Source organism: Hirundo rustica, chromosome 17, assembly GCF_015227805.2.
Source record: "Hirundo rustica isolate bHirRus1 chromosome 17, bHirRus1.pri.v3, whole genome shotgun sequence".
NCBI lineage: Eukaryota > Metazoa > Chordata > Aves > Passeriformes > Hirundinidae > Hirundo > Hirundo rustica.
Window position 1 is genome coordinate 5,132,912 of NC_053466.1, and position 71,493 is coordinate 5,204,404.

At 49.4% G+C, this 71,493-nt stretch overlaps 2 protein-coding genes and 1 long non-coding RNA gene across 4 annotated transcripts in view; all 3 read right to left on the minus strand.

Annotated features, from left to right (window-relative positions):
- Nucleotides 1-19,724: 19,724 nt before the first annotated feature.
- MN1 (MN1 proto-oncogene, transcriptional regulator) lies at nucleotides 19,725-54,275 on the minus strand. The gene is given in 6 exon segments (XM_040080854.1): nucleotides 19,725-24,675; nucleotides 50,824-52,267; nucleotides 52,269-52,355; nucleotides 52,358-52,396; nucleotides 52,399-52,452; nucleotides 52,455-54,275. Coding segments are annotated over 6 exon segments (3,633 nt in total). The 3' UTR covers nucleotides 19,725-24,487.
- A 5,899-nt stretch (nucleotides 54,276-60,174) lies between these two features.
- Nucleotides 60,175-61,394, minus strand: LOC120760345 (uncharacterized). The gene is made up of 3 exons (XR_005703357.2): nucleotides 61,292-61,394; nucleotides 60,558-60,734; nucleotides 60,175-60,370 (listed from the first exon to the last, which is right to left on the minus strand). It is a non-coding gene; the product is annotated as an uncharacterized LOC120760345 (long non-coding RNA).
- A 2,435-nt stretch (nucleotides 61,395-63,829) lies between these two features.
- Nucleotides 63,830-71,493, minus strand: part of PITPNB (phosphatidylinositol transfer protein beta) — a 16,388-nt gene continuing 8,724 nt past the window's right edge. The window contains exons 8-12 of one of the 2 annotated variants that reach the window (XM_040080863.1): nucleotides 69,783-69,860; nucleotides 69,171-69,281; nucleotides 68,537-68,659; nucleotides 65,358-65,442; nucleotides 63,830-64,497 (exon numbers count right to left, since the gene is read on the minus strand). In XM_040080863.1, coding sequence (XP_039936797.1) covers nucleotides 65,395-65,442; nucleotides 68,537-68,659; nucleotides 69,171-69,281; nucleotides 69,783-69,860 — 360 coding nt within the window. In that variant the 3' untranslated portion in view covers nucleotides 63,830-64,497; nucleotides 65,358-65,394. The remainder of the gene's footprint in view (nucleotides 64,498-65,357; nucleotides 65,443-68,536; nucleotides 68,660-69,170; nucleotides 69,282-69,782; nucleotides 69,861-71,493) is intronic. The other variant, XM_040080862.1, reaches the window with a different exon arrangement.

Here is a 71,493-nt window from a genome sequence, read left to right on the forward strand (position 1 = left end):
TTTCTATCAATAAATTATGCATCAGCATCTAGTAATAATGACCTAGCAGCCAACGCTATTTAAAACAAACCAATCGATGGTATTAACGTAATCCCCAGGAGAAAACAAGACACCACACACAGAGCTGGCGTCGGAGCAGATCAGGCCAAGGAGAAAGGGACCTTTGGGAGAGCAGTCAGCCGGCGGGGACAGAGGTCCCGCAGCTGAAAGGCCAGGCAGGGACTCCAGTTTAGCCAAGAGCAGAGAATAAAAACCACCTCCCCAGCCCTTCCCCACAGTCACTGCAGCCTCAGAAGGGCTGGCACAGAGACCACCCCTGGCTCACCCATGTGGCAGCTGCTGCAGCCTGACCCGATCCCCCAGGCCAGACCCTGCCCCAAGGGTGCCCAAGGGTCATGCCACATTGGCCCTCACTGCAGGGCAGGCGCCACAGCCCACCCACAGCAGGCACAACGTGCTTATTCTTACTTATCCTTGGTGCTGCTCACTGAGAACCAGCCACCAGAACCTGGAGGAGAGCAGGGATTTGGGAGCTGTTGCACCCCAGCAGCTGTGACAGGCTCCAGGAGCCTGGTCCCAGTGCACAGATCCAGGGCTCACCAGCCCACACATATAACACACTTCATGTGCATTCTCCATATTAATAAATGGGGAAAGAAGGAACCATCAATCTATGAACTGCCAATTTGCACAGGACTAGCTCTTTTACTGGCTACGCACTAGCACCTTTTACAGCCCATTAATTACTTTCTCTAATAAAGTTTGACAAAATGATAACTTGCCCATGAAAAGTGTTGTAATAAATATATTTTCTCTAACTTTGGACCGTTCTTGCATGTCTGGCTCATAAACCCCTCCCACGGTTCAGTAACTTAGAGCCTACCTGTACTTTTCAGGCAAGGAGGGGGCCCTGGCGTGGTGGCTGTGTGCACAGTGGCACTGGAGCCATGGCCAGCAAGCAGAAGCCCCTGCACACCAGCAGGAGCTGGCCCCACTCTGTCACACACAGCTCGGGCTGAGCAGGGGAGAGCACAGCCCACACTCTGCCCTGGAGCTCCTGGGGACCCCACAAAGTGTGTGCTCGGGGCACCCCATCATTTCCCACTCCTTGGGTCACACACAGACCCCCCAGCTCAAACCCCTGGCAGTGCCCATGACAGGGTCAGCCAGCTGCACCCACAGCACCACCAGCTCTGCATGAGGAGGGCCAGGGTCTCCACGAGTGTGAGTGCCATCACCACCTCCAAGATCCCAGATATTCGTCTGCCATGCACGCAGCCTGCACTGCCTCTACCCTCCCTGCCATTTAATTTCCCATGCCAGCCACTAAGACACATCGTGTTTCCTAGACCCATGCTGACAGCTTGGGATGCCCACTGCTTCCACTATTTCTTTATCCACACAAGGCCACAGCTGAGCTCAGTAGACAATGCAATGGCTGAAGATGATCTTTCCTAACACAGAAACAGGAAGCAATTGCTATGTTTTAGTCTCAATTTCAAATTATAAACTGCTTAAAGACCTTTTTATTACACTCCTTGGGAGCATTAAGGGACTTGACTCATCTGAGACAGAAATTCAGACCTCATCTTTCCCACTCAGTAAACAAGAGTATTGGAGACTGGCTCCAGAGGTAATGGTCAGCACGGATGGGCACCACAGCAGATAAAGCGGGAGGCACACCTGCCCTCGGGTCCCCTGCCAGCTCCTGAGAATGGCCAGCTGCTCTCTCTGGCCCAGGCAGAGCCCACAGAGCCACCACTGTCACCTCTGCAGAGGAGCACAGCGAATGCAGCAACTTTGGCTGAAGGTCTGAGCAGGCTGGTACAATTATGGCACACCCTGGCCCTGCTGCAAGCCAGCCCCACGTTTGCTGTGCTGCTCCTCCAGCAGCCAAAGGCTCCTTCCCTGTTTAATTAGTTGAGTGACTCTGCTCTGCCCAATAAAATCATCACCCCCCTCGGCAGTGCCATGCCATGGAAATTTATGATCATAATTTAGAGGCTGAATTACCACTGTCGGTACCTGTGCCATATGAATTACTCAGTCATATTAAATTCAACTGTTGATTTTGCAGGGTTATGTGAAGCAGGAACACTTAGAGCCAATGAAATAATGGAGGAGAAAGAATTATGGCCAGGGAAGTTACATTAGCTGTTCAAAGCACCCTGTGCAGAGCCCACCTGCCCATCCCCAGCTGAGGGCTGCCTGCCCCTGGCAGTGCTGGCTTCCCAGGATCATGAGAGCTGGGAGATGGAGCTGGCCCTCCCCATCCCCATGGCCAGGGTCCTGGCCATGCAGAGCTCTGCTCTCAGAAGATCTGAAGGAGTCTGTCCTTAGCAGAGTTAAGGAACTCCGTCAGACACCCGCACTGAGGTGAAAGAATCCTTCCCTTTCTGAATCCAGTGGTCCCCAGGGCACATGCTGTGGTAAGAGTTTTGAGTCCATGCAAATACAGAATTTGCTGGTCTGTAGAGTCACAGACAAGCTCAGGGACGCTCAGCACAGCACCAGAGGCATCAAATCCCAACATGATGATCTGAGCCCAGCACTGACCTGACTTTCACATAGAGATACTTGTGAAGACTACCCTACAAAGCCAGAGCAATGAACTTGAATTGCTGCCAGCCTAGACACACTTGGCCCAAGACTTCAGATCCCAGCAGCCTGCTCTGACAGAGAAAAGACAAAACCTGGAGCCCTGCAATGCTGCAAACTGGAAACAAAAAGCCCTTTGACTGGAAAGCCTAAGTCTCAAGCAGGCTGATTTTGGAGTGATGGCTTTAACAGCTTATGTGCAGGCAGGATTTCTAATGCACAAAGAGCAAAGTGCATTTGTATATGGAGCAAGTATTAATCAACTAATGCAGAAAAAAAGGCCCATCGACAAAAAAGAAAGCCTGGGATGCTTTATTATAATCCTGAGGGTTTTGGTATTGGCAAAAAAAATTTCCTCAAAGAAAGTTACAAACCCTCATTTTACCCAGCTCTTCACATGTCCATCCCAGACCTTTCTAATCATGACAAAAATGCATATAAAAATTCTCATGCACGGTTTCAATCAAGTGCATTTATCTATATAGATTGCCCTTTTAATGCCAAGATAATGTCAGAAACTCTACACAAATCATCACAATTTACACTCTCCTCCTCTTTAGTATAAGGCAGACTCTGCCAAATCAAGGGCTAATATATCACATTATTTCTAGTAATCCAAGGGCTGCCTCCTGCCACCTGCTTTATGAAATACCTATGTCTTTGATTCATTGATCCCTGCCTAACCTTGTAGGTAGAAAAGCTTTTCTCCCTCCTTACAGAACTTTAACATGTTGTGTACTGTGCTGCTTGGCTGACACCAGCCCCTCAAGCCAGGATTAACCATCCCCTGTAACACAGGACCCCTCTGTTCTGGCCATACAACACTGAGCATGGCAACAGCAGCTGTCACCAGAAACTCAGTTTTGTGTAATAAACCTTCTCCTCTTTACACAGAAGCGGTCATTTGAGTTGTCCACATGACCTCAAAGGAAAACACTGCGTAAAAGCAAATTCCAAAGAGCCAAGAACCAAATGCAGCCGACGTGAGCTAAATCCCTTTGCAAAGGGTACCCGAGCCTGGTGGCAATGCCGGGCAGGGCACAGGCAGCAGTGTGGGCATCAGCGCCAGACACTCTGTGCTTCTGTGCACCCACCAACTCCATCTCCTGACGAGAGGATGGAGACCAGAGGGAGCCTCAACCACTCAACGAGAGACCCCCCAAGGCCTCCCACAGCCATGGCATGGGTGGGCATACCCAAAAGCACCTGGGGACAGATTTCACAGGCTCTGCAGCAGCAGTGCTCATGCTGCTACTCATGCCTCGGGAAAGCAGATCTGAAACAGAGACTAGGCAGTTCTAAGAGAATAAAGTAGGTATTAATTAAAAGGCCTTTAAGGGTACAGCTTGGGCAGGACAAGAGCTTGGCCAGGGCTACACCCAAGGAGGACCCTAAATGGTCACAAAATGGACAACCAGCCACGAAATCTCACATTGTTATAAATTTTTGTCCATTTGCATATTGGGGTTTAATTGTCCAATTACAGCTTCAGGTTGTGAAGTCCCATCCTTCTTGCCTTCTCTCTTCAACCCACCATTGTTTGTGCTTTTGGGCCTGAAAACTTGTAACTGTTATCCTTGGTCTCCAGCAGGAAAAGGATTTGTTTTGTCTGCCTGCCCTGTGAAGAGAGCTGACTGACACTAAATGTGAGGCTCAGAACTGCACCCCTAGGCAGCACAGAATCTGAAAAACTTGAAAGCTAAAACTTAAGGCATCATTACAAAATTGGGCCTCCTACAAAGGCCTGCCATGCTCCCTGTCCATTCATGATGGAGACAGTTTAGTATTCCATCTGTGCACCGCAGCATCACACAGCAGATCGAATATGCATTGGTAAATACCGCTTCTGGTGCAAGAGTCCACAGAGAACTTATCAAGAGGAAAAAGCAAATGTGTACAGCAAACAGTGTGTGGAGAACACAACTGCAATACAAAGCATGTCCTTCCCTGCCGATGCCAGCTCTGGGATGACTAATTCTGTGCATGGATGCCAGTCACTGAAAAACCTCAGATGCCCTCCTTCCACAACTCCGAAAACTGAAATAAAAGTGTGAGACTGTCTATCTAGCAAGGCTGGTGCCTGCAGACCCAGGTGCTCCAGTGTACCCCCTCTCCACGTGAACAGTCCTGTCACTGCTCCTCACATTAACTCAGCAGCCCCTGCAGCCTGCAACTGGGCTCCTATCTCGCAGGCAGAGAACAGCCAGCATACCCAGCGCTGATATTTCCCCAGGAAACAAGGTTAAAAACCCTCAGCAGCTTCCCAGCCCCTTCCCAAGCCCCCCAGGAGGTCCCTCCTGGCTGTTAAAGACTTCATGGGAAGGAGCCCAGCCATGCAGAACCAGCTTTCCCAGCTCCTGCTTTTTCACAGACGTCTCTAGTCCTTTCAGATAAAAATTTTTAAGCGCAGGGTCTTCTCCGGTCTTTCTAAAAGAGCTGCATCCCCTGGCCTAAGAGCTTGCTGGCAAGCCTCCTCCTTGTGCTTTTTGGTCCAAATGCACTCTCCCAGACGTGGTGACGCAGCTCCCTGGGGAGTGAGGGTGGCAGCTCACACGCTGAGCCCAACGGGAAGGCACGCCACGGCCAGGAGAGCACAGGCAGGATGCACTTTGTCCACTCACAGTCTCACCCAAGGCATAATTTCAGGCATTTTCTGTAGATTAGAAAAAAAGGTTTGTTTTTTTGGGTTTTTTTTTTACAGGAAGCAAATCCAGGGCTAAAATCTTCCCCTGCATCTCGTGTCCAGTAGCAAGGTCTCCTCTGTTCATTATAATCTTCAGTGTAACTCCTGCTCTGCAGCTCCTTTAATCACATCAGATATGGGAACAGAAAAATGTCATTGTTCCTTGGCCATGAACAATACCATCCGTGGAGCCATGAGAAAGTGCAAGATGGATATAAAAAAGGCGGGCTCTTGTCTCCCCATAATCTCTTCTACAAACTGACAAAAGAGGGTTTTGTATAGAGAAAATTGCCACATACAGAAACAAAACAAAAATAGAGCATGCGAGCTGGGACCACTTTTATCTGGAGAGGCACCACAGGGAGATATGCCAAATGTGATTCATTTTAACAAGTTTAGCCCTTGAGAGACAAGAGGAGAGCCCCCCGCTACGAATGAGGAGGTTAGCCAGGAGGGTCAGGGGGGGAACAAGGCCTGGCACAGCCAGGGAGGGTAAGTGACCCTGAAGACTGCTGCTTCCCATATTACAGTGGCAAGTGGCTCTGGCTTGGGACAAATGTCTGGAAAAAACAGCCTGGTCTGGGGTGGGGATGGGGCAGTTCAGAGTATTTTAGTTCTGTTAGGTTAACCTGTGCATTGGCTCAATTACAGTGGAGTAATTAAAGTCTATAAGCAGATACAGAGGTTCTTGCTCAGCCATCCATTATGGGCAGCTCGCAATGATTAACTGCACGACCCTTTGGGGAGATTCTTCCCTGACACCGGCGCCTGAGCAAACACCCCAGAGCTGCTGAGCAACTGCGTGCAAAGCACCGAAAGGCTTTGGTAAAACATCATCCACGCACCCACGTGTGCTTGGGACCGGCCTGCCCGCTCCCCAGGCTCTGCAGGTACAGAAAGACCCTGATCAATACAGCTGCCAGGCCCTTTGGATGAAATCAATGCAGCTCAACAAGCACCTAAGTCCTGGTGTCATCACGTTATTTACTGCCCAAAGTCCCCATCCCACATCAGTCCAAGGAAGAGCTTGAGTATGTTGTGTGCTCTGCAGCATACAATTAAATCTCGGGCTCAAGTTCTGCTCCCTGAGGTACAATGGGATCATGAACAGCACTGGCACTACCAGTTCGGGGTGGGGGAGGTCATGGAGCCCTGCAGCTCCCACCCAGAGGAGCACAGCACCTTCCTGAGAGCAGCTCTCTGCCCACCCTCCTCACAGGTTCTCCTCCTCCAGCTCTTCACTGCCTCCCTGGCAAGTCGCTCTGTTCACTGCCTCCTTTCAAGCCATTGTTAGTTTATTAAGTGCTTTAAGAGATGCAGTTTGTGCCCCAGGAGAACAAGCTGCGGAGAAAGAGCTCCACAGTCCTGGTGGCCTGGCAGCACCAGCCAAATGTCACATCCAGGCCCAGCAGGCAGCAGCATGGAAGCAACCAGTGCCATCCCCCACCGTGCCTCCAAAGAATGGGCGAGATGGGCACAGCCCCACCGCAGCACTGCCCACCCTCGGCGGAGGGGCCACAGCCGAGCTGCAGCGCCAATAAAACTGTGGGCATGACAGCAGACAGCCACGGGGCCGGGCACCGAGCCTCTGCCCGAGCAGGCGGGGAGGACAGGGAGGTCCGGCACGGCCAGCCCCAGCCCGTCCCACCGCCAGGCCAGCGGGGCTGGGGCAGGTCCAAAGCAGCAGTTTGTGTGCCAGCCAGCAGCCCCACGCAAGGAAAGGCCTCTCCCAGGCTCACATGGGCACAGAGCTCAGCAGCTCTGCCCTTCCCTGCTCTCCCCACGGACACGCAGCACGCCCAGGGGAAAGCTGGGCAGGCTGTGGTGTGTCACACCAGCCCTGCTCTGAGCACAGCACCCAGACACCACAGTGCTGTAGGGGCCAAGGAGATCCTCCAGAGCGTCAGCCCCATGGCACGGATGGGGAGCTCAAACACTCCCAGCATAGAGATGCAAAAGGATCCTCCCTTGCTCTGCTGCCACGCATGTGAAAATGCAGATTAAGTGACTTCTCGTACAATGGGGACACCCAACTGCAGGGATTTCCCAGGTCCAGCCACGCCAGGCAGCTGGCTCTCCTCAGCTGTGGGATGCACAGTGCTCCGTGCAGGCTGTCTCCTGAAGCCCTTGCAGGAGCTCAGGGCTTGCCCACAGCTGTCTGACACAAGTGTCAGGCAGTGGCAGTGCAGGAGAGCTGCACGCCTGCTGCCATCCCCAAACCCACATCAGACAGTGGCTCTGCTCCCTGCTGCAGCCCAGCACCTCACAACAGGGAAAACAAACATCAGCACATCACCACAGCCCTCCACTTTGCCCCAGTGCCACCTGAGACCTTCCTTACTCACCTTCCTGGCAGACCTCAGGCCTCTTGTTGCCAAGGATCATCATCACATCAATAAGTCATCAACAGCTTGTACAAAATACCCCCACATTCTGCCTTCTGCCATGCAGGTTTTTAACCTGAAGGCTCTGAAAGTGACTCATGTCTCAGAGTCCCTCCCCGTACCACCAGCAGCTCACACACCCTGCACAGGTGTTTGGTTTTTTTCAGATTAATCCATAGTCTCACCCATGAACGACTGACAGGTGCCTTGCTAGACACCTGATTATGTCAGCCAAATCCCCAGCCAAAAGCCATGTCACAAATTAGGTCATTTAGGATTCCTAACCAACACTGTTAGCTAAATCCTTAACACCGTTAATTATGTTTCCTATCACCAATTTACAAAGCGACTCTATTGATCTTGCCCCTGCTCTGCAAATTACAAAGAAATGACCAGAATTAAAAATGCAGCATCTGAGTGGGAGCTTCCCCCCGACAGAGAGGAGGGCTGCACCTCAGCACTGCACTCCCCTGATGTAAGTCTTCCTGGAAGGTGATCTGCATGTTGTAATTTTTTTTTTTTTTGTGGAGGGCAATGAACCAGAGGTCTAAGGAGCAATATATTTTTTAGCTGTGGTTGTAGCTTGGATTTAATGATCTTCCCACAAGCACAAAGCTAACCTGAGGTTATTTACAGTGGCATTTTACATTATCTCATTGAGAAAAATACCGCAGAAAACATGGTTATAAGTACATGGTGCAGGAAGGTAGCCTGGGAACACCAGGGAAACTACAGTTGTTGAGAAAAGCATAGAAGTCTTATTTGAAACTGAGAAGTTCCCTCATTCCTCAGCTGGAATTCCTCAAATCCCCACTTTGATCCCCCCGTGACCCCTGGGGATGCAGCCACTGAAGTCTCACTGCCCTTGCCCTGCTCCCCAGCAGTCGTGGCTCCATGCAGCACCAGGGCTGCAAACCTGGCTCTCACCTGCTCCTGCCAGGAGCTGAGCTCGGCCCTAAAAGCTGACACTCCTTTTCATGTCGTTTGCTCTGGCAGGAAGGGGCATTCTTTGAGATGAGCTCCATCAAAGCTCGTGCGCATCGATCTCCTTACAGTCAGAAAGCTCAATTAGACCTTCAACAACAAGGGGAAATAGACGGCAATTCTGCCCACCAGCAGATCACAAATCCTCTTACTCAGAGGATACAGTTCATATTACACCCAAGCAAGAAATCTATCAAGTCTTTCTAATTAATTCCCCTCCTCTAAAACACTTGACTGGAGAGGGGACGCACTCCTGCAGGGAAATGCTGTGTGCTCACGCGCCAGCGGCAGAACACCTAAGAACACATACGGAGGATCCCTTCTACCTCTACAAGACTGCACGGAAATTTCACTCCACTATTTTCACTTTTTTAATTGTTTTTCATATTTCCTCTCCTCCTACAGCTGCAAGTAACCAAACCTGCAAACCTCCAGACACCACTCACCCAGGCTTGGGGAAAATGAGGCCAAGCAGAACAGGGGCAAAGCAACCAGGACCGACAAAGCCCTGCAGAGCCAACCCCACGAGAGATGCTAGCATTGCTCAGGCTCAGAAATAAGTGTGTTTGGATGCTTCACTGACAGTACAGAGAAAAAAAACCACTGGGAAAGAAAAGCCTTATGGAAACTGAAGGGATGGGAAGCTGTCATGGGAACACAGAGGAAGAAGCAGGCCAGGAATAAACCCAGGCTAGAGAGCAGCAGGAAGCTTCTAGCAACCAGAATGAGAATGTTCCAGACAGAATATAATTTTTGTCCCTTCTTCTGACAGCCTGGAAGAGGAATTCATCTCCACCACTTCCTCCTCAAAAAGTCCCTTCATTATCACATCTGTCTCATGGGCATCCACTGAATGACACTCCAAGCAGACAGACAGGGCCGACAGAAACACCCGTGATTCCATGCAGGAGAACATACACAGTCAATCTGTCTGTCTGGACACACAAACTGTGTTCAGCACCATAACATCCAAACAAATTCCCAAGGGTCTCAAATTAATATTGACTGATCCCAAAAGGCTGACAGATACCGTACAGGAGGGAGCCTGGGAGATGCTTTACCAGATTTTAGATACAAAACCTCCTTATATACCATGAAACATTAAAAAATCCTCATAGCTGCTGGTGTTTGCAAAATGAGAGATGACAGCAGCCACTGTCCTGTTGCCCTGCATGCGCAGCCAGTTGGGTTTTCCTTGCAAATCCACTCGGCATCTCATTACTGTCCATCACAGGGGCTCCTGCACCAGGACCAGATTCACTTCAGCTGTGTGAGCCTTGCTCTGTGTTTCCTAATGCAGCTGGATTAATGGGAACACATCTTAGGGAACATCCTCACCAACCAGAGGAAAACAGTAACATCCTCTGACAGTTCTTAGGCAGCAAAGCACAGATCCCCAAAGGGAGAGAAGTTCAAAGAATCTCAAGACCTGACGGGGCAGGGACCTTGGAAAGGATGTGCATGACATGCCTTCCTCTGCAAAGAGCTCTCAGCTTGAGCTGCAAGAACGGGAGCTACATCTCCACTTGCAGACATGATTCCACATGAAAAGAAGATGGTACGATGTGAAGCTCTCAGCACCATGGAACAAGAAGAAAAGTAGGATGGGAAAAAAATACGAGTGTAAAATACAAATACACGAACTCAGTTACAGTAAGCTGGAAATTTTTAAGAAAATAAACTCCTGTTAGCTGAAGGACAAATATTCAAAATACAGACAAAAGAGACAGCCTGCTATCGTTATGATACTGGTATTGTTGTATCACAATCAGCCTTTACGTTGTGCTTCCTCAGAGCCATGAAAAAGATTTGGAGGGCTCAAAAAAGCCGTGTTAACAAAGGAATCCAGTTTTTAAATTTACTGGCTTGCTTCACTAGGCACCTTCTCATAAAACACAAAAATAAACCATTAGCTGCTAAAGCATGAGGTTTGAAGCCAGAGCTTCCAGCTCCCAGGCTGCTGCAAAGGCTCTCAGTAAATATTGGAGATTTTGATGGCCACTGATGACAAGGTAACGTCACACTCACACCTCACTGCTTCATCGGTGGCAAGAACAGGGGGGTGAAGGGGCAAAAGATTTGCTCCACTGCTCTTTGCCTTTCCCTTGCGATTTGCAGGACAGTCTGGCTTTGTAGAAGACACATGTCCCACTCTGGGAAACATCCAGCTCTGACCCCCCCGCTCCTGAAGGCACTGTTCAGCTCAGAGACAATCCCTCTCTCCATGCTTGCATTCTAAATGGAAAGCAGCAATGCTGTGCACAGACCAGCCACCCACAAGAGCCACCACAGCCATTCCTGTGCTGTTCCCTTAGGTCTAAAAGGTGCAGCCTTTAGCCATGTGCCTCCCACGTTCCCCCAGATAAGTTTCCTCCGCACTTTTCGGTCATTCTTATCACCCTGACCAAGCGGGTCTGCCTTGCAGGATGTGAGCCAGACCACCTGCAGATTCCCATCCCAGGGAAGACACGACCCTGCCTGATGGATGCAAAGCAGAGCAGTCAGCCACACACGGTGGAAGTGCACCGAGTCTGCTCCCAGGGTGGCAGCTCTGAAGGTGCATTTCCATAGCTCGCATTTCCATAGGGTCACGCTGGCAAAGAAAGGAGAGCGCTGGGGAAAGGCAGGCTTGGCGAGTTTGAGAAGAAGGCTCTTCTCCACCAGCCTTTAGATACAAAGGTCGAGGGCTTGCAAGGGTCAGCAACCCCTCTTAATATTCACCAAAGCAGCAACAACAAAGGCAAGCTGGGGAAAGGGAAGCGTTCCTGTGGAGTCCCATCTTCACTCTGGATACCACTCCACAATGAAGTTATTTCAAACCGCCCATAGGTTAAGCTCTGGCTTTCATCCCAATAGCACAGTTCCCGCTGAGCTCTGCCTGCAAAGGCACATCAAGCAGAGACACTCAGATGACATCTAACCTCACCCAGCTCGCTGCAGCAGCACCTTTCTCAGCCAGGCTGGAAATTCAGATAACAGAAGAGAATGTGTCAATTGCCTAACATTTAATGAGACCAGGAGGAGGTCACAGCTCTGCCTGAGCAGCACTGCAAAAGCTCCCATCTGTTACAAATGCTATGCTGGACACTGGCAGTGCTTGGTAAAGAGACAAGTTCCACCTTCCAAAGCAAACCACATGAATGATGCTTAGCTTTGATGATGATTCCTAGAAGGCAAGTCTCACATTTCACCTTCACACACCTGGGCATTAACCACAAAGTCAAGGACACTTACTGCTTTCTCATTCAAAAGATCTGGATCATGTCTCCCTGAAGTTATCACCATGCTGTGACAGCAGTTGGGAAGCCGGGATGTCTGTCCCTCTGTATGGAGCAGTCTGGGATGCTCCTGTGAGCCCAGGAATGGTGTGCCTGGCTGCAGTCACTGACACCATGGCGAGGAGCGGTGGCAAACAGTGTCTGACTACCCCAGAAAAATGTTTGAATTCTCCCTTTCAGGTTTGTTGTCTGAAGCTCTTCCAGGTCTTGCGACCACGTAACACCTGCACCTCAAATCCTGGGCATCAACAAAACGATAAAGGATTGGCACCACCACCAAGTACTCCCTTCCCCATCTGTGCTCCTCTGGAACTGAAGATGTGGCCGTGACTAGAACCCGCCACCTACTACTTTCTTTCCCTTGTGTGTCACTTTCTAGAGTGACATGGCCAGCCCTTCACAGCCCAACCCATGGCAGAGAGCAGGGAGGGAGCACAGCTCCCATGCCCTCACCCTGTGCCCACCGTGCCTCATCACCCACCTGGGCACTGCATAAGCAGAGAGGTCTGGACAGCAGCGAGCACTTTGTGTCCTCCCTGTCCCTGGCTGTGAGAGAACATGAGGAGTTAAGCTTTTTCGTACAAAATGTGTAAAGGTTTGGTCTGCACACTTGGTGAGCTGCAGCGGTTGTGGGCCAAAACATTTTGCTGCATATTTCTGAAATTATTTGTCAGAAAAGAACGTCAATGACATAGAAAATGAGTTGCAGATGTAACCTTTTCAGGCATCAATAATAACTTAAGACATTTGAAACAAAATCTTAACTCACAAGCGACTCCATCACATGGGGCAGTTTCTGAGGCGAGGGCTCACAGAGGAGAGGCAGGACTGTGACACATCCCACCAATGGTGCCCCCTCCAGCTCTTCCACTTAGCAAAGAACAATTCAATTCTTGCATTTGCCAAAGCTACTTCTCTTTCTGAGACCTTTTTCCCTGATTTCCAGGCCATTTCTGGACCCAATGGGCACTCCTGGCTGGAAAAGGAGGCTTCCAGACCAGATCCAACAGCCAAGTCCCACAAGACACTGACATTAGGACAGGCAGAGTGATTTCTCTGAGGTCCAGCACGGAGACAAAGGCGCTACGCAAGAAAGATTCATGTTGTAACACTCCCTGGTTCACACACACACACAGAGCTCCTGCTCCCGTGGCCAGTGTGGCTGCTCCAGCACAGGAAGGATGAGGGAGAGCAGGGACGTCCTGGGTGTCAGTGTGAGCCACAGTGTCCACAGCTCCGTGTACCCGTGGCTCATCCACAGCCTCTGGAGTGTTCCCACTGGCTCAGGGTCCCTCACTGCTACAGGTCTGGCACAGCCAGAGAGCCAGCCCTGCCACCACCCCGGTATTTCTGTAATGAATATCACCACTGTCATCCCAGAGGCACATGCTTAAGGAATTTAACTACTTTAATACAATGGGCTCAAATTGCCAAAGAATGTTTGTGCATCAGTGTGAAATCAGAAATTCGGGGAGGGGGTGCTTTATCTGTCAAAGGCCAACCTCAGGGGGCTGCCAGAGCAGACAGTGGGAAGCTGGATTGCATTTGACACGCATCAGCCCATCAAACACAAACAGCCTTCAAAGTGCTGGGAGGCTGAGCCAAGCCCATCCCAGGCTGTACTGGCCCCACGGGGCTCCGACCCGGGTCACGCCCCGTGGGCTGTGCAGGACCCACCTGGGCCTCCCAGCCTGATCTTGCCCCATAAATCACAGGAAAAGAGATACTTCTTAACAGCTCAAATTAAGATGAAACGCCTTCGTTTTCAGGCTGGGAGCGCCGGTGCCGTTCCCTCGGGCGTGTGTCTCTGCTGAGATGTCCCAGCCACACGGACAGCAGATGTGCTGGTGGACAGCATGCAGCATCCAGGCTGTCCCCACATCCAGCTGGGCCAGGTATGATCAGCTAATGCCTGTCCAACAACAGCCTGCCCAGGATGGAGAGAAAACACCCCAGCCCACACCAGTGCTCGAGGGAGGCCAGCCCAAAACAGAAATCCTGCTGGGGTGGTCAGACTCAGCCAGGCATGGCCACTACTCCCACAACCCCACTCCTGGGTGTCAGTGGGACTGGGAGTCCTGAGCCTGGCTGGGCCACAGGAACACACTCCCTCTGCCCCACAACCACCCCTCCAAGTTTTGCTGGAGGGTTTCCAGTGCCTGAAAAAAGCCAAATTTAAATTATTCCACGGGAAAAGAAACACAAAACCTTGTCTTCAGATTAATTCCCAGACCTCCACCCTGAACAAACCCCTTCTGCAGCCCCTATTGCCAAGCCCAGCCCCGGTTCTCCAGCACAGGCTGCCTGTGGAGCTCTTCCAAGGGGCTCCACAGCCCTCTGCAAGCATGAGCACAGCTGAGGGGAATAAATAACAGCCCCAACATAAAACCCAGCCTTTTCTTACAAAGCAAAGTCTCAACCAGTAAATGAAGGGAGAGGAAGGGGAGAGAACGTGCCTGAGCAGCCCCTCTTCACCACCTCCAGCATGCACAGCGTCACTCAGCTGAGCTGGGTGCACGGCAAATAATACCCACACCACTGTCCCCCCTGCCCCGGCACCGAGACCCCCACACACCAGGGAATGCAGGGGAACAGATGGATTTTCCATGGGAAGGAGCTGTGACTGCTCCTTCCAGTTGAACGTGTCAGCCCAGCAGAGCCATGTGTTCAAACCATTAAACTGCTGCCTTTTCTCTGCCAGCAGTGAGGGGAGAGGGTTTTGAGGAGGGATATTCAGAGGGAAATGCTGCTCAGCCTGGCACAAGGCAGACAGGCCACAGAGACCCATGGCCAGAGCCTGAACCCATCATTTGTATGTACCCAAACAATGAGGTTTTTTTCTCTCCCAGATACTTCTTGTCAAGGAGCTGAAGTGACAGTAAAATATGAGACGGCATTGATGCAGCAGCAAACTCACACATGGGGCTGCCTTCACCTGGGCACCTAAGCAAGAGCCTTGATAAGGATAACATGCAGGCTTATAAGGCCAGCATGTTTTGGGGGTTGTTTACACATGGGTTAGGGGTTATTCCAAGGGTTAGAGGTTATTCCACTGGGGTTCTTTCAGGCCAAAACCCGTGCACAGCATTGAGCCAGACAAAGAGATTTCTCGGAGATGAGGGTGTGGGTCATTAATTAGGGAAATTGACAATGTTTAATCTCACTGCATCAAGAATAAGGGACATTGAGGGTCCGTGACTTGAGATAATTTGATTTTAAGACAAATACAATATTTCTCGCTCTATCTTTATTAACATCAAAAACGTAAATAGTCTCACACAGACTGCAAAGGAGCCCCTGACACGTTTGCTGCTGGGAGAGATGGCCACGGCAGACACAGTGTTTGTTTACAAGGGATTGCAGGCTTAAATTGTCAACCACTTCCCCAGTATCAGCACAGAGTGGAGGCTGCACCAGTCACGTTCTGAGGCATCAAACCCAGCACCTACCCTTGCACTTAGGAGAGGAGACGCAATGCTGATGGGGCCAGGAGCAGTCAGCTGGAACGCTTCAGTTCCCCTAAAAGAGAGGAATTGTTTTCCATAGAAATTAACAAAAAGCTTCTGTTAGCAGCAGTGGGAAATAATTTAAAACTGTATCTTGCAGGTAAATGCAAGCGCACACCGAAAACGCAGTACTGGAAGCAGGCTGGGCTGCAGAGTTCAGGTGGGAGCTGGCAGGGCTGATGCTGCCTGCAGCCCCCAGCCCCAGCACTGCAGCCCTCGTGTGAAGGTGCTTTCCAGTGGGGTGCACGTGTCTGCAGGATCGGTGTGCCATGGCCCACCTGGTTCTGGGTGCACAGGTGAAGTGTCCTGTGCAGGAGTACCTGGGTCCCGAAGGATTCACTTCACCTGGGCAAGAGCTGCTCCGTGAAAAGCTTGGACTCCACCAAAGGTTGCTACCTCCTGAGAGGGTGGGCAGACTGGGAAAAGCACAGCATCATCACCGGCAGGCAGCAGGAACCTGAGACAAACTCAGGACTTTTCTGCGTTTCATCCCAAAAAACTTTTCTTCGAGCTGAGTGATACTCTGAGTTGCTTGGCTGACCAAGGCTTGAGAACACAAAGCACAGAATTTAGACCACTCAAAAACGCAGGTATTCTAATAAACAACCCAGAAGACCTCCCTAATGTGGGAGGGAAGCATTCTGAGGGTAGGTTTCCACAGAAGCCAAATATTTCCTGGAGCAGACTTTCCACCAGAGGAACAAATAAGGTTTCACAGGCTGAAACCTTGGACGAGGCACACCTCACACCGTGGCTGTGGTGCCCGTGTCCCTCCAAGGCCAGCACGGTGCCCGGCAGCCCTGCTGTGCCCTGCTGTGCTGGGTGCTGGGCACAGGTTATTGCAGGGCTCCCACACAGGTTCATGTCTCCAAGCGTTCCCTCACGCCTCAGGGGAACCGCGCGGACCGTGTCCAGTTTTGTCGTTTCAGCCATACTGTTTACTTGGGAATCATATGTTTTCTGCCCTGGTCCTCACTGTATTCAGAACAGTTACTTAGCTTCAATAAGCCCCTTGTTAAAGCCTTTTCCTTTCTGTAATCTCATCAAACTAACCAAAAGGAGTTTGTTCTGAAATAGAGTCCCATTTTGTAACCTGGCTTCCTGGAGGAGCGCTCCCCATGCTCACCCGGCCCCTCCACCACAAAAGGGCTCTGCTTGTCCTAGCGCTGACAAAACACTCCGTCTGTTTGGGTTAGTCAGCAGGGGGTTAATGAAAAGCCCGGCCCTGGGGACTCCCACCTTATCTGCAATCATGAATTTATTGAAGAATGTGTTAATGTGCTGGATTTTATTCATCAGGGGTCAGGGCTTTTCAAATTCTTCCTCCCAGCTCCCCCTCTTTCCATCCCTCCCCAGCAAGCTCACAATGCTGTTTAAACAAAGGACTCCCAACACAAAGAGCAAATTTACACAGTAAAGTTTTCTTGCAAGCCCAGAGCAGAGTCTGGAAGAATTCCAGCTTTATAAAGAGAAAAGGGGGTGGGGGGAAGAAAGGGGGAAGGGAGACAGGGGCATTTTGCAGAGGATAAAAGGAAATTGAGAAAAGTTCCCACCTCCTGAAGCTCAGCCCTGAATATTCTCCATCAGTTAACCCCGAAGCAGGAGGTTGTTTTGGCAGAACATAAGCCCTCATAGCATCAAACTTCTCAGCATCCTCCGAGATGGAGGCTGAAATGAGTGTTTCAATATCACATTTAGGGTGACACTTCAACAGCCCCTTTGTCTGTGGACTGCTAACAGAAACCCCTAAGATGACAGAGCAACCATTCACCAGGGCTCCTCCTCTGCTCCTTGTTCCACAGGTGTGACACAAGCACCATCTAAAAGGAAATAACAAGGCTCTGCAATGGTGACACAGTGACATGTGTCCAAGGCCAAGTGAAGAACGCAAAGGAGCCACAGATCCCACATCCCAAATCCCACCACATGCTGTCCTAAGACCAGAGACCTCCAAGGTACTGTCAGAGCACCCCTGGCACCTCCCACCCGGGCTTGGCAGGGCCCAAACCCGAAGTTTGGCAAAGTAGCCCAAACTGCTACCTGTCAGTGCTGGAAAAGGCAGCCAGGGATCCCCTTCCATCACCTCGAACATCATCCCCACTCCACAGCTGGAGTAAAGGGTTGCTTGATTGGTTTGGTTGGGTTTATTCCTTTTCAGTAAAAGGTAAAGGCCCCCCACTACTCTGTCCATTTTGATTGTGCTGGTCAGAGCTCTGGACATTAGGAAACAGGGCACAACCCTGCACTAATGAACCAAAGATGACCTACATGATTTTCTTCAGGTCTTGTCACCTCCACTTGCTGCACCGTCATTAATGTGCTCTCAGAAAGGAGAGCTTTGAAGAGACATCACCCCCGTCCTCTGCCCTGCACAGCACAGCCTTACAGAGCTCGCCTGAGCAGAGAGTTTTTAAACATTTTACAAGCAAAATGTAAGTGATGTTATTTGCCATAATGCTAAAACTGCTGGAGGAGGCAACAAACTGGTCCCCAGGCAGGAGAGTAACCACTTCAGGCATAAGACCTAGGGACTGTTGGAAATACTCAGTATTAAAATCAACCCATTTTAATTCTATTTTCTAACATCTTTCTCAGTCAAAAGGAAGGCATGGACCCAAACTTCCACTCCTGTGTTTATTTACCTTGGTTTTTATGGAGAGAGAGATGCCTTCTGCCATACTCTCATAGCACCAGCAGCGATCTGCAAGCAGCTCACCCAAACACCTGGGGAAAAGGGGGTTTAAACGACTCTGGGGTCACACACAGGAGCCCCCAAACAGCACTGCAGGGAGGGTGGCTGGCACTGCAAGGGCAGAGCTGCCCAACAGCCGCACGGCTGCAGAGGGGCCCGGCAGATCTCAGCACATGGGATCCAGCTGCACTGCCCATGGATTCCTGACTGAACATACAATACATATTTACAGAGTCTCCTCCGTGACAGGAATTCCAAAGCCTCATGCAGAAAGTAACTCAAAGGAGACGTAATTAAATCAGTTAAATGGATTGGGCAAAGAGATGCAGCTACAGACAGATTTCAACTCTCGGCACAGTCACAGGCAACGAGAAATGATGAGGAGAGCAAGAACTGTAAAAGCTCCAGGACCAACCACTTGCTTTTCTTTACTTAATAAACTATAATCCATGCTTAGAACTGATACAGACCAGGTGAGCCTCTGAGCACAGTGCCCTGGGATGAAGGCAAGTGTTTGGGATAGGCAGGCACTGTGCCAGCATCAGCAGAGGTGACATTACCAGGTGACAAGTAAAGCCAGTGTCAAGAGCAGAAATCAAAGACCAGTCAATTGATTTTCATCTGTTAATGTGATGTGCAGCGAACAGCGAGCTCCTGCTGCCTTTTTGGAAGCAGGAGCTTGGGGCGGAGCGTTGGCAGAGCAGGAGGGGCTGCTCCAGCTGCTGGCAGAAGCAAAGGAGCCTTTGCACAGTGGGAGATCTGGGAGCCAAGAAATGGCCTCGTGTGCTGGAGGAGCTGTGTGAATCCAACCATTAAGAGAGCTCGTGGTCAGTTTTACTGAACAACTAGGACAAAGCAGGAGCGGCGCCGTGCAGGGCTGGGGCTTGGGGAGCTACCCTGGGGGCTGTTCCCACTGCCCAGCAGCTCCAGGCATGGTCCAGCCCCTCTGGACAAGCTCCAGAGATGAGGAGAAAGAGATGCTGCCACACAGAGAGAGCACACAGAGAGCAGGACAGCCCCAAGAACCCCACGGCAGCATCTGGGCAGAGCTGCAGAGACATCTCCACCACCCACCAGCAAAGAGGGCACCAACAACCTCAGTGAACACAGGGCCACCATCCTGCAGTGCCCCCGAGGACAGGCTGGGGGTGGTCACCAGTGGGAATGAAGAACACCTGGAGCTTTGGCTGCCCAACCAGTCCTGAGTCTCACAGGGGAACTGCCTGGGCAGAGGGGAAGGTCTTTCCTTCCGTGGGCTTCCCTGCAGAGCAGGGACTGCACAGCTGCCACCAACACTGCCTTTCCTCCTCCCTCAGGATCAAAAAGTAAAGTAAATCTTAAACCCCACCAATCCTTCTGGGCAGAGACTCACCACTAACAGCAGAGAGGAATCAGCAAAGCAAAGTGCACCCCAAACCTCCCAGGAGCCCCAGGGAGCCACACGTGGGTGAGGGTTTCCCCAAATCATGGACAAATTTGCACCATCACAAGGCCCAGGGCTTACCTGAATATGAACAGTACCAGTTCACTTCTTCACACCCCTGGGAAAAAGGACTTACTAAAAAAAATCAACAAACCTGGTATGAAATATAGAGTAGCCACCATTAACATCATATTTATTGTTATTTAGTTGCTCAGTAAAACATATACAGATATGTACAATATGCAGGAATACAGAAGACTGCACTTTACATATTTAAAAAAAAAAAAAAAAAAAGAAAAATAACACTCAATTTCATGAGCTATCGTCACAGTCTTCCAACCAAGCATTTAGGAAATGAACTTAACAAGAATTTAAAAAAAAAAAAAAAAAAAAAAAAAAAAAAGATTACAGGATTGCCTAACACACAGCAGAGTCAAGTTTTCATATTTTACATGTGCAATAACATTTTTCAGAAGAGTTTGCTAATGCAGTACGGATTACCAGTGTTTTGAGGTTTCTTTTTTTTTTTTTTTTTCTTTTCCATGAACCAAATTTAGTACAAAGAAATAACATCCTTTTGCTTAAGGCTGTTTTAAAGCTGTAATATTCTTGGGTAGTGAATAGTGATAAAGTTATAACTGCCGGAAATCAGAACCTGCAGTTTCATCAGTCAGAACCTATGAGCGGATGGACTCAAAGCAACAATTTTAATAGAGAATTTCTAAGACAAAATTAGACTATTTCCTCCATTAGCCTTAAGCATTAAAGAAGAAACAATTCTATAAAAATGGGTTATGCTCTTACACACCATCCCTTGAACAGCTGTGAATCCAGTAGCTGACAAAACCTTACAATGCAGCTTAACAAAAATGTCAAATGTACCAGTTTGGTTTCTGTTACCCCCCCCACCCTCCCAGTGCCTGTCCCACTGTTGTGCTCACCTCATCCCTTCCACCTCCCAAAACTGGAATTGTTTGCCTTATTGGTGGTGCCTGGAAGTCCAATCCCAATCCCAGGTTCCCAAGGGCCAGCCAGCCCCAGAGTGACCATGGAGACCACAGAATGTGCACAACTCCCAAGGTGATCCAGGTGACAGAATTCTGGTGCTCATCCCCTTCCACCCTCCGACACTGTGAAAACCCTAACTAAGTAACAAGCCTAAAGCCTCTTACTGATGCTCAAACAGCAGAGAGCAGGGAACCCCAAGAGAACATGATCTGGAGAAAATTTGCAGGAGTACTTAATAAATGAGGCCTATTCTGTCCTTTTTTGGCAAAGAGGTATTTGATCACTCCTCCCAATTGAATTGCAAGGGAAATCTTCCTCAGTTTGCTACAACATTGTAACTTGCAGACTAAGCACAGGGCTTCTTCTAGGAAACACAGAGGGAGCCAGGGCATGGGGCCAGGAGATGGGGGATGTCCCCGAGGCTGCCTGGTAGAGAATACCCACGGCAAAAGGCAAAGCCACATTTTAGCTGCTGTTCACAGCCCAAAGCAGATTGTGCATCGTACCACTGGTCTTTGGCTCCTTGTACAACTGTGCCCCATCTGGGAGCCATGCAGGACACACAGGCGGGTAGTTTCTCCCAGGCATTTGGGGAACACATATCTGATAAAATTCTCCCTGTCGACCCAGCTCAGCCCTGAAGGAATTGGGCACTCTGCAGCAAGCAGAGGTCAGATCTCAGTGCAGCTCAGCCCTGCCACTGTTCCCTCAGTCTCCCACTGCTGTCTGTGCCTCAGTTTCCCTCTCCACAAGAGTGCAACTTACCTCTTCCACAACTGGCTTTTACCTACAGCTCCCAAACATGTTTCAGTTGGAATACTGTTATTCAGAAAATGACATCATTTCCATTTTTACTGTGTCAGGCCATGCTGACACTTCACACGCGTTAAAAAAACTGATCAGTGCATTCAATGTAAAATCAATGGAGAAAATGGGCACAATGAAATGACTGCAAGTACCACCAGCTCTGTGACAAAGCTTGAGCCCTCTGTATGTGCTGTCAGTACCACATCCCCAGGTGATGAGCAGGACATGATGCCTGTCCTGGTCAGAATGTGGAGTTTCTGTTCTGATCTTTGGCAAAAAGCAACAAAACCCTAAAAGCTCAGGTTTGGTTGGTCCTGGCTAACGGCTGCCTCAAGGAGAGCTCATTCAATCAAGATCAAACAGGTCAGCAAGAGGACTGTGTGTGACCATATGATTCAGTTAAAGTCCTTGGCCAGTGAGCCCAGCACACAGCTAGCCACTGCCTTAACTCCTCACTCTCTGGCAGTCCCAACCCTGCACTGCATCCACTGCATCCACTGCCTGGAGCCAGAGGCAGCCAAGTGCCACGACAGCTCCACACTGCACAGCTCAGCACCTGGAGACACAGCCCCTGGCCTCAGGACACCCCGGCCTCCTCATCTCACAGGATTCCACTGATGTGAAAGGAATTGCTGACGCTCTGCATTTCCAGAAGCAAGTGAGAAAGCAAGTTCCAAGTGGATGAGAACAGCACTCCAGGAGAGAAGCGCAAGCTGCTGAGAATGAGCCAGCAGAACTGGGTGGTGAGACCAAGCCACCACAGCTCCACTCAAACGGGGATTTCTCTTTAAAAGCATCTGAACTCGGTGTACCCTGACAGGTTCCTTCCCGTGGCACAGGGTGTGCATCCCTGACCTCAGGAAGCCTGAAAAACCTGTTCTCTTCAGTGCAGCAGGAAAAACTAAAAACAAAGCACAAGACAAGGGGCTGCACTCCGAGCAGGAATGCCACCAAACCGTGAACTTGGCCAAAATTTTCAGCTGTAGTTGATGGAACACAGTACTGTACCCGTGTCACCCCAGGGCCCCCTGCTGCAGACCGAGCCGCTCTGGCATGCACAGACCACCCATGCTCTGCTGACAGGATTTAAAACCAAACACACAGGGACTTGAGGAATCACAGGCAAAGAGGCACCTTGCAGAAAGGGGCTGACAGTGATTACTAGGAGATACTTTACTGGGGATGGTGACATTTTATTGCAGGTGCAGGAGGAGCTCTGCGCTCCTGGTTGCACACCCCGACAGAGGTACAAACCATCCCAGCTTTTTGATCCAAACCAAGCGGGTGTGAGGCAGCTCCACAGCCAGTTGCTCCAGGATGGGCAAAAATCCTCATCCTCATGGAAGCTCCAGCTTTAATACAAAGTAAAATAATATTGAAAACCAAGATTAAAAACTATCCAAATTTATCCAAAGTCAATTCATTGACCAGACCCCATAAATCAATCCATGCATGGTTAATAAGAGCACATTCAAATCACATTTCCAAACACTGCGAGTCTCTCTGAAGCCACATACGACTGAGAGTGAGGATTCCAGACCACCCTTGGCTTTTTAGGCAGAATTTCCTCTCCGTTGATGTCTACTGAGAATATTACGTCAAAATTATTAAAGACCCAGCACAATCATCAAAGATAAAACATAATGCAGTCTTCAACTCTGTCCCTTCACCAGGGACACACTTGTGAAATCATGAATAAATAACCCTAGAGAGGCCAACCTTTATTTCACAACCAAAACCAAACCCTCCAGTGCTGTTCCTGAGCTCCAGGAGCTGTGGGACGTGAGCTGCAGGCGCAGGGCAGGACAGGGCCAGTCCTGGGCGCAGGGACACACAAATAATGGACAGTGTTACGTAAAACCACCGGAGAATCAGCCCATCGTGTCAGCCGTGGGTTTATCTGGTTTGCTTCCAACTTTCATCTCAAATGAGCATTATCTAGCCCGAGCAGGAAAGTATGGCTTTCCTTTTATTGTGTGCATCCAGCAACGCTGTTCTCCAGTGCGTGGCAGAAACGGGGCCTTGAATGAGCTTGGGGAATTCTGACACCAGGTCTCCCTGCCCTGGCAGATTAGGAAATGCCACCCCTGGGCACACAGCCCTCTGCACCTTCCAACCTGGGCCAGCCCTAACCCCTGCCACTGCACTGGGACCTGTTGTGGCAGGGGCTGGGGCACCCTCAGGCAAGTGCAGGGGACACTGCTGCCAATCAACAGCACTTTTCTGCAGTTTAAAGTGGGCAAAAAAACGGGCAGGGTGTGGGGGATTTTATTCTCCAGTATCAATAAAGTGGGAACTGCAGGAGCACCACCAGGCCCAGGCAAGCAAGATGGAACCTGGGTCTTTGGAGGAGGAGATAATGACTATTAGACATATTTAGAAAAAACCTCTCCATGCCTTCCCTGCTGTGCCTGAACCAGCTCATTCATGACAGCTCCATCCCAGGGCTACACTCAGGTACACAGAGGAAAGAACATCCTGGCCTCACCAGGAGGCACAGAGCAAAATGAGGCTGAAACTTTTTAATAGCAGAGCCTCATTCTCTCAGGTAAGGGCAGGTCCATGCCTGGACATTCAACAGAGCATCAACTGCTTGGTTTGTATGAGACTGGGTGTCACTATAACATATGATTTAATGCTGATCATTTTGCTTTCACTGGTGTTTATTCCTGAACTGCTGCTCCTCAGGATCACCATCCTAATAAGCACTGAACAAAGCAAAACAAAAGAAAAAAAAAGAAAAACAAAGCAAATGAGGAAGAAAAGAAGGAGGAGGAGGAAGAGGAGAATCTTTGTCTTATTATGACATACGTGACTTGGACACACACTGAGATGAAAAAGGAAAAGGCCTCATCTATAAATGTATGCCAAGGTTACAGAATAATGGGAAAAAGTGGTCTAGCAGGAAAATCTTAAGCAAAAGTGTGCTAACTGCAGAAGGGTTAACACTGGTAACATACTGTGGCAGAAGATTAAAAAAAAGTTGAGGTTTACTTTAAATTAACCCTTTCCAGTCCATATGCCACTAAGCAGGTACCAACCTAAAAAAATAGTCCACCTAGCAGTAGCGGCCCTTTGAAATTAAAAAAAAAAAAAAAGGAAAAAAAAAAAAAAATTCTTTTGTTCAAGTCAGGGCAGCCACAAAAGTCCCGAATCTGTTGGAGATGTCCGAGTGCAGGGACCTCCACGTCGGCACCGCAGTCCGGCCCTTCGCCTCGCCCACGTCGTCCGTGCAGTGGACCGAGAGGCACTGCAGGTGGGTGCCCGTCTGCGCCGCCGCCGCCGAGGTCTTGCTCGGGGGAAGGTCGTGGGCTGGAAAGGGTTCACAGAGAGAGGTTGTTAGGAGACCCGTGACACACAACCCCATCAACTCACAGCCTGCCAGTGACACCCTCTCCCCATGTGCCTCCATCTCCGGCTCGGAGGATGCCGTGTCACCACCACGGGGATGGCTCCCCCCATCCCCACCCCGAAGCCAGATCCCGTGGCTGGTTGTTCACCGGGCCAGAATAACACCACCCAAGAGAAACTTGTGAGATGTCTGAACACTGGGGATGGACCAGGACCGGTGAGTGTCCTAGATAGCAGCACAATAGGGAACTCTCCTTCCCTGCACACCCTCCGCTGCTGCGAATGGATGCTGAAACCCCTCCAGGCAGGAAGCCAGCCCCAAACCCTCTGTGCCCTTGTGGTCAGTCCCGGCATCGGTCTCCCTCTTCCCCTCTTTTAATGGAGCACCGTGATAATGTTTTTCTTAAAATTTCTTTCATTTTAGGACTTTGTATGATCTTTAGCTATCATTAGTTTCTGTTAACCACAGAAATGTAAGACTTTAACTGAAACATCCTAAACAATGTCCCTAGGCCTTTTTCCTCTGGATTTTACAGTTAACATGAAGAGTAGTTAAAATGGGTGGAACATGACAAAACCCAGCTGTGAATGTTTAACATCTCAGGACTTTTCCTCCCATCACCTTTCTCCTGTTCCACGAAGCCAAGTACTGTGGGGGTACCACACTTCATGGGACAACTCACATTTCTTTCACTGAACCTCCTGCTACACCAGATACAAAAGCAGAACTGAACAGCTTGTTACACAATCACAATGATACTAAAACAATAATGCTAAACTAGCCTGGAAGTCCCTGGTTTAAACTGGAAAAGGCTTTTAAGCTCGATTATAACAGGATGTCAGAGATGCCCATAACTAAAACACTCTAACACCACCACACAGGAACTACCAAGAATCTGGGGATATGATGCCACAAATGCTGAGAAAAGGAACCAGGATGCAGAGAAGTGCTGCTGCCTGCTCAGCCCTGCTCTGTGTTAGTGCTGCAATGTGCAAATCCACCCAGAGCTCCACTGCAAACCTCAGCTGGGACCCACACTTGCTTTTTTCCAGACACCCTCCTGCGCTGCTCCAGTCAAGGATCCAGCAGCAGCAGGGCAAAGGTGCTCACACGATCTACACTCAAACAGATCCCAGCTCCCTGCAGTTGGTGTTGGGTGTTTTTAGGGAGTTTGGATAAATAGGCAGCACTGAGAGGCTGAGCAGAAGCACGGAGCAGAGGCTGCTGCGTGATACCCGAAGTTCCAGCAGGCAAAGAGGTGTTGGCAGAGATCCCTTCCCTGCACATGCAGCTTCCACTCTTCCTTCCTGTCACCCCTGAGTCCTATAGCCTTGGGAAAACTACACGGCAAAACCCCGAGACTCCCTGAAATAACCGCTATTTGATCAGGTATTCAATTTAACTTACTGTCCAGAATGCAAGTATACCCAAGACATTTTTTATTTACAAAATATTCAAAACTCAGATGGGATTGTGCAGAAAATTGTGAACAGGAAATGTTTCCCTTACTTGTATTTGTTCACAAGACACACAGTACCCACTGTTTTTATTCTTAGGTCTCCCTGACTGCACAGGACATGCTGGGCTCGGCACAGGAAGAGCCAGCGCCTCGAGATTAGTCCCTGTGACAGCAGCTCTCTTCCTCTCCCGCAGAGAAAGAGGAAAGAGTCCCACAGCTGAACTGCTGCCACAAGGGGCCCAGGGGTCCCAGCAGTGTTTCTGCAAGGGCAGCAAGAGACACCCCAGAGCCGAGGACTCCAACAGCAAAGGCAGAGATGGGACATTCCCAGGCTGGGATTGGAGCTAGAGCTCTGCTGCACGAGCTGTGCAGGCACCCCAACACCTAGAATAGAGCTGGTCCTCAGCAATGACTGTGTGAACAAGTTCATGTGCCACAAGCAATTAGAGAATAAAAAATTAGGCTTATTTGCTTTTAAATCAGCAAATTATTTCTAAGCCATTTGCCGTGGATGAAATTCATAAGCAAACTACTGATAAAGAAATCAAAGCAAAATCTGTCCCACGTGGATGAACAAGATTCCTTGGGCTTGAGAGGAAAACGCAAGCGAAAGAGGTGAGCAGGAACTGAGCCTCAGTTTGCAAAGCCAATACTGACTGCCACTGTCCACACGAGCCTTGCTCACCATGGGACACCACTGTGAGAGCTCCAGCTCTCCTGTCTATCCTTAGCAAGCACAGAAAATGACATATTCAAATCCAAAACAAAGAGAGCTCACAGCAAAGCTTGCGCTGGCACAAGAATTCTCAAAGCCAATCTGGACGGCAATTTTCAGTGCAGTTTACTTTTTTCCAGTATTTCTGTCTTGACAAAGGTATGATGCTTTCCAGGAAAAAAACTTTTGTAGCAAAAATTTTAAGTTGTGCTGATCCACCTGATGAAAATTATATTCTGAAGTATGAGATACAGCCTGATGCTTGTCCAGAACAGTAACACACTCCCAACAGATCTGTTTCACCAGCCGTCCTTTCTGCCTCCTCCCTCACAGCCACAGCGTCCCGGCACTTCCCAGCCACAGTGTCCACAGTCTAGAGCAGTTCTGGTAGCTGAGATGGACATGACTCAGAGCATTAAAATTAATCAGGTAATGCAAGATGGTGTCACCACATCATTGCCTCGCAGCTGCCAAGTTCCGCATAAATCATTGGTAGTCATGAAGTACCTCACTGAAAGCACGGAATTTTCAAACAAGTTATCTTTAAACTGCACAACTGCCTCTATTAGCAACTACTGCAAGAAATTTGTGTTATTAAAAAAAGCAGTACACTTCTAATAAGGGCTATCCTCCACACCCAAGATCTTGCGATGGTCTGGGTGGAGACTTCCCCTCCAAACCAAAGGACATGACACAGAACTCGGGACTGACAAAAGCACAGCCACCCTGCGCAGAGGACAGTGCGTGCCACTTGGGAACAGCAAATGCTGAAGCAGAGCTAAGGAATCAAACATCATCTATAAACTCATGTCGTGTTCACGTGAAAGGCATGACACTCAAAGCAGTGAAGTGACCAAAGACCAAAAGAAGTCTGGAAAATGCTCTCCCCACGATGGTGTCCTTCCCCACCGCTGCTGGTGACGCTGTGGTGGTCTCAAGAGCCAGTTTGCTTTCAGGTGAGAGCTTCTGACCAGGCTTTATCCAGCCAAACACATTCCAGCCATTCAGCCCCAGACAAACAGCGAGAAGAGAGCGCCCAGCCAAGCTCCCAGCCTCCCTCCAGGCCGACCCTCTGCTCTGACCTTGCACATTTAGGAAGCTGCTCTTTCGTTCTGCTCTACTTTGCAAAAGCACACAGCCTTTGAAAAGAAAAGGTTGCTGTTTGTTTGTTTGTTTGTTTACACAGCATTAATGGCAGCGTGGTGACTAACCCAGGAGCCTGGCCAGCAGCGTTGGAGCCTGCAGCTGGGACACAGCAAGAAAATCAGGAGTTCGGCACCACAAAAAAATTCAGTACACACACTGCAGACTGCTTTTCCATATCAGCTCAAGAAAAAACACATTTCTCTAGTGAGGTTAGACCCTGGCATGCACCTTACTCTGCAGACACCGTGTGTACACACCTTCAGTCCCTCCAGCTTCCTCCTTCCTTTCTTGTAAGACCCTGAGCAGTTAAGCTGCTTTATAGAAAGCCTTTTTCATCATGTAGCATCTTATGCATTATGAAAAAATAAACATTTTCTCTTTACCGGGGCAACCCCAACGAGCACTGTGCAAACCCAGAGGTGGCCCAATTTTTAAGTAAAGTAATCCCATTAAAAAAGAGTTCACCTGCACGGCTACCACACATTGCTTGCATCTTCTCGTCAGAGAGGAGGCTAATTGAGGGAGAGCTGGTGTAGCCAAGGCAACTGCAGATGCTATGCTGAGACACCGGGAGCTGATGCTACTCTTCAGGTGCTGCTCATGCCATCCTTCTCACTTTTGCCAAAATCACCGACAAAAGGACGGAAAGCAGCGAGACACAGGAGCGAGAGCACAGACACAGTCTGGTAGGGGTCTGGTTAGGAGTGGGTTCCTCTCAACATTTCAGCGTTCCTTGGAGATTGAAGTGACAAACAGGAGGTGAAGATCCCTGGAACGGCTCCTTGCCCCAGGGCTCATCCCTTACACCTCCTCACCGCTCTGACACAGCCTCCGCCGCCCGCGCTGCCCAGGGTCCGGCACAGCACGGCCCCGCCGCCGCCCTCGATGGCCAGCCAAGCGTGAACGCCCTGCATTGCTACTGATCTTGTTAAGGCTGAATCTGAGGATTTGGCCAATAACACTATATTCCCTGATCAGAGATCTGTTTCCCTTCTACCATCTGATAACCACTCTTAAAGGACGCGTTAATGGGCTTCCCTTCACTCTGTGCCCGTTAAGTAGAGGCCAAGCTACCATAAGAGGGAATAGATTTGAGTAATGATCCCTTATGAGGCAGCAAACCTACATATACTGTTTAAAATTATTCCCTTAGGACAAGATGTTTTTCACCAAATCTCCCACATGACAGTTTGACATATTGGTTCAGGCACATAGCTCTGCATTTGTACACAGCACAGAAGCATCTCTTTTCAGTTTTTGAGAAAAATAAGGTCTGAAAACATTTCGTGTTTCCCTGGACACTGGACCTAGTCTCCACAGATTAATTTATTCCTGAAATTGTAGTTTTAAACTCCCAAAATTTTATTTTTAAACACAACTAGTGCATTTGTGTTGATAAACAAATGAGCGATCTCCTTCCTCACCTGTGCAGCACTGAAAAAATCCTTGACAAAGGCATTTTCTTGACCCTGGAATACAAGGAGGCAACGGCTTGCATTTGTTCCTAGACACAAACATGGCACCTACCACCTGCTTATGCCATAAACCCGCACCACTTTCAACTGTCTTCACCCCTGACAACCTGTGCCCTGTGTCCAACCTTTGGGCTGGATGTCTCTGCTTTTCCCAAAGCTTGGAGGGCACAGACTGTCTCTGGGCCCAGACTGGCAGCACCCATCTCTGCTGGCACTCAAGGAAAAGCCCCAAGCACCCATCACTAGAACATTCCTCTTAATTTGATTTTACTTCTTCATTTATTCTGTGTAACCCCCTGCCCGTTAGACATTTAAAGATGCTGCTCTCCCCTGCTGCTCTCTGCTCTGTATACACTGAATTCAGTGTTGGTGGTTAAGGTGAACAGCTGATGCCAAGGACTCGTCACGAGCTCGGCGGAAATGGGGACAGGTGACTCCTCACATTGCTGACCAGAAGCACTCTGCAGAGACACCCCAGCTCCAGGGTACCGGCCACATTTCACCCCATGGCATTTCAAGAAGCCATTTGGTTTGGTCAGCCCCTCAATTTATTGTCAAGACCCAGCCAGCTGAGCGCTCTCTGAGAGCCTTTCTCACGAAAGGAGGGAAGCTCTTCATCAAACAGGCGTGCACAGTGCTGAGCACCATCCCACAGCACTCATGTATCCTGCAAACCAGGATTAAAGCTCTGACTTTACTGCAATACACACAAGACTCACCCAAAGGCATGGCACGCCCAGGCTAACACAGTCTGTTCACCCTTAATGCTGCTTGCTGCTCACCCCTTCATCAGCCCATCAGCTCTGGCGGCATCCTCTGGTCCTCACAGGCCCTTCCTCCACAGACAGCTTGATTAATTGGAGGTGCCTGAGGCTCTAAAGGGAGCCTGTATCAGCCTGTGCTGCAGAGATGTTTATTTTGTTTTCAGTGATCTCCAGGCTGGCATGGGGCTCCATCAGAGCTCGCTGCTTGCACAGAATTCAGATTACGGGAGACACACAGCGCTTGCTGCAAATACATATTTTTCTTTTTTCTCCCTTGACCTCTTTTCCTGCTCCTGTTTTCACCAGGAGCAATGGAAGGATGTGCACGCCACGACAGGGAGGCTGCCCAAACCCACAGCAGCGTTAAGAGTCTGCTGTCAGGCTGTAGGGTTACAGTCAGACTGTGAGCCACATGCTTGCAGAAAGAAACAGAAGAAACTGGTGAAAAAAAAACGTGAAGTAGGAAAAATGCTAACCCTGTCAATGGAAAAGGTGGCACTCATCTTACACATAGCATGACCTTGAAGATACAGAATGAAGGATGTGTGAATGAGGACAATGATATTGCTGTTCTAAATTCCATGTTCCCTCCGCTGTGCTGGAAGGAGACAAGAGATGGGGAACACACTGATCCCCACCTTGCTGCCACTGCCTGGCAGGAGAGCAACATGCCACCATGGCTGCACAGGCAAGTGGGAAACGGCCTGCACCTATTTATTTCTCTGGAGACTACTGTTAAATCACTGTTTTCCAGCTCTATGACTCTCCAAGAAGAAAGGTAAGCTCTGCATCCCTGGAGAAGCCAGAAGCTCTGGGCCTTGGGACAGCACCAGCTTCTGTACCTTGCTAGATGGCCACAGGGACAACGGACTGTTCCTAACTCATATCCTTCCTCTCTTTTGGCTACCTTCAGTTCCTCTTTTCAGTTTAACACACTCACTCTCAGGCTGGCTTCCCTGCAAAACACAAACCGCACAGAGGAGTCCTGCCTACCCCCCCCGGTGAAGTGGCTGATGTTGGGGTTTGGTTCTCACAGAACTAAAGACCACTCTGGGAAACCAGGTCCCACCCCAGCTGCAATGCTGTTGACTGCCAGTCTGGTCCTGCCTACCCCATGCAGGTGAACCACTGCTTGTCTGTGACAGCCACAGAAAGCTGAGCTTCCACCAGGGCCTAACCCAAACTGCAGGTCAGCTCCTGGTGCCATCACCAACCCTGTGCTCTCCTCAGCTCTGCACCGTGTGAGAACTGTGGCCCTGCCCAAGCAAGAAAAAACTGGCATTAAAAATCAAACCAAACCAACTGTCAGCAATAGTCAAACAATGCCTGGACACTTCCAAGAAATAAAGGTGAGTCCAGTACCTGCAGCCCATTCCAGCACAGCCGACTCAACACTCACAGCATCCATATGCTGCCATCCAACACCAGTGAAGCCTTGGGGAGCTCCAAGTTATTTTCCAGGGTCTGTTGCTCCTCTCCCTCAAATAACCTGAACACTTCTGCTCATTTCTAAAAGGAGTGAACTGCCTAAGCCCCACCCACCAGCTCCATCAATCACTCAGACCTGGATTGGGAAGAAGCTACAACTGGCTTCTGCCACATAACCCTTCCAAAGAGCTGTCCCAGACATGGGACATGTCCCTGCCTCTGAACCCAGCCCCCAGCATGAGAAGACCACCTCCATGGCAGGAAAGAATACTGGCTGACTGATCCTGTGTTTTCCGTGCTGCTGGCTGACATCACCTGCTTGCACTAACTAAATGCTCTGAGCCCATTTCCACCAAGAATGACAAATGACACATCTGTGATGAGTAAGGAAAGGCTGGGTTTTGCTTTCAAATTTATTTTAATGTACACAAACTATCACATGACAGTTTTACACACAGCTCCAGCCCATGCAAAACCCATCCCTTGACTGCCAGAATGTACAAGCAAACAAAAGGTTTTCGACAAAATCCAAAGTGGAATTTTCTGATTGCACAGAAGTCAAATGAAATTGTTCAGTAAGCCCTCACTTAAATAAAACCAGCTCTGGACACTGTCTAATATTATTTCAGGACAGGCCAAAATTGAAAAAAGATGCTACTTAAACATTCTGCATTAAATCACTACCTGGACATTTCACATGGAGCAGGCCTCCAAAAATAAGATAAAATCCTCACTTCCACGAGCAAGGGAAGGGGTGTATCAATGAATTTGTAAAGGCAGTGAATAGTTCATGGTTATGCACAGAGCAAACAGAAAGGGAAACACGTAAAATCCCGTGCTCCATCACATTCGTGCAAGAGCTTTGACACAATTGTGGGGGGAAAAATAGACATTACAGTAATAAGTAGGATATTTAAGCCCTTCAGATTATACATGGAAAACTATTTTCCTTAAGTGAAAACAGAATTAAAGATGAAGATTCCCTCCAAAGAACTTGGTAGTTATTTAGTTTCAGGATGCAAAATAAATGAGCACTTGTTAGCCAAGCAAAAGAAGGGAATTAGCTCTGAAATATTATCAGTCTCTTGTAAGGCTCAGATACACTTGGCCAAAGACTTTTAGGTGTTTTGCTGCCTTGTTCCCCAAGAGCTCCCCAAGGACCTGTGTTCTCACATCCCAAAGCCACATCTGCATCCAGCCAGGCTGCCAGGGCTGGGACAGGGATCTGCTTGGTCCCTCTGTCTCCTCCCTGGCTCTGCCCACAGCTCCCAGAGCTGCCTCTGCCCCATCTATTACTCACAATTACAAGAGACGGTAACACAGAACTGCCACAGGCAAAGTCAATCTCTCCCAGGGGTCTCACACATCTGAGGCTCCTGCACACCAAGAAACGGTGATCAAGTGCAGTAATGCTTGGGGTTAAACCACACAAGTTCAAGGATATTCCTGAAAACACAGCTGGAGTTTACCAAAGGCTAACATTAGTGAGAAGAACTAGCATCAAGGATCATTAGCTCTTTTATGCCATTTATTTATAGCCTACCTTGAAACACATCCCATTTCTCTTTAGGACACCTCCAGCTGAACTTGTGTGTCTCAGGGTTGAATGAGGAAACTTTGGGAAACAGCGTTCATGAAAACAGAAGGTGTTCAAGTGTTTACCATTCATAGATCAAGAGAAAAGGGAGACCAGAGACCCGAGGTCAAAGCTGGCACCTGCAGAGACACAGTTCAGAGATGGACAGAACAGGCTGAACAGGGCTCTAAGCACTTGGTCTAGCAGAACGTGTCCCTGCCCATAGCAGGGGTGTGGAACGAGGTGAGGTTTAAGGTCTCTCCCAGCCCAAACCATCCTGTGATGCTATGATCACTCCTTGACCTGCTCAGTGCTCAGCAGCACCGACTGCCTGACTGACACTTGACACTCCAAAAATGGGGTTCCAAATCACTGCCTGCAAGTCCCTTGCAAATCCCTTGCAAGCAGCTCACAGGCAAATTCTAAAGAGTCTGCAAGAAATAACTACAAAAAGCAGAATTGTCAGGAGGCCTGAGCTTCTTAAAGAAGGGTCAAAATCTCTGCTGGAAAACATTTAAGTGCTGGCAAACCAGACTGAGAGCTTATACTATCAACCCAGTAGTTCCTGGGCAAATTCTTGCTAGATCTCTTCTGCTGTAGAAAAATCCCAAATTCTGGTATACCCCAAATTTTGACTACAGAAAGAGACAGAAATGTTGTCATTTAACGGATTTAGAATATTCAGAAAAATCCCCTAAAGCAGCAATAAGGTGTGGTGATTGAGCTGGGGACCAGAAGTCTGATGGAGGAACAGGGTTTGATTGAACAGCATGCTTAAAAATTAAATCTATCTGAAGGAAAAGAAAAAAAATAATCAGAAGAAATGCACGACCATATGAGGAGCAATGGCAGTGAGGGAAATTCAGCATTTAAAAAAACACACAAAGAAACCTGGCATTCTTAGGTACGGCTGTAAGTGCCACTATTAGGATGAGAAAAATATAAGCTCATCTTTTACTTCCAATTGTCACATCACTGTGGAGAGTCTTCATGAAATTCTCAGAATAGCAACGAATCAGGAGCAAACAGCTGTTCAAGCAGGAAAGTCACAGGTAGACAGACTTTCCTTGCTTCAACAAAAAATTAACTCTAAAGTTTCAGAGGCCAGTAAATCAACAAAATGGGCCTGTACAACACAGGACAAACAGTCTCATCTTCCAGCCCAAAGCTGATATATGGGCCTGTGTTCTCCTTCCGGCCATATGCTCACGTGATTTATGACCCACAACAATTTCAATACTCCTGGAAAAATGAAAGAACAGCAGACAATTAGTTCATCCCACTATGCTGGGGATTGTGTGGGCTCTGCCCTGTGACATCTCCCCAGGGAGTGGGGGCCAGAAGCCCCAGCTGCCCCTGCCAAGGGCAGGGGAGGGACACAGGGCTGAGCAGCACCCAAGCACTGGCACAGGGAGCACAGCACATTCCCAAGACTTCACTGCATAGAGCAGCCCACAGGAACTCCAAGAGAGATGGAGATGAACTTCTAACCAAAGCCTGGAGTGACAAGACAAGGGGGAACGTCCTCCCTCCGAGACAGGGCAGGATTAGATTGGATATTGGGAAGAAATTACTTACTCAGCAAGTACTGAAGCACTGGAACAGGTTGCCCAGAGTAGTTGTGCAAGGGTTCAGGGCCAGGCTGGATGGAGCTTGGAGCAATCTGGTCTAGTGAAAGGTGTCCTTGCCCCCAGGTGGAATGAGATGACCCTTCCAACCCAATTCTCTGATTCTCTTTTGTGTTTCATTGCCATCCCATTTGTAAGTACGGCTGTTTGTGACAACTGCAGTTAACCTGGTCTAGATCAGGTCAGTGCAGTACAGACCATCCCACTAGCAGGGCGTCAGGAACCCGTAATCTCTGCCTGCAGCTGTCCCAGGCAGGGCACTGCCTGCAGAGCAAACGCTGTCAAACCAGGCAGGATTCAGCCCTGCAGCACCTGCTTCACTGCCACAACACAAATGCAAAGGCATCACCAATCAGACAAACAAAATCCTCCACCCCACCCTGAATTTGGCTTTTCCCTCGCACAGGTGGGGTGAAGTGCAAGCTCAACAGCTTGAGTCACGCAGCCAAAACTTCACCCAACCCCAGCCATCATGGCAGCATCAGCTGGGGCTGATGCACTTGTGAACACCACAGAGCACACAGCTGAGAGCTGTGAGATACCAAGTCTACTGGCACAAAACTCTTTTTCCTGAAGCCAAGGGCATCCAGACTGGTCTATAGTTAACTTCTGAGTGACAAACCCAAGTCACGTGTCTACTCAAAGGCATGTCTCTGAACAGCAACATCGTGCCCTCCATGGATGAACATTTTGTCCACTGGGCAATGTGCCAAATGACTCAGGTATCCATAACAGTACTGCAATGAACTTTGCTATCTGCTATCCTCCTCAGGTCTGGATCCACACAGCTTCATCCCGCAGCAGCAGAGCTGCTAAGGCAGATGGGCCAGCAGGGCTTCAACAAGAGGGTGAGCAAAACGGCAGCAGGAGCACCCGTTACCCACAGGGCCACAAGGATAGAAGGAATGAGTCTGAGCTCAGTGTCTTAATGTACTCACCTTGCCTCCATTCCTGCAGGTCTTAAGCAGAAAGCAGCCATGCTGAAGGAGTTAATCTTGCCTGGAACAACCTATCTCTGGTTTCTCATAACTCCAAGGCTGCAGAGCTGGGCTTTCTGCTCCCTGCCTGCTCCTGCCTGCCCTGCCTGCAGCCTGACCCCTGACATTTCCACCCTGCTTCTCCCTGGCATGGAAAACTCAACCATACACAAACAAACAGGTTGGGAGGACAGATAAATGGAACAGAGGAGGAGAAAGCGAAGATTGTTCAGATTCCTTGTCAAGGCCCTGATTAAATAACAGCGGCACCACCAGATGTGGGTGAGGGGCTGGCATTTATCAGTAAATCCTGAAGTCTACAGCAAGACATCTCTGTTTAATTAATCCTGAAAGGGTCCCTTCCCCCTTCTACTTCCCAGGGAGGTTTTGAGGATCTGCAAGTTTAAAGACGCAGCAAATTCTTTTTAGCTCTTTCCTTACAAAACACGAGGGCAAAACCACAGTCAGGATTTACTAATTCAGTGGGAAAGGCTTCCATTGCATGGAGACGTGTAGGCAACCCCCACTGAGGGGTTATCTTGGATTTAGTCACACTGAATTGCCCTCTGAGGCCAATACCCCCATCATATGACAGCTTTAGAGTGACCAGCTGGACGTCTGCACACAGGTAATCAAACCAGGCATGGATTTGCAGATTTCACCTGGACTCTTCTGCCACTCTTACATAATACCCAAGGGATTTCCCAAGGGATAAATCTCTTCAGTGCCTGATGCAGGTCTACTCTCACCCATTTTTGTACAGTTTTTCCCACGGCGGCATCAACATCACCCAGCAATGGAGGAGACTGCACATACACTTAAAGCAAGACAGCTGCTTGCCTCTGGGCTTTCACACAGCGTGAGGAGGCTTGGGAGGACCTTCCAAGGCACCTTTCATTTCAGGAGGTCCCCTGCCCTTTGATCCAAGGTGAACACTGTAGTAGTGCAGAGCACTAGAGTTAAACTAAACTTAAACTAGAGTTTAAGCCATCAGCCATGAAGGGCCACAAAGCTGGCAAGTCCCTCCACACACCTCAGCAGCAGTGCCAGAGGAGCTCTGCTTCCAGGGTGCCTTCATCCCACCACAATGCACCGAGAGCTTTAAGGACTCTGAGGGTTGTAGCAGCAATGGAAACTCTGGACCCTAGAGAATGGAGAGACCACCAAACCCCAAAACAGCTTCCAGCAGAAGAGGTCTCATCGAGCACTTCCCAAGGCTCAGCATCAGTCCTCAACAGGGAGCAGGGCAGGGTGGGTCTGGCAGCAGTGCTCAGGCCCCCAGGTCAGCCAGCTTAACCACCATTCACCCAACCATCCATCCCAGCAACCATCCAACCGATGGCAGAATTACTGAGATCAGGTTTTTTTTGCAAAAAAGAGAAAATAAAAAAGTAGCAGAAAAATCTCCGTAATAATGACTTCTGGTCCAATTGGAAGCAAAAGAATGGGTGGAGGGAAAAGGGAAAATTTAAAAGTCTAAGTTCAAATTGTAAAATAAATCTGTAATTCACATCAGCTTTATAAAATTCCCAGGAAAATACAGAGTCAAAACCAGTTATTTTCTTGAGGATCTATATTCTTAAATACCTGGTTTCAACATTATCTCTGTTTAAAGAAGCACTGGGATGGGGGAATGAACTGTGAGGAACTGAAAAATGTCTCTGCCTACCCCCCAAAAAAATCATTATGCATGACAAGAGACAATCCAGTCTATAATCAAAGACAGAATCCTGACACGTTCAAAGAGAAAATTATTGTAACAACAGTGACTTTGAAGATGAGAAGGTTTTTTTTGATTGAAACAATAGCCATCAAGATTTTTACTGTAGCATCCAATGTTTAAACGCATCACTCAGCATGCTGAGTGCCTGCAGGTACACCGAGCACCAACAGCAAAAAAAACATGAAAAAATAAAACAGTGACACCTAAGAAATTCCTACCTAAAGTGGAACCAGGCAACGCTCTCTGAGTGTGAACCATTCACACCAAGGAGCAAACACTCCTACGGATGGGCATGCTTGTCACAGGGAGTGAAGTTTTACAGGAAAACTCAAGAGCCAGTGTCCCATTAATAGAGAACTTGCAAAGTTACAAGGCACCACACTAAAATACTTTAATTTTCGACATTTGCTTCCAGGGAATTGCACATTTGGCTGTAAAAGTCGTGATCTGCACTCTTCGCAGAACCAGCGTGATTCACGGAAAATGAATCACAAAAGGCAAGTTTGGTGACTAAAAAAACAGCTGCTCTGTAACGCACCTAACGAGCAGTGTCGTATTTGCTGCTGTTTGATTGGGAGACTATCGGAAGATGACTATAAATACCCCTTTCAGAAACAGAATTTGAATGAAGCTCAGTGTTAGCTGGGTGTAAGAGTCAGACAGACTGCCTCACACCTCTCCTGTATTTCACCTTTTAGGGGAAAGCCCAAGCACAGCCCCTTGAAGGGTAATTTGTCACAGAAATTATGCAAAAACTGTGCAGCATCACTAACATCAAAATTCGTATTTTTACATGGAGACTTTGAGTTGTATCAGTCCTGTGTCTCCATCACTGAGCATTGCTTATATGTGGGAACCATTTTATTAAAACTATGAAAACACCAAACAATTTATTTATTAAAAGCATTTTCCCCACTGTAACTCAGCAGTGAAAAGCTGCTTAAAGCAGCCTACCAGCTCTACTTCTTCCACACACTTCTGTTCTCACCATTACATAAAAAACCTTTCACCAAAAATGAAACCAATAAAAAGCATGAATATATGTTTGGGTTTTCTCTTTGCTGGAACTGGCAAGTCTTCCTGGGGGCATCTCCACTTCAGTTTCACAGCTACCAGAGGATTCCCCCTTCTTTCTTTCAGTAGACACTAATGTATCTTCTGCAGAAAAGGAACATATTGAAACTGATGTCTGTGTGGTTTTGCTGATGTTGTTCCAGACCGTGGCACACTTGGGCTCACCACCTGTGCCCCAGGTGTGCAACAATGAACCAACACAGGCTGAGGCCACGGTGGGCTTGGCCCTTCTCCCTCTTGGGGTATTTCTGGCAGAAATGCCCTGGCAAGTGCCCATGTTCATGCCCCCACTGCACGGTGGCTGCTGGCCAAGTGGTGGAGCTGTGAAAGCACAGCTGGCATGCACAGCACACACCACCACAGTGACAGCCCAAATCCAGCTGTGACAGCAGGGTAAGGAGCACACCCCCTGATGGGACAGAGTCAGACTGGGACACCCACCTTGGAACCCAACATCTGTTTTCCATGGAGCGCCCAGACAGCCCGTGGCAGCCAATCCCATGATATTTAAACTGGGAGCACTGCAGATAAAGACAGATCAATTTTGTTCTACAATTTTAAATGAAACTCTCCTGTTTTGGAAGGAATTTCATTAAGGTGAAAATATAATACAGAACTACCCATTTAGGAAGAATGTGCTATTAATTCTTAGCAGTGTATGTGGAAGGGAAAATTGCATTTTTATCTAAATAGTTTTTTCTGCATAACCCATTTCCAGTATTCTTTTACAGCTCAGTAGTGGGAAGTTTTCACTTTTCTATTTGGGCCAGACCACTCCGGAAGGCAGCCTTCAGGAACGTGTCAAATATAACCCCTTAAAATGTATTCCAAGAGAAGCTCTACAAACTGGAGAAAGGCCAAAAGAGCACACCTTAAAGGATGGTTGGAAAAGGAAGAAAACCTCTCTCTTAAAGTAAGCCAGATTTTTGAGGGGGAGAGGAAAAAGGATGTGGTTTCGGGTTTTTTTTTCCCTAAGGGCCAAGAAGAGTTTCGGTCTTCCGTCTCTTCTTCCTCACCTGAAGCAGAAATGCCTCCTCTTTGATGCAGCTGCCAGTCCCAAATGCACACAAAGAGCAGAATGGGGCCGTGTTATCACTCGAAAAAAATGGACATTCTGAGCTATAACATGTACTAGTACATATAACCAAAACAAGTGTATGCTATGAAAGACTCATTTTATCAGCATAAACAAATGCTCATTTCTCACTACAGTTTCATACCATTTGAAACTGAATATAATCCAAACAATAATTCCAAACAAGTGATGCTGGGATCCAAGTTTCCCTGACATACTGCCATCACACAGCAAGAACAACATCAAGTAAAAGCAAAAGCAGATTCGGAACTGACTGCTTCGAGTTTTTACCCTGTTTGCCTAATCTAGTACAAAGAAAAGCAAACATAAAATTCAAAGTTTTTAAAATTCTTCATTTCATCATCAAGGATCTCAGATTCAAGTGAACCCAAACCACAACAGCACAGTGGCCCTGTGTTTAACAAACAAAGCGACTGACTTTCCAAGCTTCGCAGCAGGGCTCACTGAAGGAGCTGAAGCTTCATGTTTTCTAAGCATTGTTCATTTGACATTTTTCACCTCTTTTATTTTTTTTCCCCCCTGCATTGGCTTTTATTAGCTTACTTCAGAAAATTAGTATAACAAAAAATTTTATCTTTCAAAACAGACATTTAGAAGTGCAGCAGTTATGGAAATACAATTGGACAATGAACAGTTTTTATTCCCTCTACCTCGCCACACTCCGCACAGCAAAGCAGTAATTACAGGAATCTACTTCTGGTTTAAGCTCTACAGTAAGCTCTTTCCAAATTTAAGGCCAGCAACCAACCCTTCATTATGCTTAATAGGTAGACATAAAACGTAATTGTATCACAATCTCCCAACGCACGTTCCCAGCTCTGAGGCTCACACGTGCCTGGCTCCAAGAAGAGGTTTTTTATCTGTCCTTTTCCATAAGAGAAACACCGCAGCACCATTGGCATCAGCCACTCGAGGAAAACTACACAAAACACTAGAGGATCTGGAAAATTATTTTGAGTAAGACTTCACTGTGTTGTTCAAACCTGACATTTCCAAAGTGGTGTTTGTTGGTCTGCAGTAGCTGGATTCCTGTGCCCCGGCACCAGCAGGAGCCCTGGCAGAGTCAGCACCGTGGTCACCTGTCCCAGGGGCACTGGGAGCAACAAAGTCCCTTCTGCCTTTCCCATTCACACCCCAGCTAAAATAAGCAACATCAGGACACAGAACATGAACTGGATTTATCCACAGGACACACCACTTTGTCATGCTACATACAACATGACTTTGATGCACAGAGTTTAAAAGCAAAGCTCGCCCAAATCACCAAGGCTGCTCTCGAGCTTTCTCCGACACTGCCCCGTTCCCCTGCCCATTTTCCAGCCATCACCCTGCCAACAGCACAGAGAAATGGCAAATGACGGCATGAAACTTCAATAATAATCATAATAATAATAATAACAATAATAATAATAATCCAGAATGAAGGAATGTTTTGCTGTTTTCCCTTTTTTGTGATCTGCCTCTTTCAAAGTAGTTCGTATGAGATTTGAATTGTACTTGGGACAGCCCTTGTTTCCCCTCTGCCTCCAGAACCTTGGCATGCTGGGGAGAGCACAGGGAGCTGGGCTGCCTGTGGTTTCTCCCAGCACAAAAAGAACAGCATGTGCCTGTTATTTAGAGGTAGAGAAGGGAACTATAGCATCCAGGAAAAAGAGGAATAAATCTTACTGATTTTATCTTCAAAAAAGCATTTGCGTTTTTTTGTTTGCTTAAATCAAAAATGTGCTGCAAGCGTCTGACCCCATATCCAGCAACAATAAAATCTGTTCTATCATAAAATACCAGCTGCTTTGCACTTCGAATAATAATACTATTTTAAAGGGTTTCAGAATTATTGTCTCATAGATTGTGGTAGCTTTTATTACAATTACTGAGGAACTCCTTTTTTTCTTTTGTAGAATACAATCAGTGGGCCCATTTATTATCTTCTTGCTTTCAAAAGTGTATTTGGTCTGAAATTTTGGGTTACTTTTCAGGCTAGGCAAAAAAAAAAAAAATTTCAGCCTAATATTTGGCACCAATAAAAATTAAAACAATTGAGTCAGTTCAAAAATATCTGTAACATTAGATGCCAACAGTTACCTGGGTGCCTGGCAGGTCTAAGGGATCCTTTTTCTAATTATCAGCTCAGCACCACTCCAGGAATAAATATGTCACATCGGGTAGTTGTGATCTACTGGGCAGCTCAGTCCTGGGTCTGGATTCTCATCTCCCATCACCCAGGGATGCAGGGAGGAGAAGCCCTCACTTGGTGATGCTTCCAACCCCAGGCATCTGGAGGAGGTGAAAACCCACCCCGTACCAAGCTACTTCTGCAACATCAAGGTCTCTTTTCCTGTTGCTAAGACTGACAAACTGATTTAGAAATTCACTCACGCACAGATCAGAAGCGCCGTAATTGGGGTTTGGGTTTATTTTTTCCAAGAGAGGAGAAACGCTGCCCCGGAGAGGGCAGGACAGCCGCACTATCCCCACCGAAGAAGGAATCCACGCAGAAATGAGATCACCAGGTGGGACGAGATGCTCTCAGCCCTTCATTCCCTGCCCACACACGCTTCTCAACCCAGCAGCATTCAGTGCCAGTGTGCCAGCCTTTGCTGGGTACTCAAGTGCCCTCCAGCTCCACTGTGCACCTCACCAGCACCCTCTGCCCAAGCCCTGGTGTTCCAGCGGTGAACCGGCAGCTGCCCAGCCCGTTTCATCCCATTTGCACAGTAAATCTTCAGCAGCAAGAACATCTCCCAGGCTTCTAAAGCACCGCGGCAATTTATGGTGCAATAAATATGATCTTAAATAAAAATAATCCTAGAGTGGGACCTGAATATGGACTCGGCTGCGCTCTAAATCACACGCAGACCCCAATCTCTGTAAGTACGGCGGCGATGCCTGGGCTGACCGAGCCATCCAGGCAGGAGCAGGAACGCCGTGCAGACACTCCCTCCCCACCCGTTTCCACTCGCAGCCTCACCTCCAGCAGCGCACGGGAGGAAAGGCTCAACCCCATTCCCCGGGGACCAGCACTGCTCGCAGCTGTGCCACACACCGACAGCATCCTCTGCACTTTTAAATGCCATTATAGAGGAATATTAGATCCACCACGCCAACCCCCCCGCCAAAAAAAAAAAAAAAAAATAATAGTGGATGATTTTTCTAGGAAAAAGATCCTAAAATTCTGACCAGATAATAACCCCAGCCCAACCTCCATTTCCTATGTTAATAGATCAATTTACATCTTTCTAGCGAAATGGTTTCAGGCTACATTATAAAAAAAGAAAAAAGTCATGCCTTTCTTCTGAAACTGCATTTTGGGAGAGGATTAAGGAGGAAGGAAGGATATGACTCTTTCCAGGGCTTTGTAATGTATTTGCTTCACACAGCAAATTAATATTCTCAATTTTAACTCAGGAGTACATTCTTAATTAGGGTATGAAATGTTTTAAAATTTTCTTCACTTTACAAATGGCTGCTTTTTCAATTAACTGTGCTTCCCCAGCCTCAGGATGATCTTTCTATTAGCAACAGAATGCTTTCGAGTATTTTGTGAATACTAATTCACAAAATTAATTAAATGCAGACTTAACTTTAAAAACATATATTTTACCACAAAAAAACCCTGCTGTCTTCCAACTGCTGACCCGTCATAGGCTTTGCTGGGATCAAGGGGATCAAGTCCTAAAGGCCCAGCAGTCAGAACTGAAGGTAGGAGAGTTAAAAGATAAAAAAACCCAAAGTTCTTCATTTTGTATTTTAAGTGCTCCAAACATAGAGGGGATAAAAAAAAGATAAATATGCCAAAGTTCACACGAAGTGGCTGGGAGAGCAGGACCGTGGCACGTCTCTCCCATCGCTCACAGTCAGAGCTAGCAGAGCCCTCTGAGCTCTCACACGTGTTCGTCTGTGTTTAAACTCAAATAAACTGTATTTATTTCGATGTAAAAAAATCTATCAAAGCGCCACTTAAACGTAACCAGATTTCTGCTTACCAAACAAAGAAAAGCTTTTTCAGACAAACGTTAAAAGCTAATAAAAAATATAGACCGCCTAGCGTCATGCTCGGTGGTGTTACGTTAAAACACTGAACAGACACAAACAGATTTGCTGGAATTGAAAACAAACAGACACAAAGTGCCCCGCTGCAGCGTCCAAACACCTCAGCCTGCAGCTGAGACTCGGCTCCTGCTCAGGAGCTGCCCGTGACGGATGCACACGTGCATCCCAAGGAGCGGCACCGTCGGTGTGAGCAGCTCCTGCCCAAACGGGCAAGGCAAAACTGGGGAAAACGTTACTTCCAAATGGCCAGCATGGGTCTGATCCAATCCTGCGGAGAGGGATGTGCCCTACGTGTGAGTCAGGTACCTCAAAAGGGCTCTAGCACGGAGCAAAATTACTCCTATGACAATTCCTGTGCTGCTGCAAAAAATAACCCAAGTACAGGAAAGAAAGACAGAACAGTGGTGACCACGTATTTTTGCATTACTATGGATAAAAAGTGCAACACTAAAAAAGGCACACTTCTAGACCATCGAGTCTTAAAACTTATTACATCAGCTAAGGAAAATGTATTCTCCCCATCCAGATGCCTTTGTCACTTGCCAGGAGATGAGTGGAACATGAAGCCTTAGAGGAGAGGGCACTGGTAGGGAGAGGAGAAGAAGGGGTGCTGAAAAGGGGAACAGTAAAGCAATATCATCTAAGATGTTCTCTTTGAAGTATTAAGAAAGTCAGCTTGTAAAAATTAATGGATTAGACCTCCAGCTGTTCCAAGTCTCAGCTTTAAATTTAGAAGGCATTTGACTTTGGAACATTGGCACATAATCCATAAAATATATTTAAATTTGTAAAAAAACCCCCAAATCCTTTGTATTAAAAGGTCGCTAATAATTCAGAATGTTTTAACTGCACCATCACAAAAGCATCTGCCAAAGAAAAAGCAGAAAATTACAAAGAATCACGGTATTTTTATATAAGCCAGTCATCTAATCACTGTGTGTAACTGGGTCTACCTACAGAACGGCAAAAATTCGGAATCACATTTAAAAACTGAGAAATCTAACCAAGACCAAGAAGGTGAGAGCAGACCTTGAATTTCCTGAATGATTCCACAGCTTCACCTATTGAATTTCCACAAGGTTCCCCATGTCCCTTACCCAAAATCTGGTGCACAGCCCTCACTAACAGCGGCTCTCACTTAAAAACACTCCACAAAAAACGAAACGAGAAAAATTTCATATTTAAAAATAAACAACACACCAACCTTGTGTGTGTTGTTTACAACAACATGACCTGCAAACCTTAATCATGTGCTTACAGGTGCAAATATCATTCTTTCCAAGGGTGTAGATTTTTCAATGGAAAAGCCTGGCCAGCTGGACGGGGAGGCGGATGCCGGCCGGAGCCGCGGCGCGATGGCGAGGTGGTACCAGCGCCCGACGCCCGCCACCCGCACTGCCTGCATCCAACACGCTCCAGTCCATGCACAAGGACAATCTATTCTGCACTAGAGGTAAAACAGGGAATGATTCTCTGCCTACAGTTTGACAAGTCTCTTTCAATATTCTCAATGTGCTTGAGAAATTATGTCATTAAACGGCTTCGGATATTTCAGTAAATTTGGCGTTAACAAAGCATACATGTTAGGCCACCTGAAGATTCATTTCAGAACTGGCTCTGCACTTTCTGAGCAGACTCTCCTCACAGTCAGATTTAACAGAAATACATGAGAAACCACTGACTGAAAATATACAGTAATTTGTCTAGTACTAAAATTTTATATGGCCACATAAAGGCATTTTACTGTACCAAAACCTTTCCCTGGTATAGAACATTACCGAGGCTGGGAATCAGCTGGTTCAAATAAAAGCAGCCTGTTTAGTTTTAGGTTAGACTTTTGCTTGATGCCTTATTCTTTGTTCTACACAAGTAACAAAAAATTGTATCCATAGACATTGCTAATTAATAATGCTTTTTTACCAAAATATTATTTGCAGTTCTATGGTCGAGCATTCGACTAGGTCATTGGTAAAAAAAAAAAAAAACAGATATTGTACCTTAAAAATTAAGAGCAGACATGGTATAATACATCACAGATCAAATAAATCTATGCTGTCATCTGAGCTCATATATAAATACTAAGTCTAATTCATTTCCTTTTACATCACACATAAAAATCTGAAGCACATTCACACACCACTTTCAAGAAACATCTCCTTCGAAGTCTGTCTCACGCACATCCTCACACCAAGTGTGTGCAAAACAACCCTGCTAAAACTCACCTTGCAACTGAATGGGCCATCAGAAAATAACAGACTTTGGGGCAAGGAAGCACCAGGATGCAAACCAGATAGGTAATCTGCATTAATTCAAACACAGCTAGATGGCCACCGAAATGAGAACAGGTAAATCTAGAGACCAAAAATTAATAGCCACACAGACAGTGGATGCAAAGGCAAACAGTGGCCACAGTTGTTACTGAAATGCCAATAAATTTACACACTTCCTGCACTAAATATTTTAGTATATCACAGCAAGAGGAAATACTATTGAAAATTCTGTCCCCTGCTTTCTCTAACATATGCCATAAAGGTCAACAAGCACACTGCTACAGAATGTTTATAAAACAAAGCAAAATATTTCTAAACAGGACAATTTTCTAGTTGAAAGTATTAAAAATTATAGTCAGTCAAGGTAAACAATGGAGAATTTCTGTCATTCACATGAAGCCAAGCAGGAGCAACCCTTCAAATATTTTTTTTTTTTAACAGGTTAGAAAAGTTTAAAGCATCATATCAAATCCAAATCTAACGCACACCAAACTCTCTCCTCCCAGGATAAGCAGCAGCAGCGTTCTTCCCTTGTCACTCTGCTTGCTAATCCAGATGATTTAATAAAGATGTGGATTTGATATACATGGAGTTTATCGTGTAACTTCAAGACAAAGGCAATTGGTTTTTTTTTCACTAAATTGTTAAAACTGTGTAAGTTTCAGCAGCCCAGTGATGCAAACAAAGCAGCATCGGGAAACACAGCCCCCTCGCTGGAAAAGGCGCTGAGCTTTGCTGCTGAACTCGCTTCCACCGCGCTCACTACAACACAGCCGCTCACAGCACATCGCTTGCGGTGAAGGTTCAGTGCCTAAAAAACCTCACCAGAGGTCTGACAAACTCAGCCCCAGTAAACAAACGCAGTCCCTTGGTAAAGCCGCTAAAAGAACTAAGCAGAATTTAAAATAAAGCAGGCAGCAGAATGCCTTGGAAAGGGGAAGAAAACAAAGGCTCCCGGCCGCATCTGGACCAAATTTGACCTTTGTTAATGTATTTCTAGTAATTCACAGATGTTACACACTGCTCCAGCAAGAGGGTTGGCCTGTGGGCTCATTCCAGTGACAGGTTGGGTGTAAGGATGAAATATTAACAAAATCTCACAGATGAAGGCTATCGGCGCCGCGTGGCACGTGCCCGTCAGCCCGGACTGACGAGCCCAACAGCCACCGAGCAGCAAAATATATTCCCATCCTTCCCAATCAACACCTGCACAGTTCTAGGTACATACTGATGTCTTCACCTGACATCTGCAGTATGGGACCTTCAAAATTTCAATTAAAAACTAAAACCAAAACCCCACCAGCGCTTAATTACTGGCTTTCCAAAGAATACTAATAAACATTTCACTGAAGGGGAAATTTTTCTGGTTCAATCAAACCAGGAAAAGCAAAACCCCATTAAACTGGCCCTGGATTTTTAAGTGAATTCGATCTGGTTATTCTTTGTCAGATAGAGCTGTGGCGTTGGAAGTCAAGACAACCCCTACAGACTCAGCGTTATTTATCTCTCCCTCCCAGCACAAGCTGCTAGGCAGAGGAAAACACGAAATTCTAGAAAGCATTTTCAGGAGGAAAAAAACCCCAAAACCTACCAGCTACTTCACATAAGACATGTTGGTACAAGAAACGATGCATCAGAGAAAACTCCTTACAGAAAACACATTTCAGGGCAGAGCCACGTCCAGGCAGCATTACTAATGCTACATTCCGAAATGGAACGTGAACGCACGCACACAGCTCGCGGCAGGCCAGCGTCGGAGGTGTCACACCTCGCAGGGACACCAGCAGCACGGTGTCTGCTCGCAGCAACCTCCAGACCCACCGCTCACACAACTGCCAGAGACCAGCAAATGATTTTAACACCATTATGTGGAAAAAGGCGAGCTCCAAGGTACCTGAGCATCCATCAAAACAACTTGTTCCCCCCATAAGCTGCACATGAACGGAGTATTTGAGAAGTTCCTGATCCTGCTGTGTTTTGGGGAGCCTGCTCTTTTCTTCATGGCCAGCACTGAAGCCAGACCCTCCGGTCCTGGCACTGGCTGAGAGTGGCAGGCAGTGGACACAGTGCCCAGCCCTGCACTGAGGTGAAGCTGCCCCCCAACACCCACAGCCCCTTCCTCCACCTCCCCGGCACCTGAGGAGCCGCCGGTGCCAATCGCAGCAGCGCCACAACGGGAATAAATCCCCGACTGCCTGCCCTCTCACGGCAGATGTAAATCAGAAGCCCCCAACAATGCCTGCACTGGGGAGGACCCCGGGTCTAATGCTGCTCTCACTAACGCTGCCCAGCCCCAAAACGGTGCCCACCTTCCAGCACGGTGTTCCGCACACCGAGGAACTGCCTGAATTCGGAGGAGCGCAGTCTGGAGCCCGCGCATCCACCCGGACGCTGGGTTACTGCTGGAACAAACACCACAGTGCAAATCCCAGCTGACAGAGAAGGTTTAAAATCTCAGCCCACGACTAAAGAAAGCCTTTTCTTAAACACAGTTTCTCACGCTCAGGGGTACGGCAATGTTAAGTTAAATTATTTCTACTGACCGAGGTGAACAGCCTGTTTTGTCTCACTCATTGTATCTTTATCATCTCCAACAACAGTTAAAGTAAATTCTCGGTGAGCCTGTATAAATTTCCTCATCCGAGGAACCAGCCCATTCAAATCCCTCAAGTGACTGAAGCATGAACCAACCCGAGCGCCTCTGCATTGTTGTGGAACTGGTTTGCTATTTTATGTTAAGCTTTTGAAATACTGAAACATATCCTTATATAGGAACACTGATTAAATGGTTTTCCTTCCAAGTGATGAACTGTTTTAACACCAACATTGTGGTTATCACGACCAGAAAGCAATTACTTCTTTCACTAACTGTTACCAAGAATAGCTGTGATCAAAGTGACTGGAGGAGTGCTGTTAAAAGACGCTGCAGAAGCATCGCTCTGTATGACACACACACACACACAAAATATAGATCATTTTAAGCCAAATTACACTTTTAATAAATGTGCTGTTCAGAATTAAATCACTGCTCTGGATTTCTTTTTTCATCCAGGAAGTCGAGATCCACAGAAGTTATTCTTTCAACACCTATTTCTAAACGCAGCACGGTGTGAGATCTGTGTATGCGTGTGTGAAAGTGCACACGTAACGGGGTGCGTGTGGTGTGAGAGAACGTATATATGTGCTTGAGCCTGCCAAGGCAGAAGTGACAGGAACTGTGATTTGTGCTAACTAGCTATTGATCCAGTCAGATCTAGATGTTGTGTACAAGAAACAATAAAAGAGAAGGGGCCAGGAAGGATGCTGTGTGCAACTCCATTTAAAAATGGAAAAGAAGGGCCCCAAACAAACCAATTTATGTCCTTGCCTGGGTGAAGCATGGAGAATGCTGATGGGCTTCCTCGGGTCTGCCGTGCATGCTAAACACTCTGCTCGAAATGAGAGTCTCCTGCGCTGGGCATTAAACATGAACAAAGAGACAAACCGTGGGGGCTAGGATTCACGCTTCAGAAAGCCAAAGCTGCAAAGCCAACCAGAACCGGGTTAGGCAACAGCCCAGTCTCCAAACCAGCTCGCTTCTAATTCCACCAACAACTTTCTTAGCAAAATTACTAAATGCAGAGGGCTGTAAAAAGTCAGTCTCTACTACGAGAGGTAATGAAAACAATTTCAAACTACACTGCAGTAGCAAAATATCACCCTTTCTAGGCACAAATAATGAGTTTATATTGTGTAAACAGCACACATGTATTTCTAGCACATCAAAACCCACCCGCCTGCCCTCAGATAGCAGGTACAGCATGTGCACCCATTATAACAATCACACATACTGCTAGGCAGGTTGCAAAATAGAGATTTGATAAGATAAAATAGAAACCAATTGAATCTATAATCATCCTTATCTCAAACAGCTTTTATAATAGAGGGTTTTCCATTAAAATATTTTTTCCTAAGCCTGGGGAATTATGATGCCCTCTGGACACAAGGAAGGATCAAAAATGACAACTAACGTCAAAATTAAACATCTGTCAACTAAGCAAGTTTTATGCTAAGAGACCCAGAGCCTTATTTTAAACCGCCTTTCAGTTAAATGAAAAATAATTTGTTACAAGCTGTTCAGTTCAGTATCACACTGCTACGGGCTCCAAATGCAAGCAAGGGGCACCTGGACCTGAAGGGGCAGCACCACCACCACACTCACGTTTTTGTGGTTCGGGAAAACCTGTCACAGTGTTGGCAAACTGGCTGGAAGGTTCAGCTGGCACCAGGCTCTGTGGGAGCCCCCTCCTCAGCACCCCATGCCTGGTGGGACCCTGCAGGAGCCCCCTCCTCAACACCTCAGGCTGCAGTCCCCTTCTGCAGGACCGCAGTCCGAGGAGCTCAGGTGGGGCTCACTGGGAGCCCCTCTGCTCAGCACCCCCACCTGCCCATTCCCCAGGAAGCATGACAGGGACAGAGCTGGCAGCAGAGATGCCACAGGGCAGCTGCCACCTAGGCCAGTCAGGCAGCAGGCACTTTGTCCCTGACGCTGGCATTCCAAGCAAGAGCCACCCAGCATCCTGCAGCCCCAGTCCAGTGAAGGTGCCTGGCACCCACCAAGGGTGGAGAGGGTGTGGAGCCAGTGTGTTCCCAGAGTACCAGAGCTGCAGCCTCACCACATCCCCTTGCCTGAGCAGCCCACAACCACCCCTACCCCTGTGCCAGCACCCAGGTGGCACAACTGATACCTTCTTTGCTGGGGTTCGGGGGCTTGGGCTTCTCCCACGGTGCCATGGGCTTGTCCTCCTCCTGCCCCTCCATCAGGGCCTTCTCTCCAGGCAGGTACCAGGTGGAGTTGTGCTCTGCCATCAGGGAGTCCAGGTCGATGGTGCTCATGGTGCCCTTGACACCCTCCGAGCAGCAGCTGCCCAGGTCGCTGTCCCCATTCTGCCCCGCACACTCCCCCTTCTTGCTCTTCAGCCCCAAGGGTTGGTCTTCCGAGATGCTGAACTGCTGCCGCTGGAGCTGGATCTGTGCCTGCAGGATCTCCAGGGGGTGGATCTCATCCTGGGCCGAGGTGCTCGTGGGGGTCCGCACCTGTTCCATGCTTGGCGTGCCAGGGTGAGCGCCCGCCGTGGTGCTGAGCCCATAGCTGTCGGGGGTCGAGGTAGATGTACTGAGAAGGCCAAGGGCCAGGGGCTTCTGTCCGTTGAGAAGTGTGTGCTCCCCACGGGGCAGCTTGGGCGAACCACCCAGCAGCGGGCTACGGGTGGGCTTGGAGGTGGCATTGTCGGAGCTGGAGGACACCTCGTCCTCGTTGCCGTAGCTGGTGCTGACCTCGTCGGGAAAGTCCACGTGCGGGGAGCTGCCGTCTGACTTGGTCACGCTCTGGATGCCGCTGTCCAGGGAGGACATCAGGTCGGGCTGCTCCGCCAGCAACAGTTCGCTGCCCTTGCCCCAGGAAGGGGAGGTCAGGGGCTTGTCATGAGGGGTGCCTCCACCGCGCTCAGCGCCCGCAGCCCCCGGCGGGGCCCCAGCCGCCACCGGCACTGCCGGCTGCCCTGGGCTGACACCGGCTCCCCCACCCTCGGCAGCTGAGAACTTCTCAAAAAACGTGCCGGGGCTGACGTGCCCACTGTCCCGTTTCCGGCGACCCCGACCCCGCCCGCCACCCGCCTTCCCCTCGCCACCGGCCACCGGCTCCAGCGCGTAGCCGGGCGAGAGGCTGCTCTCCGCGGGCAGCAGCGGGGCAGTGCCCGCTGCTTTGCCCGTGCCACCCCCACCTACTGGCGGCCCCGCTGGGAAGTAGTCCGGGGCAGCAGGTGGCGGGTCAGGCTCGGCCTGGCTGAGCTTGCGCTTGGCCTCGGCCGGGCTCTTCTTGTTGAAGGTGACGTTGAGGTTGGGAGCGCCCAGGCTCGCGATCATGTTTTGGCAGGCAGTGGAAAGGGCAGCCAGGCAGCTCTGCCCGAAGACATTGTCCTTGCTGGCCGCCTTGCTGAAGGAGCCCAGCGAGAGGGCGCCCAGCTTGCTGGCAGCGGGCCGTGGCGGGGGTGGCGGGGGGAACTCGGGCGGGGGTGGTGGGTAGGCCCCTGGCGAGGCGCTGAGGGCAGGTGCAGCCCCGTGGGCCGCCGGCTGCCGCGCCGCCGCCGCGAAGGGGAAGCCGGGCTGAGCGGCGAAGTCGGCGGGGCCACGGCCGCTCAAGCTGGGGGCTACTGGGCAGTGCCACACCGCTGCCCGGTGACTGCAGCTGCGAGAGGCCGCCCATTGCGGGTGTGGAAGGGCGGATGGGACGCCGGGCGACGGCAGGGCCTGCGCCGGCCCCACTCGCCTGCCATCCGCAAGGGCTCCTGCAGCCCCAGCCCACCGGCGCCCGGACCGGAATAGCCACGGCGGGGCCGCCCGTCTGCAGGCCCAGGCTCGTGGGGGGGGCTTGGCCTCGGCCGGCAGCCCAGGGCGCCGCCAAGCGCCTCGGGCAGCAGCTCCCCAGGCGGGGCGGCGGCCCTGGCCGAACCAGGGGCGCTGTCGGGGCCAGGTGCGTTGCCGGCGCGTCGAAGCTGCGGCCGCCACCAGCCGCCCGCTCGAAGGCCGGCGGGGGCAGGCCGCCGGGTGCGCCCACCTCACCATGATGCCCCAGCTGCTGCAGACTGGGCGGCCGCAGGCGCTGCTGGCTTCGAGAGGCCATCTGCTTCATCACCAGGGCCGCGTTCTGGCGCTGCGCCAGCGCCGGGTGCTCGGGGCCGCCGTGTGGCAATGGGCCCCCAAAGGCCTCAGGTGCCGGCGGGGTGAACTCGCCCGGCAGGCCAGGGTAGGCCGTCGGGGAAAGGTGACTCTCCATGGCCGGACCGTGCATGCCGCCGCCCCAGGAGGCGCAGCGCTCGACGCCAGGAGTGTTGGGGAAGTCAAACCGCGGCCTCTTGGCGACGCTCACGTAGGGGGCATCGAAGTGCTGCAGTCTTTGATTTGGTGGCTGTTGCGGAGGAGGGTGCTGCATATTAAACACGGGGTCGGTGTAGGGATGCATATTCCTGTTCTCCAGTCTGTGAATAGGGTATTCAAACTGTGCATGCTGGTTCTGCATTATGGGCCCATTGTCCTGCAGGTTGGAGTTGGGAGCGTTGGCTTCTGTTTGCTGTTGCCTAGGGATGGCTGGCGGGCAGGAGTTCTGTCTGGCCAGCAAGCCCGGCGGCTGCTGCGGTGGTTGCGGCGGTGGTGGTGGCTGCTGCTGCTGCATCAGCGGGTGCCTGGCGTTGGCCCCCGGCTCCAGACTGGCCGACATCTTCCGCGCCCCCCCGAAGCGCTCGAAGAAGACGCCGTGCTGCTGCGGCTGGTGCGCCTTGGCCACGGCCATGCCCGGCGCCCGGGGCAGGGCGGGCGCCCCCGCGAAGCTGCCGCCCGCCGGCACCTGCCGCCCGCCGCCGTAGTGCGGCAGCTGCCCCTCGGGCTCCGACGGGGAGAAGACGGGCAGCTCGAAGTGGCCGGCAGGGCCATCGCCAGGGTAATTGTATTCCAGCGAGTCCACGCCGCCTTGCGCCGGCAGCCGCCGCGGCTCCAGGCCGTGGGGCTCGGAAGAGCCGGCCGCCGGCAGCCCGTGGAAGGAGGCGGCGCGGTTGGGGGACTGGTCGAGGGGCAGGCAGGGCGCCGGTACGGCGTGGCTGGCAGCGCCGGCGCCGTGGTGCTGGAAATCGGGCAAGGTCCCGGGGCGCTGCTGCCCGAAGCCCTCGCCGCCCTGGCCTTCGGCCATGTGCTCGTAGCCGTCGGCGAACGCCGTCTGTCCGCCCAGAGCGCCGCTGTAACCCAGAAGGCGCCCGCCGTGCACGCAGGAGGCGCCGGGGTCGGGCCCGAAGCCGCCGCCGAAGTGCGGAGGGTGCTGGTGCGGGTGGGGGGCGCCGCCGGGGCCGCCGTGCGGCTGCTGTCCGCCGAAGAAGCCGTGCACGGGCGGCTGCATGCCGCCGCCGTGCAGCTCGGCAGGGCCGCGGCCGGGGAAGCCGTAGCCGTCCCCGGCCAGGCTCATGTTCATGCCAAGGAGGGGCGGCTCGCCCAGAGCTCCCAGGGCCGGGTCCGCCGGTGCCGGGCCGCCGCCGGGGAAGGCCGGCGCCTTGAAGTGCGCGCTCATGCTCAGTCCGGGCTGGCCGAAGCCCCGCTCCGCCTGCCCGCCGCTCCGGCCGCTGTTCTGCGGCTCGAACTGCTCCAGCCCGAACATCCTGCGCGGCTCCTCAGCAGGGCATGGCTGCTCCGCGCCGCTCCGCCGTCCCGCTGCCCGCCGCTCCCCGCTGCTCCGCTCCGCGCCGCTCGGCCGCCCCCGCTCACATCCTGCCGCGCCGCCGGCACCGGCCGCTCGCCCGCGCTCACCCCGCCGCTCGCCGCTCGCTGCTGCCCGAGAGCCGACGGGGCGGCGCGCCGCCGCTCACAGGCTCCGGCGCCCGGGAGCTGCGCGCCGCATCTCCCGCCGGCCGTGCGCTCCCGCGGCTCGCAGCGCTCCGGCGGCGGCGGGGCCGGGGCGCGGGGCCGGGCGGGCGCTGCGAGGGCTGCGCCGCGCTCCCCGCGCGCTGCCGCGCTCTCACCCAGCGCTGGCGGAGCAGCAACAAGTTTTGCATTTCAGCGATGAATTTCAGCCATCGGGGCTGCGCCAATGAGCGCCGCGGTCCGGGGCGGGGCTGCCGTTAAGGTGGCTCCGCCGCCGGCCCCGCGCCCCGCCCGCACCGCGCCCCGCACCGCCCCCCGTGCCCGGCGGCGCCGCTGCTCCCGCGGCGCACGGAGCGCGGGCGGACGGGGAGGTGCGCGGTGCCTCGGGGTCCCGGAGCGGGGTCCCGGAGCGGGGCGGGGGGCACTGGAGCTGGGACCAAGTGGCGGGTGTGGGAAGCCACCGGCCGCACCGGGGCGAAACCCGCCCGGCAGCCCCGGGGCCGAGAACAGGAGCGGCTCCGAGCCGGGCACGGCGCGGAGCCTCGCGGGGAGCGGGCGCTGCGGCAGCGGGGGGAGTCACAACCCCGTTCCCCCGGAGGGACAAACACCCACCAGGCCCGGGGGCCCACAGATCGCCGGCGGGACACGGTGCTTCAGGTGCTCGCGGATGCACATGTCGATAGTCTAAAGAAATAGTAATGAATATTGCTCCCACCAAAAAAAAAAAAAAAAAAAGAAAAAGAGATCTATAAATAAGCGGCTGAAGACTGTTTGTATATGGCAGGAGAGTTTTAACGGGATTTTTTTCTGCAGGATCAGGATGCTGCGCTGTGATTAAATATTGATTTTGTGTAATTAGTTTTCATGTGAACTATCCTCCTTGCTGATGGCCTGGAGATTTCAGAACCGGCGAAGAAATGGAATTGGACGTGGAAATTATTACTTAGCGAAGTGACAAGGGGGAAAGAGGGGGGCGCGGGGCTAGAGCTGCGGGGCGGGCACCGGGGTGGAAAACGCAGCACGCGCGGCACAAAGGAACGAAAAGGATGTCTCGCTCCTCGCTACGGGAGCGGCGGCAACGGAGGGAGGGACCGAGGGAGACACGAGGCTGCCGGCCCCTGCGACGCGTCCCTGCATAGGGGCAGCGGTCCGGACCGACGGCTGCGCGCACCGGGGCCCCGCGCCCGGCGCGGCTCCGGGTCAGAGGCGGCCCCGCGCCCGGGGCTCCCCCAGCGCCGCCGCCGTCGCGCCCCCTCTGCGCCTGCGTGCGCGCCGTCGGAGCGGCTCTTCCGAACGGGCACAGCGCCCCCTGGCGCCGCCGGGGCCCCGCTGCAGCCCCGCCGCGCGGAGGGGCCCCGCTCCCGTGCCCCCGCTCCGTGTCCCCGCTCCGTGCCCCGCTCCGTGTCCCCGCCGGGCGGAGGGGCCCCGCTCCGTGTCCCCGCTCCGTGTCCCCGCTCCGTGTCCCCGCTCCGTGTCCCCGCCGGGCGGAGGGGCCGCGCTCCGTGCCCCGCGCCCCCGCTCCGCCTCGACGGCGATCGGAGAGCCCCCGCTCCGGCCCAGGGTCCGTGCCCCCGTTCCGCCCCGGCGGCGGGCAGTCGGGCCGGACGGGGCGGGCCGGGACCCGCGAGTATTCCTCGCCGCGGAAGGACAGGGTCGGGTGCGGGGGATGTCGGGCGGAGTCACCGGGAGCGGCTGCCCGGATTCGCCTTGGAGTACCGGCGCCGCCGCCGCTCCCTTCCCCGGCCCGGCCTGCCGCTTTTCGGGGGGCCTTGAGCGGGCAGCCCACCGCCCCGGGATGCTGCCGCTCCCTGCCGAGCCTCTCCTCGCCATGGGCACAGAACGGCCCTTAGCCCAGCGGCGACGTCGCCCCGGGGGCTGCACCCCGGACCTCGAGTCCGTGCGCCGCACCAGGGCTCAGCCCCGCTCCCTGCGGAGCCGCCGCGGTGTCGCTGGAGATGGAAATCTCATCCCCACCCATGGCTCGGCCCGGCTCGCCCAGCACCACTCCTTCTGTGGACTTTGGTGGGAGCCACACCGTGTCTATAGCTGGACAATGGCAAACATGGAAATAATTTCAGCCTAAGTATTCTGACAGTAAAAACAGTGAGCTGCTTGTAATGGCGAGGTCGGATGCAGGCTGCAGAGTTCTGCTGGCCCGTGGTGTGAATGTGGGAAGGTGGCTCAGCCCCTGTTTCTAACCTGAGATGTGCTCTGGGGCTGCCAACCTGCCCCACGGCTCCTGGTGCCTGGCACGGGGCTGGGAGCGCTGGTGGGAGCGTGGCTCTGGCCAGCACTGTCAGGTCACCTGGGTCACACAGGGCTGCAGGTCCCAGCCAAGGAGAAGGAAGCCTCTCTCTTAATGAGACTAAGCAGTGAAAAGTGTATTTTATAAAACATATTTTTACTTTCATTCTTGGGGTTTTGGTCATCTTGGGGAAAGCAAGGAAAGGCATTATTTAAATAGTTGTAGCTGCTGGGGATTATTTTCTAAATTAACAATAGTAATTGTGCCTGCCAAATCCAAAGTTGAGGGGATTCATTTATTTCAGCTCTCCAGACAATAGCACAATTTTGGGTTTCATATTGCAAGCTCTGAAAACCAAATAGTGGGACTGATGTTTAAAAAAAAAAAAAATCAAACAGCATCAATTCACCAGACTTAAATCCAGTTCTTTCCACAGTGTCAGTTTAACTTGCACTGAGAAAAGTTGCTGCTCAGCAAAAAAAAAAGGGGGAAAAAAATCCTTTTTAACAAAATGAATGCATCATACATAAAACATCACGGACCATACAATTAGTAAGCAAATGTAAGAGTTCAGCTGAGTTCATAATTATTCAGCAAACCTATTCAGAATGATTTTTTCTCCCTGCAGCAATCTACTGTGTGGGCTCATTACCACTGAAAATCTAACGAAGAAACCACCACAGAAACTGCACAAAATAAGCCCATATGCTCAAGACACTTTAGCTCAGCCAGCCCTTAGCAAGAGCCTCTTAAACGCTGACATGGAGGGAACTCAAGCTCACTTCTCTGCGGTGTTTGCACTCCCAGCTCTGCAAAGGTGTTCTGTGTTTAGTGCAGCCTCAGGTACTTCAGTTGTAGCCACCCCTTTGTCCTCCGTGGTGCCACCAACCCTGCACCGTGTCACACAGCAGCCCCGGTGATGGGCCCTGCCCCTGGAGCAGAGGCTTCCAAAAGAGCTGATGGCTTTCTCTTGGCAGGGATTTCTCTTCCTAGCAGGGATATTTGGTGAGAGGAATTGTAATATTTAGAAGGACAGGTCTCCAAATCTGGCGGCTGACATTTTCAGGAAAGTTTTCAGCATTTTTGCCTGGAACAGTTTAGGGAAACTGTTGTATCTCCTGTCTCTGAAACTAAAGTGAATGGTGGAACGGATGCAGGAGGCAAATGTATAAAATCATTAGATGAGTGCAGGGAATGCAGGGAGCACAGAGCCAGCTCCCGAGGGAAGGTGTCACTCTGCAGGGGATAGTGTCTGTGTGCATCTGCCTGAGCTCCTGAGAACAGATTTCGGGGTACGGAAGGGCTCTGTTCTGGGCAGGTCCCAGGGATGTCCCTCTGCACATGGTGCCTCACAGGCTCTCAGGGATTTGCTGCCAGCGTGGTCACACTGCTGAGCTGGGAGGCACCAGCTAAAAAGCAACATGTAGGGACTTCCAGCGATCCGACCTCTGCCGCTCCTTGTCCTGCCCTGCCCGAGTGTCTGGCGGTGACTTGGTTTGTAATTGAGATTAAAGACAATTTCATCTGTGAAACCTGATTTGCATTCAGTTTCTGGGAGGTTCACCTTGCCAGTATAAAAATTTCATGCTTAGTTTTACCAACGATGTGGTTTCTGGAAAGACTGAACCAAATTCCTTCAGATGTTTTACTGCTTCCAATTTTTAAAAATGCATAGCTGAATAAACAGAGTTAAGGGACTAAACCAGCTCCATCATTTCTCACAGGGATAGACAGCAATTTCAGAACTTAGCCCTTTGCAGGGATTTTCCTGTTTGGTTCTTCTGCAAGGTTGGAGTTGGGTTTAGTTCCTTTACATAACTGCCACCTTCAGCTGTGTATTTTTCCTGTTTGAGTTTACAGGTTCCTCAGTATGAATCATGATATGTTCACAATAGCAGCAGAGTTTTCCATTGCTGCAAAGCTTCTTCTTTTTTTTTTTTTTTTTGCCAATTTAGTATATTAGGTGCCTGTTATGCCACTTAGGTGAAAACTTTTGCAGCACATGGGATACTTCGGTGTACATAAAATGAACACCAAAAATATGTTTTGATTGAACATATAATTTGGATTACTAAAAAAACAGGACTGTGTAAAATCATACAACACTGAGAGTGTACATTAGTAAAAACATAGGAAACCCTAAAGCAAATTTTCCTGTCTATAGCACAGTCCACTGCTTGGGCTTTCAGTTTTCCCCTTCAAATTCCCATCTCTAAAACACACATGTAGGATCAGACATTATATTGCGAAGGGGATATTAAAAAAAGAAATTATATATGTATATATATATACACACAGCATAACTATAAATATATATACACAGCATAACTATAAATATATACACACAGCACAACAGAAATAGACAGAAGTAGTGAATTAGTTTGGCTGCAGGAAAAGTAAAAGTTTTATGTTTCCCAAAATAGCTCAGTGAAATATAAATAACAAAATGGCACCTCTCTGTATGGCTAATCAGCGTTTAACTCTCTTCAGTGTTTTATGGTGGAGTTTGTGTGACCAACTTTGTTCTGCTGTTTTCCTAAACTTGAACCAGGTGGGAATTTATGTAAGCGCGGTGGAGCAAGAACAATCTTTGAGCATCTGGAAAGTCTGGCTCACTGTGGGTGATGCCAGAAAACCACCAAAGTTAATTCATTTTTCATCATCTTATAAATGGAATTACTGTGAAAGGAGAGAGCCAGAGGGTGTTTTATAAAGTCCTGATGACTTCATTTCCCCTAAGCATTAGCTTCACGGGAGCACTCGCCGCGGTGCTTCCTCTCCTCATCCTGCCATCCCCTGCCATGCCGCACGCTGCACTTCCATGCTCCCCTTGCTCCCTGTCAGGACAGCGCTGGGCGCAGCGGCGCCGCTGGCTGCAGGTTTGGAAGTCACTGGTTCTCAGGTCGCCCACTGGGGACCATTTTGGCTTCTCCTGGAGAACCTCCCCCAGGGCTGCGTGTCTGAGCATCCCCCGCATTGCGCTGTCCCCTGCTGACCCTGCCGCCCGTCCCAGCCCGGCTGTCAGGGCTGGGGGTCACGCTGCCCCCCGGAGCTCCCTGCCTTGGGCTGTCACCTCCTGGCTCTGCACAGCCCGGGGTGACCGGGATGCTCGGGACCGTGGGGCCCAGAACCCAAAGCCACCAGGCAAATAAAGCCCCTCCTGTGTTTATTATTCGCCGCCTTACTTCATAAGGTTTAACAGCACGACGGGCGTTCTTGAGTCGCTGGTGAACCTCGGCTCACTATCCTGACTTTTTAAATTTAAATCAAATGTCCTTGCCCACACATTGTAGTGAAGAGGCATCCCGAGGCAGTGAGCACCCGGTCCGGCAGCATAAATTCACCTGCCTCGCTTAAAGAATTATTTGCTTTCCAGCAGGAATTACTCCGGCACTGCTGGCTGCTCCACACAGCCCTGCCCCTCACAGCCTCCCCAAAAAAACCTCCCATCTCCCCGCCAGAGGCACAAAGGGTTAACAATCTCCTGCTGCCCAAAACCATCGCTCCTCCACCGTCACGGCCCCTTCAGCATCGGTACAAAGGGCCTGATTTAATCCGGGTTGCAGACGACTCACATTGTACTCGCAGCCTCGGAGTGATGTCGGGTGATCAGGTTTCCAACTAATATCCAAGGCACAGCCCGAGCACTGAGCGGGAACAAAGGCACCTTTGTTACTGAAGGAAAAAAAAATCCCCTGAAGATATTAGCAGTGCAGTAGAGTTCAAACTGTTAAATGATTCAAATATTATTTAATGAATACATTTGAAATGAGGTCTCACAACCCAGAACACTTTTTTAGATCATCATTTACAAAGAGCCGCCTCTTCGCTTACTTCTTTATGAAGTTGGTGCTTTCAGATTTCAATTATGGTCATTTTGCTTCCAGCCTTTTTCAGGGACTTCCCATGTTGGTGTAGCTCAGTTCTTTTTACGGTACAGTTTAGCCAGTGACTACTGGGTTTTTCAGAAGTCCTGATTACCACATTCCTTTAATTTACCTTGGATTGTCTCTGTGTGAGAAACAAGGGAGACAGAGGCTTTTGCAAAAGGAGCAACAGCATTATATGTTGTTCTAGAGGGTGCTAAAGCCAAGCTTACAAAAGAGAAATTTGGTAAATAAGCATATCAAGATTTTAGCTGGGATTGGAGAAGCTCTATAGCTCAGGTTCAAAAAATACCGCGAATTTCTTGTGTGTCCTGGAAATGAAATTCTAAACCAGAAAGCCATGTAATTTTAGAGAGAAAAATTAAACAATAGAGGTAGATGGGGTTCAGGAAAGAAACGTGTCTCCAACCTGAGGAATAAAGTTTTAAAATTAAATAAGGGCTTCCTGTGCTTTTAGCAATAAGATATCCAAGGCTGCTCTGAAGCACGGACAGCAAATACTGTCCCTAAAGGGTAACTGCAGCACTGCTGGGGCTGTGCTGGTGCCTGCTGAGAGGTTTTTAAAAAATACAGCATAACTAGCAAAAGTGGGGAAAGAGCCCCAGAACAGAGTGACTGCAAGGATCAGAACAAGCACCAGCACACCAGCAAAAAAAAGGCACAGGGCAGTGGCAGAAATACCTCCAGACTCTGTCTTCAGGTGCACTGCAAAGAAATCCCTCACACCAGGCACCCTCCTGCCTCTACTGCCAGGGGCTGCAACCTCACAGCCACTGCTGAGGAGACAGGGACAGCAACACAGGATTTCACTCAACTCACATCAAGGCTCCTCGTGCAGGTGATGCCTCAGGTGGAAGGAATTGAAAATCTGCCCTCAAAACCTGGGCTTGACACATTATCATTATAATCTTTGAAACTACTGTGCATGCCAGAACTTTGTTTGTGGTAGGGTTTGCACGCTGAATTCTGCCCACAGCAGGCAGCAGGAGGAGGCTCCACAGGAATGAAATGTCTGCAGCCATCACCCTGGATAATCTCTGCTTCCCGACAATTATATGCTGTTGATTAAAATTCATTTTCCGTATCAATTCAAGCAAGTAGAAAGTCTCTCATTAAAAGTTACAAAACTTCAAAGAAAATCTCTTCCCAATGACTTTATCAAGACACAATTCAATGGAGAAGACTCTTGAATTGTATGAACTGAATAAAAACCGCAGCAACAGCCTTATGCTTCAGATTTTGCCATAAAACCATGGCACCGTATTTCTAGGACATAATGTAGCTCCTAATCATGGCTGAATTGACTGAGGCTTGGAAATGAGGACTAAGTTTGTCTTATGGGACATTTTCAAATTGCTCAGAGAGTTCTTAGAAAGGCCTGAAGGTGGAAAATCCCAAAAGACCCAAAATCTCAGATTTTTTTTCCTGACATTTCTCAGTTTACATGTAAAGGTAAAAGTCAGAAATCATTCTCCTTTCTCTTCAGTGGTTAAAAATCCTCCAGAGAAAAAGCAAATTCCTACTAAGTCCCCTTTAGCTCACACTTGTGTACAGCCAAGTGATGGATTTCAAAGGTTACTGCCGGAATATGGTTCACAGCAGTCTATTGCAGTGAATAACTATCACGTTTACATATCCATTATATCAAAACTACGTTACACTTCCGCTGCTTCCTGTTGGCTTGCCATCTGGAAGCTAAACAAGCTGGTAGTAAAGACAGAATTCAATTCTGCATATACCAAAGGAGCTGTACAAGCCTTCATCTGCAGCAGGTGATTGCACAGCCTGAGCACTGGGCCAGCTCAGGCAGCCCCAGGATCTGGGACCAGCCAGGGAGGGACACCCAGAAGCCCCTCAGCACCTCTGGTGCCCCGTGGGAGGCATCTCCCACCTGCAGCTTCTCCTCCTGCCCGGTCCCACCTCTGCCAGCCCAGCACCTCACTGAGCAGCCACAGCACAGAGCCCTCCCTGCTCAGGAGCATCAAGGTTCCAGGTGCTGCTCAGCCTGAAATCCCAAACCAAACCCAGCCCCAGAGCACCCAGGTGAGAGCAGCCTTTGGGACCCCAAACACCAGCTCAGGAGCAAAATGTGAGTGCCTGAGATAAGAGACAGAGCTTTTTATGATCAAATTTATTTAATTAAATTTCATTGCCTGCTTTACTTGTCAGTCGCACCAGAGACTGCCAAAGGAAACTAAACATTGTACATTCACTACAAGATTCTCTCAAATTTTCACAACTAGTCCAAATCCATGAAGTCACAGGGCCCCTTTCCCTCTGCATTTACAACACATTAACAATGGCAGGACACAAACTCCAGCACTGAGGAGACCTGAGCCCTTGGGTTCCAGGAGTGCTTCCACGACCTCTGCGTGTGTGCTGTGTCTCTGCATCTACCAACCCAACCTCCTGGTGTTACAGCACAACCAACCACTGAACTAACCCAGAAAGGAAATAAAAACACATCCCTGTGGGGCTGGAGCGTGGCTGGGTGGGTGCAGCGCCCAGGTGAGGCACCAGCACCGGGCAGCTGTGGCAGTGCCATCCTGCACAGCACCAGGACAAGGTGCACAGCACACCTGGCCCCTGCTGCCAGGGCAGGAATCTTCTGTCACTGATGGTAACAGAAATCAGATCCCTCCTGAGAAGCCAGGCAAGGCTCGTCCTGCCAAGAGCGCTGGGAGGAAACCAGGCATTAATAGATCTTTATCTAACTAGTGCTTTTAAAAATACTTTTTCTTTGATCTAACAAGCATTAGGATAATGTCCCCCTGTTATGTGCTCTGAATAGTTCCTTAAACAAGCTGAAGACCTTTTCCCTATGCAGTTTCCTACAGGAGGAATTTGTTATCCCAGGGGCTCTCACACATCAGCCCCTCACAGACAGCAGGGAAATGGCAGGGGCCATAACTGAAACTGTCATCATATCTGAAAGTCTACATCTCCCAAGTGTATTTCCAACATGAAAACAGCTAAAATCACAATTATAATTCCATTGCTATGTGTGAAATCCAGAAGGCTTGCATGGCTTTCAAAAGGAAGCTCTGGAAAACAGCCACTGCACTGGCAGGAGTACTCCTGGAGGAAGAGCAGACCCTGTTCCCACTGCCCAGCCGAAGATACACTGGAAAATGCTCTACAGGTACTGTCAGTGTACTTGTCTAAAAAGCAGCTTCTGGAAAATTTCAAGTTGCAAATTAGTTTATAAATCACAAGCCATTTTTCCTTAATCTTGCCAATTTTAATGAAGAAAATTGTTAGCATTTCAATGTACAAAAGTCCAATAAAACATGATTTTTTTTTCTTTTAAATCAGTGAGTGGGTAAAGTTTGGGTTAAACTTATTCAACAGTAAAAGTCTTCCAATTTCCACTAACAGAATTTTTTTTTTTGATTTGACTAGAGAATAATGACAATCCAGAAATAAATAGCTATAAATACATTCATTGTTCCTATTCCAAAAAACTCATCACATAGGGAAGACATAAAACTGAAATTAACTTGTTTGAGTGTTCCTTTACAATGAGATGGGCGAGTTAGAGCAAGAGTGACTCGGACAGGAGAGAAAAACAAGTAGGGCAGAAATTGGTCCAGTATTGACATTCATGAACATACCAGTTAGCAAAATTCATCCTTTAAATGACACTACTCAGTTGATTTTTTTATTTGCTTGGGGTATACATAATGAAAGCAGTTTCCTCGGAATCTTTGCTAGGACAGGTATAGCACCCAGAGACACTGTAACCACCCCTTCTGTCTGCATGTGTGTGTGTAGTTATATACAGAGTCATGCACCCACACACACAGCCAAGATCCGGCATCGGCGTCCGTCCGGCGTCACTCGTCATTGGCAGCACTCGTTCCTCTCACTTGGCCTTGGTTACGCAGCTGTGGAGAGAGGAAGTGCAATTTCTGCATTAGCAGCTTCTTCAGACAGAGCTCCGAACAGGCAGGGAGGGAGATTATCTCCAGGGAAAAGCAGGACAGGGCCTCAGAACGCCACCGGGGCTGAGAGTCACACCAAAGCAATGCCGGCTCCTGAGGGAATCTCAGCGGGAGCTGTCCTTGGGTAGGACCTGCCCCCAGGGGTGGGAGCAGCTCCCCGCACTGGGGAGCCCACACAGATCAGTGGGATGTGGCACCCTTGGGCTGGGATGTTACAACAGTCCTGTGAGGACAGCAGCACCCAAGTGCTGGGCACAAACACCAAGAGCCTGTAACTCCTGGAGAAGCTGCTCCTGCAGGAACGGTCCTGACACAGTTCAGTGTCTATAAAGACTGGGTGGAACTGGATTTCAAGAACTGACCGTGTTTGGAAGGTGACACTCCAGAGCTTCCCTAGGTGACACGGACCAAGTGCACAGATCACTTTGCTAGCGCGTGTGCAGCACAGCGATGCCGGCGTGCCTGAGCGGCGCCCAGAAGGGGCGGGCGCCAGGCTCAGCGCCACGGCCACAGCAGCACGTCCCACACCTCGGGCGTGACCTGCGCTGGGTGACCATCAGGCAGCAGGGCAGGTGGCCAACGCTGCAGGAATTCTGCTCCCAGCCTTAGTGCCTGCATCAGTGCCCATCTGGTGTGTCCTGGGCAGGGGCTCGGTCCCACCTGCCGATCGCCACGGCGCTACCGAGCGGGAGGAAGGTCAGGCCCACACGGGTTATGTGGACATTAAGATGATTCCTGCTAGCAATTCCCATCCAAAAGAACATTAATCCCTCTTCTCCTTTTCCATCCAGCAGTTGACTTACACAGCTCGCTTTGCCTCAGAACCTACAGAGAACTCCTCTAGACGTCCGCAGCCAAAGTGCCTCGAACGGAACCCTTCTTACGCATCTGAAGTGAAATAAAACGTGAGCTCCACACACAGAACCTGTCATGCCGTGGTTAGTATGAGAGGAGGAATGACCTGCAGGGCCAGGATCTGCTTCTCCTTGGCCAGGGCCAGGACCAGTTACAGCTCAGGGGGTCTGGCCAAGGTATTTTTGGCAGGGAGACCTAGGAACTGGAGAGCAGCTGTAAACAATGCTGCTTGAATTTTTACCAAGCCCATGATGCTCCAGCACGGAATCACCGCTCAGGACACACAGTGTGGCATCTCCACCCTCACACAGGCATGAGAGAGGTTGGTCACAGGGCTTTGGCTGGACCAGATAATTTCCTACTCTGCACTGATGAGCATGTTTCATGGAGCAGAGGTGCTTCTCATCTCCAGCAGCCAGAGACAGAATCCACCGAGTAAAACATAAACAGTGAGAAAAAGATGGACTGGGATAGAAGAACTCTGGAAGAACACTGATGAGGAACCAGAGAGTAACAGAAAGTAACAAAAGCAGAGATCCTGACTATAAAAATCGACTGAAGATGAAGCACAGCAGCAACAAAAGAACTGGAATGTGCACAGAACCCAGAGAAAGATCAGCTCGGAGCAGAAGGAAGAAAGGATGTTCATGAGAAGAGGAGGAGTACCAGGACACTGTGTGGGAAAGAACATGCACTGCCAGCCCTGCTTTGTGCCTGGTTTGGCTCTCAGCATCACAGCCTAGGGCAGCCCTGTCCATTCCTGACCACCCTGCAGGGACAGGGGCATGGATATAACTGTGTCACACGGAGCACCTCGTCCCTGAGCACTCACTTCCCAGAGGTCCTGGCCCTAAAACACACTTCATGGTGTACTGGGGATGTAATGGCAGTTACTGTGAGCACAGTGGATTGAGTAGTTGAATATGAAACCATTATTTTAGATAAAATTAGCATTGATATTATTTGGCAGCGACTTTTTTTTTTTTCCCCTTAGGTTGTCCAATAATGCACTGCACCACAAACCCATGGAAATTACATCATTTATAGGTGTTTGTAGATAGCCCTCTTGCAACAAATGAAAAACCCCCAAGACAGCAGGTCCCCACTCCTCTCACATTTCACAATATCCACAGAAACCTGGGTTAGTGTAATAGCACACATTTGTCTTGTGAAAAAAAAAAAACCAAAGAAACCAAAACAACCCAACTTTTTCAACAATACACAAATTCCTGACACATCTTACACAACAAGCTATTTGCAAAAAAAAAACCCCAAAAAACAAAACAAACAAACAAACAAAAAAAACCCCACCAAAAACAAAAACAAAAAACAAAACAAAACAAAAATTTGCCTCTGCAAAATGAGAAAATATTAAGTAAATTTGTTTGATGTTTAAAAGTGAGGATAAATATTACACCCAGAGACATGTGAGCTGGGTTTGGCATAAGGTAAGAACTAAAAGAGCAGAAAATATTTTGGAAAAAAATATTTAAAGGAGCTACTTACCACTGAGAAATATGAAACAAAACATCCACAGTCCACAGAGACACAAAGGAACAATTTCATCATGCACACAGGTGTGTCAGGTTCTGCTGCCTCTCTCCAGCACACCTCTGGTGTGCACTCCTCACTGTCACTACCCTTGCTCAGGGAAACTGGATGAAGTCTGTTTTAGTCCAAATGAAGAACTATGGATGTGCAAAAGGGAACCCTTCTGGCAAAAATCAGTTTAGAGAGGACAGCTGTTACGCTTCCTCCTCCACAGACACCTGGGAACAGGTGTCTCTACGAACAGGACCAGGAATAAATTGAAATTCAAGAAGAAATCCCTGTGATTTGAGAGAACAGCTGCCAAAAATACAAAAATGCCCATGAGAGAACACAAGATCTGCAGGAGTTAGTGAACACCAACCTTGTCCAAAGCTCATTCTGGGGCTGCTGACCCAAACCCTTCAGCTTATAGGAAAAGAGCATTTGGTGCTATAGCTCAGCACAGGATCGTGAAGAAACACTTCCTCCAAACCCAGGAAACATCCCTACACAACACAGGCTGTTCCACACTGTTTGGAAAGTCCCTGGAGAGTGGGGAGGGAGGAGCTGCAGCTGGTTTGGTACCAAGAGCAAAGGTGCTCCAGGCACAGACCAAGGAATGTGTCACAGGGCCACTGTCCACAGCTGGTCTGAAACCTTGGGCAACCAGGTTAGAGGTGTCTGGAATGGGTCAAACCATGCAAACAGCAAGCTGTAGCTGAAGAAAACATTGTGTCTTGGAGAAATCAAGACACTGGAACTGTCTGGGTAACCTGACTGGGTTCAGGGCATGAAGCAATTGTCAAAATGGGAAGGAATTACAAGCACAAATCCAAGAACTGCAAAAATGCCAGTGGGATTTAACATGGGAAAGGTTCATGCCAAAGGTCATGTTCTAGAAAGACTCTACAGAAGGCGGCTTCCTTCCAAGCCTGTGGTGATCCTCTACCTCTGAATGGAGAGAGCAGTGACAGTGCCCTAAGTCAGAGCTTTCTCCCAGACATCAGCCAAGGACACATCAGGCCAAACAGATTTGGACCTCACAGCCACTAAAGCAGGAAAAGTGAGATGATCTCAGCTGATTTTACTGACTTTCTTTTTGGAAGTAAGACTTTGGTTTGGCGTGCTAGTCAGAAATGGAACAGCTGACAGGTGACACAAACGTGCTCAAAAACATGCTTGAAGAGAAAAAGCAATCAGATCTAGTAATGACTAGAAATTAAACAAAGCAAGACACGTGATGGAACAGGACAGGGACAGCTTTGACAGCTTCCAAACAACAAGTGGCAAAAGGGCCCTGAACGGGACTTTGTGCAATGGGTGTGGTGCCATAAACACAGAGGTAGTCAGGGCAGGTATCCTGCATTTAATGCCATCAGAGGTACTTACAGCCACTTCCAGCGTGACAGCACAGAATGCAGGAGCTTGAAGCACATGGGGCTGCACTCAAGGGGCCACAGTGCCCATCAGCAATTGCCCAAACACACACACAGGCATGGACACCACACAACTTGCCTCAGTTTCTGCACAGATAAATCTGCAGGTACAAGAATGCACATCTGAGCCTCAAAAAAAACCCCCAAAACAACTTTCTTACCGCTTCCAGCTCCTTCTGGGTTTCATCCTCCATCCTCCTGATGTCCTCCATAGTCAGCTCAATCCACTTGTCAATCCAACAGAACAGCTGGCGGTGGAAGTTGGTAAATATCCTTTTTTCTTGCTTTAAGGAGATAAGCAAGCATTAGATCACAAGTAGGACTTGCTAAAGGCTGGTGAAGTGAGAGCAGCTCTTCAGTCTGAAGAGTTAAAATCTTCACGTGAGTGCTGCTTCACACTGCTATGGATTCAGCCACCTCACACCCCTGGACACAATTTAAATTCACCTAATTTCTCAAATGCTTTAACATGGAAAAATGAACAAATTTCACTATTAAAAAAAAGAGTTTCAAGAAAGTTCAGCCATTCACATTACTTGAGAATTATGAAGAATGTTATTAAAATCTGTTCCAGCTCCAAGGTGGCAGCAGCCAAACCAGAACAGCCACTTCCTGAAGACTTTGCTTTTTTTCCCTAGAGAATTGTTCTGGTACTACCAGTGAAGCCCCACTTGCAGCAAACCAAGGCACAAATGGTTTGACTGGCTGGGGAAATGGACAGGAATTCCCTGGCTGTGAGCAACAGGGAGCTCAAACCCCCACATCAACACAGCCCCAAAAGGCACAAGAACTCACCTTTTGTATAAAGTTTTCGACTTTGTTCTGCAGTCCCCACCACTTAAATTTGATGGTCACCAATTTATAAGCACACATTTTGGGACACTCCTCATCGGTTGCTAACTCCTTCTGTTTGGGGATAATAAAAAAGAAGTTTTAATACTTTATAAGTTTAATTAGTAGAAATTATAATTCTAATTAGTGCATTAGAATGATAATTAATTTATAGTAAATTAATTAAACTATGCTGTTATGACAGTAAAGTATAATTCTAAGCATTATTACAGAAAAACAACATTCTCCTCAGTAACTTGGGGCTGTTCCTGACAGAGTCCCTGTGATTCACTCCAGGGCACAGAGATGGGCTGCTCCATTCCTGTGGGGATCTCTGGTGTGGCACACACAGCCCATTCCCTCCTGGGATAGATTCTGCTGGCTGGCAGGGGGAACTGGCAACTCTGTGCTGCTGTTGAGGTGTCACATGGGGGATGTGCTGGGCCACATGGGGGATGTGCTGGGCCACAGGAAATTTATTCCTCAACTGGAGTTGAGCCAAGTTATGAAGGAACCATAAGCTTTGTTCTTCTGCTGATAAAGACTTCATAAAGTTGTAACAACAGCTCCTAGTACCTTCCAGTTCGGCCCCAGAGGTCCTCTCTTCGTCTTAACTGACTGGAATAATGCAGGATCTTCATCAGCTTTGTAGTCCTGTAACATAAAACACTCTGAGAGTCAGAAAACACCACCAGATTCAACATCCCACTGTGTTAAGTTTCTGCTCATGGCTGCCAAAACGATTCTCTGAGTGCTCTGGAGCAGGATGGGTGCAGCACAGCTGCCAGGCTGACTCCATGGCCCCATTACACCTCTCCAGGGCTGCTCCAGGCCAGAGCTGCCCTGTGCTGTGCACACTGGGACATCAGCACTGTCCCACCAGTGGGTCTGTGACCCCTGAGAGGGGGAGAAGGCAGTAATTCAGCAACGCAACACATGGCCACTGCTGGGGAGGCAGAACAGGAGGGAAGAAGAAGGCAGATGCAACTCCCTTACACAATCAGAAACTCTGAGATCCCAGCCTGAGCCAGGGGCAGAGCCCACCCAGCCCTGCCTCACCATGGACAGCTCTACTCACCCCCTGTGCACAGGGGGAAAGCCAATGGGTACAGAGCTGAAAGGGACAAATGCTTCCAACAGATGGATTTACTGACTTTTACTAATGAGGGGTATGAAGATGAATATTTGATAAAGATGCTGCCACAGAAACTAGGAAAGGATTAAAAACTCTGGGCTCAGTGAAAGCAAGTAAGGTTTATACTATGTATAAAAAACATTTATCCAAAATTACCATTACACCCACACAACCCAAGTGTAACAATTTAAGTTGCTTTAAAGCAGAACAAATGCTTGGTAGATGCTACAGAAAAGCCCAAGAAAGTTTAGAAGTTTAAGGTCTCATTTTTAAATAAAGTTTCAGTGAAGCCAAGATCTGCAGAATACAGAGTGAAAGAAACACCTCCAAGAGAAGCAGCACCTGGCTGCTCAAGACCACATCAGTTTTCAGCTCCAGGTTCTTCCATCAGCACAGAGCAACAAAGGCTACTTCTAGATTAAATTCTGAACCCATAGAGCAAGACTACATGTACTAACTGCTAATGCTTTCACAGACATTCTGACATTTACAAAATCCTATTGCCAGCCAAATGGAGCTCAGAAATCCAGGAAGTCCTCCCAGAGGAATCCGATTTGACTTACCAAACATCAACTGTTACACTTTCTTCTCCCCAGTCTTCTCTCATTGTTCCCAGTTCTTTTAAGACACCTACCCACACTGCATATTAAAATACGCTGAAGAAATCCTAATTTATCTAGAAAACATTACTAGGTGTTCAGACAAACTTCCATATTGAGGACTCAAACATATGTTTTAGGAATTGAGCAGATATTTCCCAGAAGCAGCCAACTGGGGGAAGACATTTCAATCCCATTGCTAATCAGTGTTTTATGAACTTCCACAAACCAGGACTCTCCTCTAGTTCTCTCTCTAAGGTGAAACAACATTCTAGTTTGAAGAACCCACACAAGATGAGCCAACCTCAGCAGGGGCTGCCACGGTGCTCCACAAGCCTTCCCCTGCCTCAGAGCCTGAGGAAACAGCATTAGCAATTAACACTTAAACATTTAAAGCCTTGAACTACTATAACTGCAGAAAGACTACAAGCCATATTTGTCCCCTGAATTTTAGTGAAACCCACTTATCTATGATTTTACTGAAATAAAGCACACGTCCTTTCCACAGACATCACAAAGAGCAAATGCAAAGCAGCACACGATATCCAGCCCT